This window comes from Rhinatrema bivittatum, chromosome 8 (assembly GCF_901001135.1).
Source record: "Rhinatrema bivittatum chromosome 8, aRhiBiv1.1, whole genome shotgun sequence".
NCBI classification, from domain to species: Eukaryota; Metazoa; Chordata; class Amphibia; order Gymnophiona; family Rhinatrematidae; genus Rhinatrema; species Rhinatrema bivittatum.
The window spans coordinates 153,898,401-153,970,489 of NC_042622.1; the positions used below are offsets into that span (position 1 = coordinate 153,898,401).

A 72,089-nucleotide genomic window follows, 5' to 3' on the forward strand; every position below is an offset into this window, starting at 1 on the left:
GGATGATAGCACTGTCCCCATTGCATTTTTAACTGGCACATTCACACATGTAGAACAGGCTTTCTCCCCCTGCAAACATGGGCTACTTGCAGGAAGTGCAGCCCTACTAAAACTTTTAGCCCATGCTCCTGGAATGATGATCAAATTATACACTTCCCATGATGTTAACAATCCGCAACTCACATTTACAGCTCTGCAGCTGGGGACGTGTGTAGCACCACTGTTAAATTCAGGAGGGACCCTTGTGCCCTTGACTAAATCTGACCCTTTCCAATTCCTTCTTGAATACCTGGAGGGAGGCCCAGAAGTGGAACATTTGTGTGGGATCAATGCTCTGCCACTCCCGGGGAATTTTATCTTAGGAACTGAACCCTTGCAGCAGGGACCTGTATGGTTTACTGACAGGTCCTCCCATGAGACCGTTGTAGGATTTGCAGCAGTACACAATACGCCCAATGGCAATAAAATACAGTGTGAATAGAGATTGTTGCCTCCGAAGAATTCAGTCCGGCAGGCAGAGCTTGCAGCTCTATGTTATGTACTGTTACATGTATCATCCTCTGAACCAGTAACTATTGTGTTCGATTCACAATATGTGATTGCCTCTTTGCATGAACATTTAAGAAAATGGCATAAGAGGTTCTGTTTCAGCTTCGGGTGAACCTATTGCTAAATTTGCCACTCTGGGAAATAATTATTGGGACCCTACAGGACAGAGGTAGAAATTTAAACTGAGACTGCTCTTTGTTGGCAGCGGGCTCATCAGAGCCCTGATCATTGGCTCACCCGAGGGAACAGCCTGAGGGATGCTGCAGCAAAAGAGGCTGTTTCTGGCCACCATGACCTGCAGTTACAAGTAGTACAAACACAAAATAGTTCCTATGCACCCCCTGTGCTGTCAGTAGCTGATTTCTAACAATATGTTTCTAGGGAAGAAATGAATAGGTGGAGTCTGAATGGGGCCACTTATGAAAAAAGAGTGGGATGGTTTGGACCTAATGGGCTTCCTTGCTGTCCACTTGATGCATTACACTTGCTTTTACATGACTACCACTACCCACACCATGTCAGCATTTGCTATGCATACGGCTTTGTCCAAACGTATTTGGGCATGTAATCTAATGCACTGATGTAAAGAAACTTTCCTATTGTCAGGTATATACAACTGCCATGACCAGGCACGGAATATATATCCCAGCGGGGCATATTCTTAAACCCTTAGGTTCTTACTTGGAATGGATTGCGATTTCACAGATGTGATTGACATATGTAAAGGATTTAGATATTTACTTGTCTGTGTGTGCGCATTTTCTCAATGGATCAAAGCTATTTCCTGCTGACAGGAAACAGCCAAGGTTATGGCTGAGACACTGGTGACTCATATCGGTCCCAGATTTGGAGTACCACACAAAATAGTTAGACAATGGGTCTAACTATTTCTGGAATAGTTTTTTCAAGACTTGAAGGGACACCTGGCATTCAACTGGAGATATGCTGGCATATACTCCCCTACCTCCAATATACTGGTGGAACGATGTAATAGTTTGCTGAAAACTAAGATATCAAATCAACCAAACAACCCACACACTAATCAAATCTTATCATTGAATAAAGTGTTAAATATTTTTTTTGAAAATTTTCAATCACACCTCAGTGTCCCCTAAATGTAAAAAATGGAATGTTTTATAAAATATTAAATATTTATCGAGTGTTAGATGATACTTCATATAATTTCCAGAACACCACGCCTTGGTGTCTAGCTCATTCATTGGTATATGGGTTACCCCCACATTTTGTGGATGGTTAGTGGTAGATTGAAAACTAAGATATGCCAGTTAATAACCACTGGCCAATCATGGTTACAGGTTTTGCCTACCGTGTTAACGATTCTCAGAAACCCTCCTCTGCGAGTGTGTAAGATTAATCCTTTTTGAGCTTTGCTCTGGCAGGGCTTTATGCCCACCCATGACTGGGAATGCTCCCAGCATCCCTACACTCCCTGATGACCTTTCTGTTTTTGTTCACAATTTGCAGGTGACCACTCAGCAAATAGCCATAAGAACTGAAGTACCACCCTTGATATTGCCACTTTATCGATATCACGCTGGGGATCTTGTTTACAGAAAGAACTTTACACAAGACTTGGAAAGCCCCTGTGTATGCGGGTCCATTTCTGATCAAGACTGTTACTCCTACAGCGGCCATTCTTGCTGGAGAAACTACCTGGACTCACTTAACTGACCTTCAACTGACACAAATGGAACTTGTTATTAATGATACAGTTTCTGCAGAGGTTCCCATCAGACCGGGGGGGGGGGGGGGGGGGGGGGTGTGAAAGGGTTGCCCTTTGTCTCCCATTTTATATATTTTAGCCTTGGATCCCCTGGTATGGAAATTGGTTGAGTCACCTGCAATTCAATGGCTGCACTAAAACCAGGGACTTTAAAATGGCTGCTTTTGCAGACGATATGCTCTTATTTTTGACTGATCCTGTCTCTTTACCACACGTGCTCCACATTCAAACCACATTTGGTAGGTTTGCGAGGCTTAAGATTAATGTGGATAAGTCGGAGGCACTGGATGTCTTGGGCACCCTCCACACTACCTGGCCGGGCCAGTTCCCGCTGAAATGGGTCGTCAGCCCTTAAATATCTGGGGATTTTTATACCAGCTAAGCCCTGCCAACTCTGTACTTTAAACATATACCCCTTGAAACAGAAGCTGTTAAAAAAAAAACCTCGAGGCCTGGCAGAGATTACCCCTTTCCTTATCTGGTAAAATATTACTAATGAAAATGGAAATATCTAAGTGGTTGTACCCCTTTCACTTGCTGTTTGGTTAAAAAAAAGGAACATCCAAGATATCCATAGAGGACTGATCAAATACCTGTGGAACGGCATAATGGGCACGTATTTCCTTACGGACTTTAATGCTACCCAAATTGGAAGGAGGTCTTAACTGCCCAAACTTGGAAAACTACAATCATGCAAGCCTCCTGCGCCATGTGCGATATTGGATATTTAACACGGGATTTCACACCCCTATGGATCATTTTAAACATTGATTGGCACCTTATGCCCCAGGAGCAGTATTACATCTTGGAGGCTTGCACCTTCCCAAGTATATCACAAGAGTGTGAAGTAATTCGACCCGACTGCTGTGGCGAACTGTATGCAAAACGCTTAAAGGTGCAGGTGGACTCTACAGACCTTTTGCCTATCAGGTGATGCCCGAAAATGCCTACCGGGTATGACGCACATCCTCAAAAAAAAAAAAAAAAATGGGAGCAACTTGGGTTGAAAAATGTGTCTCAACTGATTCAGAAGGATTCCAACCCAGTCTATATTCAGCTTCCAGGAGCTTCGGGAATGCTACCATCTTCCCTCCAGAAACTTTTATGGCCAACTACAATTATGTTATTTTATCCTTGCAGAGATAAGGGTACAACCTGCTTTTTCCAACAGTGCCCCTAGGAAAGGATTGCTTCTGGGACCAGATGGCAAGCACCAAACGTGTTCCCAATACTATGCTGCACTTCAAGCACTCACCGCCCACTTTGCCTTGGCTACCGTGAAATGGAATAAGCAATTTCCCCAGGTGATTTCACAGAATGACATTAGATCCTGTTTCCAGCGCATCCCGGACACAGTGGAAAACATGCCTCTGAGAGGAGCAGTACCGCTTTCTTCACCAGTCTTATTACTCCCAGCACCAAGCATATCACATGGGGGTTGTCACGAATAGCCAGTGTACTCGCTGTGGCCACTATCCCTGGACTTAGACCATGGCTTTTGGACCTGCCCCCCCCCCGCGCAATAATTTTGGGAGTCCATTAGAAATCTGACAACTCAAATGGGGGGGGGGGGGGGGGGGGTCTACCCTTCCTATGGACCCAGCTATTTGGCTTCTAGGCATGATACCAGACATGGCATCCCTTATGGATGAACTTTGGGCCAAGCTATTGGATAAATTTCTTCTTATTGCCCGGGTGACTATTTCGGCACAATGGACCGCTCCTAAACCAACTCTTGTAACGGTCTGGAAACAGAAAATTGAGGCTACAACATATGGAACTATTGACTGCATGGCAAAAATCTCCCACCCATATCAGAGTAAAGAGGCTCCCCTGCCCGTTAGCCTATCTTCCTGCCCAGTTAGCAGGGCAAATGCAAACATTTTGGGGTTTTGGTAACCTAACAAGCCCATAGCGGGGGGGGGGGGGGGGGGGGGGGGGGGGGGAAGACAGAGGAAGGGCAAACATGCATTTCTCCATCTATAGGCTTTTAAGGTGTTATGACCTAGCCCATACCATACTGTCTTATATCCATGTATCGATATGCCAGTGTCTTCCTGGGGGGGAGGTCTTCTGAACCAATGGGGACTGGGTGAGGGGGTTAAATTACAGATTAGTAGCTGTTTTAAGTTAAATGGTCATCTCTGTTACGTTGCTCTGTCTAATCCGGAAAAGTAGCAGTATACTAGAACTGCATCTCGTAACGCTGACCTTAGGGATCTTTGTGAACTGCTTCCTTCCACCGGAAGGCAATATAAAGGATTGGGTGGTGTTTGGGGCTTTACCTTGATGTGTTGTACTTTATTTCCTTGTACCAACCAAAGTCTGACCCCAAAGTTCTTGGTGATGATTATACTGTTAAGAAAAATATTAAAAAAAAAAAAAAAAAAACTAGAAAAGGAACTGAATCTAGCCCATCTTTTCCACCACCCCAATGCATGTGATCAGTGTTTTGATTCACCTCCTTTCTTACCTGCTCCCAAAGTTGCTGCGCTGCTTTCCTGCATCACCTCCAGATGCATCCTGACTTACTGGGAATGTGTGCCTCCTGTCCTTGCAGGAACTCTATCCCTCCTGCCTCTGAGTTCCTGGAAAACGCCACATCTGAAATAGAAGATGCCCCTATCCCCCACACTGCAACCATACTCGCTTTTCTCAAACCTGCTGGATGCTGAAACAAAGCAACCTGAGCCCTGCTCCCACCCATGTTGCACTCATCCCGTGGGAAAATTCTGGCCCCCTCAACTGACCCAGAATCCAGCAGCCAAACCCCCTGGTACACATACCACCCTGAACTGCCCCTGCCACCTCTGTCACCAGTTGGGTACTCACATACTGCTCCAGGATATCTTGCTATAAGCTCCACCTGGGAAAATCCACTCAGTTCCTCTGTCCTATAACTTGGCAGTTCCCTGGCATACCCTGCCCTGCTAGCTCTGCCCCTTAGGCACCTCAAAGCCTGCCTTCTAACTGGATGCTTACCCCTCCCTCATGCACCACCCTCCCCCCTTTGCAGTAAACCTGTTATGGGGAAGGAGGCAGGGTGGCTGCATGCTCCTTAGATACCTGAGCTGCTGCAGTAATCAGTGCACCTCCCTCCTCCTTCAAGGAACCTTGCCCTTTTCACCACTGCTGGGCTGCAACACTACCTGCCCCTCACTGAATCCTTCTCTCTATGGGTGCAGGGTAGGCCAAGCCAGCCTTGCCTGTGCTAAACAGCCCCAAAGGAAAATGGGTCACAAAATATGGGCTGGAATCAGCACAGGATAGCCTGTGAAAATCAAAACTCCTGCTGAAGCATACAAGTTTCATCATGTAGCAAAAGGAAGCCTTGCAAGTGGGGGGAGGGTGTGTGTGAAGGAATGGGTGGGCAAAGCAAAGGCCAGCTTAGGGCAGGTACAGGGCCACTCTTGCCAGAATCGGATGCCCCTCACCTTCAGGGGGAGACTAGGTAACAAAACAGAGGGGAGGGCTGTTGGCAGCAGGGTCACCACACCATCAGTACTCACCAGGGGCGGGAGCCCAGCTGGGCGCACCTGACTGGACATCGGCCCTGCATTTGCGGCCACTAAAACACAAAACCTAAGCACTAAAACCGCTAGCAAAAAACCTCCTGGATCAGCACAAGCTGTGAAGCAAAACAAGCTTCTGCCATTTGCCTTGCTGCATCTTGCTGACTGAGGCAAGCAAATAAAATCTGCACAATTGCTGTTTGAGGTAACCAATGAGGCAGCAATTCAGACTGGTTGCTATGGGTTACACCTCCACACCACCTCCTCTCCCTGCGCCTGCCCCATGTTATCTATGGCAGCGCAGGACAAGCCCATGCTGCCTCTCCATAGCTTACAGGTTCTGGAGGAAGGGAAGGGGGAAGATGAGAGGTGCTCTGCCTGGGAGGTGACGCCATCTGCATCTGCTCAGTAGAGCCTGCTGAAAGTTCTAGAATTTACATCAAGGTTCCAGGGGGAAGAGAGAGGGGGAGAGGGTCAGGGTCAAGAATAGAGTGATTTGAGGGGGGGGGGGAACACTGCTTTAGACATCCTCTGGGATGCTGTGAATTTAAATGTTAAAATGAAGTCATTAGCTAAAAATTTGGGAAGCACAATTTTATCAACTACAAAGAAAGGTTCATGTTTAGGTATCTCACAACATCCTCTGCAGTAAAGCCCAAAGGAAAAAAAATAAGTGTTTAGTTTTTCTGCTCTGACCTTATCCTTCATAAATGCCCCTTTTACAAAGTAAGACCCTCCCCCCTCAGCCCCAAGTCATCTCTGCTCTCCTGCTAACAGAGTCAGGGAGGGATCAAAAAAGACAGGGCCTGACACCTGCTCCAGTTCTCCCTCCCTTAGGGATGGGCCTGCTAGGAACAAACCCCTTAAAGCTGCACATCTTTCAGTTTGGTGCAATTGCTTCAGACACTACAACATATACTTTTATGGTGAGCTGTTTAAGGGAGGAAACATCCTTGCTTCCCCAGATTTGGGCAGTTAGCCTCAGTGTCGAGTGTATCACCTCTGATGCCCTGTTCCTCAAGTCCAGCTAAAGCCACTAAAACATGACCCACATCAATTTTCATAAAGGATGGGTCAAGGTATCAGGAAAGGATCTGCCTACCGGTTCTGACCCCTTGCAATCTTAAGCTGTTAGCACACAGGTTTAATACGACTGCATAACAACCTTTCCTCAGCCCCATGAGAAAGACTATGTCCCTTCATGCCATATGTATGAAAACCTGTACTAGTTGCACACTTGTTCAGCTTACTGAAAAAAGATCTACCTAAAAGCAGCAAGGAATGTCCAGCCCATGTGTGATGCAAAAACAAAGGGAAAAAAAAGTCACAAGACAAAGGATTTAGCATTAATGGATTTTATTGAAAGGTTTTGTTACTGGTGCTCCATCCATATTAGTAACTCCACTGAAAGGAGGGGTAAACTTTCCATCCCATCTTTTACAGACTCAATATTCCATTTATATACAATACTACATACAAACACAAGTCACTAGTCCGAGCAATTAGATCTGTCATCCTCAAATTTTATCAAGACAGGGCTGAAGAGAAATTTGGTCGCATTTAAAAGATGTGCAGGAGATTAAAACATAAGCAACTCTGTGTCCCAAATTATTCAAACATTAACTGGTTGACACAAACAAGTAAACCCATAATGATCATCCTGAGATCGTGCATTACACTTCTACTTCAGTAGAAAATGGAGAAAAAAAAAATGTTCTAAATCTGATTTGAAAGCAAGCTGGGGTTTTGTTTTTTTTAAACACTTGTTGGTCTTGCTTTAACACTTCTTGGTCTTTAACTGTAGGTAAAACAATTTGGTCTGTTTAAAAAGTGGAATTAAGAGCAAGCTAAAGAAATTTTCCATATCTTTGGCTACTGGATGGTAAGTGGTCTGAATAGGAGGAAACTTGACTTGCACAACCAATTTTTGCTCTTTTAATCAAACTGACAAGAATTTATGCCGTCAGCTACTTTTAAACTGAGGCAATAGCACTCCAATAGCAGATCCTTCCACATCAAGTTTTGCTTCTGAGAACAATCTGAAATATCCTGGGCCAAATACACAGAACAAGGGAGGACAAGCTTACAGATGGCATATACACTGTTCCACTCAACCCAAGGCCTGGCAGATAACTTGCAAGAAGTTTAACAAAAATCCACATGTACGAGTCAGATTTGGCAAACAATTTAAACGCTCACTGTTGGAGGTTTAAATTGTACTGTGGATTTAAACAAAAAAAAAAAAATGGTAGATATTACACAGTTGGTTCAAAAGAGAAAAGTTGGGGAATGTGGAAAGTGCAGAACATAAAGTCATTTTGAAATCTGAACACGATTAGGAATCCCACCCATCCTTCCCCACCACAAAGGGAAAATAAAGGTAGCCTGGGGACTTTCTAATGGAGCCTCCACATTTCAAGTGGCAGTGTCTTCAACATGGTTTGCCTTCCAGCATGATCACGTTGCCACCCAGCTTATCAGCCAGTGACCCACGATCTTGGATGTCCTCCATGTTGTTCACCTGCCACTCATGCTTGATACCTGCAGGCAGAGGAGGGTAAGATTAGGACAGTTTTTAGATCAAACCTGTTCTGGGTACTCTCCAGCCAGTTGAGTTTTCAGGAGATCCACAAATAAGATGCACGAAATAAAAATGTATATGTATCATGTTTCTAATAAATGTATTCTGGATATCCTGAAAACCTGACTGGTTGTGGGTCCCTCAGACTTGGGGAAGTCCTGACTTTATATTTAAATTTGTAACAGTAGATATTCTGGCCAACACTTTAATATACATAATGAAAGCTAAACAATTCCAAATATATACACTTAGTGAGTAGTGCAAATTGCAATAAGGGAAGCAGCTTGGTACAGGAACTAGGTCAGCACCAAAACCTATTTTTAAAGTGTTTTCTTTGGTGGAAATGTGATATCTGATGAGCAAGTGCTGATTTTTTTTCATGGCAAGTACTTAATCCCATCTCCACTCCCTGTCTAACAGGGCCAGCTCCAAAAACATATGGAAAAGAAAGTCTAATAGATGGAAGGTTTACCTGGACATTTCTTTTTAAGGGCATCTTTTGAGCTGGCATAAATCATTTTGCTCTTTAGCGGTGCACAATCTGGAGCCCTGCAAAGGGAAAAAAAAAATAATGAAAGGCCTAGTATGTTAAAGAGTTATGAAAAAAAAACCAACCCCACCCCCCCCCCCCCCAACAATGGCAGCACCAGATTTTTCTAACACATCCACACCCCCATTTCTTAGCCCTTCCTAGTTTGTCCCAATATAGGACAGACTTCCTCAAACATCAACACTCTTCAGGGCTTGGCTTTCAGTGTTTCCAGGTCAACTGGACTCAAGCATCATTAGCCTTTGGTTCAACTATCTGCAGAATTTTCTTTTTTTCCCCTGCAATTTAATATCAAACAGGAAAACACAGATCATTCCATAGCATATTCATCAAAACCCAACCCACACCCCCCATCTCTGGGGAATTTTTTCTGCCTGTTTGGACCCTTTACCACCACCAGCTGTTTGCTATTAAAAAATAAATAAATAGTTCCCAGCCTTGGATCCAAATGAGCAGGAGGAAGAACCCTTCTCTTATAAAGCTAGAAGTACTTGAACTCAGTCTATTTAATGTACCTATCCTTTGGTACATCTTATCTGCTATGCTCAATGTGTTTATCCTTTGGGATATCTTGCCCTGTTCTTATGTTTGACATGACAGTTCTCAGATTGTTAATTGTTGTTTTCTCTTCAATGTCTTCAATTAGTTTTATGTAACATGTTATAATCTGTAAACCGGAGTGAAGGCTACTCTGCTCTACCTCGGTATATAAAAAAATGCTAAATAAATAAATACTACAGTAAGCTTGTTCAAGCTTCCTTACACAGAAGCACATGCTAGAGCTGCCAAGAAATGTAAGACACTCCAGTGTGTTCTCCTAGTACTACTGCAAAGGAGAAGTTACTACTTACCTGAAATTCTTTCCTCTATGGATGGCAGGCCAAACCCACCAGTGGGTTATGCAATCCTACCAGGAGATGGAGACCGTAAAAAGATGACTTACTGATGTCACTGACATATAGCCTTGCCCCGACAGCCTGCTAGTATCTCGAGAAAAGCCAAAACTAGACAAACTGATTAGACTTGAATATGACTTAAGTTAAACCACTCATACTTCCAACCAAATGGAAAAACCCTGAGCTCAGCAAAAAAGATTATCGATCTTAGAGGCTGGTTAACTCACTTACCAGTCCTTCAAAATGACCAGAAACTCTTCATCTACATTATAAAGGAAAAAGCAGGCAGCCTAGGACAAGTTATTGGATTGGCCTGCTTTCCTTAGAAGAAAGGAAATTCAAGCAAGTAGAAATTTCTCCTCTCTGCACTCAGAGGAAGGGGGAAGTTGCTCCACCAGTGGGATATAAAAGCTTCCACTGAAGAGTAGGAGGGCACCCGCTGTCCCGTCAATGCTATATGTGCAGAAGCTGTGTCCTCCTAAGCTTTAACTTCCCAAGAATTGCTTGGGAAAAGCTTGTAAGGATGTCACATCGCTGCTCAGCAAATCTCAGATGGGAGACAACCAAAGTCCCAAGAAACCTCCGGAGCTCTAGTGGAAAGCGCCCTGACCTATTTAGGCAAAAGGACATCTGTATGCACATAGGCAGCCATGACCACCTCTTTCACCCGATGGGCAACAGCTGCCTGCATCATAGTTCTCGTTTACCTCCAATCATGGAGCACAAATGCCTAAGACTTCCTAAAAGTGAGTAATCTTCAGATATCACACCAGATGCCATTTGACATATGCCTACAACCACCATGCACATTTCTATCCCCGTCTAGCATGGGCAGGGAAAGATTCAAATGAAATTCTGAAAATCTTTTTTTTTTTGCCGAAAGTGGTGGTACAGTCCTAAGTCGCACCACCCCTGGAGTAATTCGTAGAAGATGGTTCATGCCAAGAGGGCTTGCAGCTTGGAGACAATATGGCAACCACCCTGGAGGGTCTCCATGTGGGAGGACCCTTTCATCTGACTGGGGTCTAGCCCTGCTAGGGCAGATCAACCCGATGGCACTGGTCCCAGCTGGCAACCTGTGTGACTCCTTGAGCTTCGGAGACCAGAGACTTTTAAATAGATTTCTACCTTACCTAGGCACTTCCCAGTCTCATTCTGGCGGTCTCTGGCTGCGGGGGTGGGGGGGGTGGGGTGTGAAGATACCTTCACCACCACCGCCTCACCCGATATCAGGGGCTAGGTCCCTGCCAAGGGTCGGCTGCTGGACTGAGGCTTACCTCTGAGGGATTGTGGAAATCACCTCAGGAATTCTCAACTGGGGGAGGGACCTGATGGGTGTCACCGCAGGATAGCACGGCTTGTCTGTAGAGATAAGATTTGTTTTGTTTTCTTTGCTAAAATACTCTTAACTCTGTGCTATTGTGCATAGAGTCCCAAACTGCTATGGAGATGGAACATACTGAAGAGCTGCACTTCCTGCAGGGGTATATGTACTAGGGCTGACGTCAGATTGAAATCTGATCAGTCTCCAACTGCTATAAGGAGTACACTATACCCATTGGTCCTGAGTCCATCTGCTACATGCTAGGAAATGGTTATTTACTCTTGGATAATAGGACTAGGGGCACACCATGAAGTTAAGTGTGCTACATGCTAAAACTGTAGAAAGTTTTTTCACAGTGCACAATTAGACTCTGGAATTTGTTGCCAGGGGATGTGGTTAATGCAGTTAGGGTAGCTGGGTTTAAAAAAGGTTTGGATAAGTTCTTGTAGGAGAAGAAGTCCATTACCTGCTATTAATCAAGCCGACTTAGAAAATAGCCACTGCTATTACTAGTATCAGAAGCATGGGATAGACCTAGTTTTTGGGAACTTGAAGCCTGGATTGGCCACTGTTGGAAACAGGATGCTGGGTTTGATAGACCCTTGGTCTGACCCAGTATGGTATGTTCTTATGCCCTGCTCCATATAGAATCACACTTGATACTCTAGTGTCTGAGACTGCTGTAAACTGCTCTTGGCCAAGATCACCCAGCCTAGCTCCTAAAGCAACACCACCTTGTGAGATGCCAAGTGATTCTCTTCTGCACTTTAGGCCTGAATCAGTCATCCAGAAAAACGGATGGACCAGGATGCCATCCTTGCACAGATATGGTACTACCACTACCATGACCTTTGAGAAGGACTGGGGCACAGTAGCCAGTCTGAAGGCCAGGGCCTAAAATGGATAAGAATGTCCCAGAATGGCAGCGCATAGGAACCACAGATTCCTGGTAAATGAGAATATGTAAATAGGCCAAGAGACGTGAGAAGTTTCCCGGTTTGTAATGCCTCATTTTCTTGCAATCTGGTATCAGGAATTACAACCATCAAATCTAAAAAACTCCTAAATGTAATTTCCAGTGTCACATCTATAAAGAGTTGCATGGAGAGACTCAGAACTTTTACAGCATAGCCATCTTTTACAATCTTCAGGAACCAGTATCAATCTGGGCCCACCTTTGATAAAAGAGAGACAGATAACTGCCTATCTCCTAATCCAGGTGATGAGCCCACACACCTTCATAGCAAAAGACAGATGATCTGGCCTTGAAGCCCACATCCTTACAAGGTTTTAGGCTGAAAGGACAGATCTTACAAAGGGACAAGTCTTAAGTAGTTGCCCTTTATAAAAGAGAAACAGATGGGAAACCCTGGAGCGGCCTTTTGCACCGAAAGGATGCACCACCTTCTTGTCCTCTGGACATAGAGGAATCTTGGATTCGTCCCAGCTATTTGGGTGTAAGTTGAAGATAGCAAATAGAGAATCCTTAAAGGGTAATTATTGTGAGAAAGGACTTTGAAATAGTGTCTGCCAACCAATTTTGTAGCCAGAACTGGCACCTAGCTGCTATCATGGAAGCCACCCCTCTAGCAGCCTACTACACCAAGTCACAGCCCACACGTGGCTCCCAATCCATTACCAATCTGCCACTGGACCCTGCGCCTTGTGTCTGAGGGGAATGCAAACCAGCCCAAGCAAATAGGCAGTAAAAAGAAGCAAATTTGCAACACCTCTATGGCCCCTAAGGCCTGTTTAATGATAGTTTCCTCTAAGCATATTTTAGCACTGCTTCTTCCACTGGAATAGTGGTTTGCTTGGTAACAGTGCATATCAAGGTATCCACCTTTGAGAAACATAACTGTTCCTTTGCCTCTAGGTCCAAACCCAAAGTGTGCCCCCCCCTTTCAAAAATTTGCCTCCAGGGAATTCCACTAAAGGTCAATTAAACCTTGAATTGAACCCAGGAGGGGAAAGTAAGAAATAGAAGAGAAATAAGACACTTCACATAAAGTGACAGCTATGGGATCTTTCTTTTGTAAGCCTGCAGCATCACTCCCATCCACACAGAGCATCTTTAGGGTCTGAATCAACCAACTTGGCAACTTATCTTTGTGAAAAACAACTGGAGAAGAATCCAATGTGGCTCCAGATCAGGTGGAATGTCTCCTTCCAGAGAAAAGAAAACTAAGACCCCATCGGAATAATCTGATTCATCATGATCCACAACCCCCTGATCTCCAGGGATAGCCTCCCTGTGATGTTTACATGTGGCAGCATTTGCCAGCAGGGGATAACGAGAGGCCCGAGCAACCGACTGCTTCTCCTCCACCAGATGCCCCTGCCGAAGTTCTGCAGGCCCTGTAAAAATTTTATCTAGGGAAACAAAAAAAAAAAAGTTGGATCCATAGGTCCAAACCTGGTACACTATCCTTTTCTCAGGGATGCCTCTGCCACCAGGGAGAAGGGGGGAGACTAACTTCTGTGTCATCTCCCATGCCACCCCCCTCCAGAGTCACCACAGGCTAAAGGGAAGTCCCAACATTGGCAAGATCTGTGGTAACCAAATAGCCTGAGCATCTAAACAGTGCTGACAAGAGGCATAGAAATATGGCTAGACTGCCTTATATGGAAAGTCTCAAACAGCAAGGCACTCAGACCTTTCATCCCCAGTGCCATTGTTTTCCTTAACTCTGCTCCAGGTCACCCAAGTGCACTCCAAGGGTGCCTGGGTGTACCTGCACAAATACGTGCTCAAAACCAGACCACAGTTTTATGTGCACAAGCACCCATATGTGCTTTTAAGCATGCAGAAGTAGGCCGCAGCAGTTTATCATTTAGCTTACTAAACCTCAGAAAACTGAGTTGCTTACCCGTAACAGGTGTTCTGAGGATAGCAGAATGTTAGTTCTCACATGGGTTACAACAGATTAAGCCTTGATGTGGAAAACTTGTCAAAGTTCCTACAACTTTGACTAGGCACACTGAGCATGCACAGCAATCTTATTCTATGCATTCACATGGGGTCCCTCTCCAGTCGTTACATAATTACAATTTAAACAAAAAAAAAAAAAGAACCCAACTCCATAGAGTGGTGAGCAGGTTTTGTAAGGACTAACATCCTGCTGTCCTCAGAAAACATCTGTAACAGTAAGCAACTCTTTTCTCAGAGGACAAGAGAATGGTAGACCTCATACATGGGGGAGCAGCCTGTACCTAAAGATTCACCCAACACAAAAGGGGACCAAGAGACACCTAACCAGGTGTCAGGCACAACAGTGCTGTTGGTAACGGAGGGGAAGAGACAGCCTGAACCCAAACAATGGGCCCTAGGCAGAGAGAGTTGGGTTCTACACTTCAAGCAAGTTCCAAAGGGCAGACTGGCCAAACCTACCATTTTACCAGTCAACCCTATCCTGACAATAAAGGGATGTGACTATGGAGAAAACTCCATGCCACAGCCTTGTAGATCTCCAGGGGAACTGCTTGCAAATGGGTCACCAATGCTGCCATAATGAGCCTTAACATGAAACCCCCCCCCCCCAAGATGCAATCCTGCCTGGGAATAACGGGAGATGCAATCTGCTAGCATGTTTGGCTACGACAACACCCAACCTACTCCTATCAAAAGAAATAAGATAGGTGTACGGTCTATGGGCTACCAACTGCTCCAGTTAGAAGGCTAAGGCTTGCTTGCAGTCCAAACTGGTTAGTGCTCATTTGCCTTTGTGCAAATGGGGCCTGGGAAAGAATTTTGTCAAGACAACTTGACTGGTTAAGATGGAAGTCCATCACCACCTTAGTGACTTATCCACCTTACACTAAGCTTTATCATGATAGGAACTTAGACCACCCTAAGGCATGGAGCTCACTGAACCAGCACACTGAGGTGACCACCACCAAGAATATGACCTTCTAGGTCAGGTACTGCAGGTCATAGGTGCACAGCATCTCAAAAGGAACTTTCATCAGCTGAGCTAACACCACATGAGGCCTTAGGGGAGGCTTCAATTGAAGCAGGCCCCATTATGAATCATACAGCTATATGCTGTACAGAGATGGGCATACCATCTAGGGACTTCTGCTCACACCATAAAGAAAACCATGCCAGTTCATAGGACTTTCTAGAAGCAGCCACCAGGCCCAGAGACATCCTCAGAGATCAAGCGGTTACAGGATTAACCTCTCAAAATCCAGGCTGTGAACAGGGCCTAGAGGTTGAGATGCTGCAGCCTGCCTTGATCTTGTGTGATGAGAACATAAGAAATTGTCATCAAGCCCAGCATCCTGTTTCCAACAGAGGCCAAACCAGGCCACAAGAACCTGGCAAGTACCCAAAACACCACAATCTCATGCTACCAATGCCAGTAATAGCAGAGGCCATTCCCTAAGTCAACTTGATTAATAGTTAATGGACTTCTCTGCCAAGAACTTATCCAACCCTTTTTTGAACCCAGCTATGCCAACTACATTCTCTGGCAAATTCCAGAGCTTAACTGTGCACGAAGTGAAAAAAATTCTGATTAGTTTTAAATGTGGAAGTCTCCAGATTGATCTCTGGATGACAATTCCTATAGAAGTGGAAACCAGACCTGTCTCAGCCAATAAGGGGCTATGAGGTTCATAGTCCTATTGTTCTCATGAAGCTTCAAGAGACTGTCACTAAGGGCAAAATTCGGTGCATAGGCATACAGAAGACCCTTGCCCAAGTGACAGGCAAGGGCATCAGAGACTGGTTTGCTATCTAACCTGTACAGGGGGCTGAATCTAAGCACCTTCCTGTTGCAAGGGGATGTTAACAGACAGCCAGGCTCCCCTAGAGGTGGAATATCCAGTTTCCTACCCCCTGGTCTAAGGACCACTTTCTCCATCCTGGCCAGGTACATGGACCATGACCAACCCTGGGACTGCTTCCTGACAGGCGGTATGATCCTGTGCCTTCCTGCTTGACAACCTACCACATGGCTACCCAGTTGTCTGTTTGGATCAGGACAACTTTATTGAACAGCCAATAGTGCATAACCAATCACCTGAAGTTCCAGGAAGTTTGACAAGAGTGTTCCTTAGTGGACTAGAGACCCTGGGTGCCAAGCCCAGGGTCAGCAAGCCTTCATTGGGAGGATCCACTACCTGAGCTTGTGCCTCACTTGGGCAGTCTAGGATGAAAGGACTACAACCTACCAAAAGGCCGAGTCCTCTGAACGTTTGCCCCTCTGTAAGGGCAAAACCACTTGGAACCCCTGCGATAACCCCTCATACCAAAGGAGCACAGCAACTGCTTGTTTTCTTCTGGGAACAAAGGAACCGGAGATTTGCCCCACTTATTGGCCAGCTTCTCCAACTTGCTCCTAAATGAGTGAGCCTTTAAAAACGGCAATTTTGTAAGATTAGCTTTGAAGGTTGTATCTGCCAACCAATTTCTAAGCCATAACTAATGTCTGGCTGCTATTACCAAAGCTACTCTGGCTGAAGTGCAGAAATAAAATCACAGCCTGCATCTGCTAAAAAAGGCAGCAGATTCCATAATTGCCCTGGAATTCACCCCAGAGTCAACCTCCTGAGAGATAAGCAGACAAGAGCGAGCCACCAGGACAGGAAGCTATCTGCAAGGTCATTGCCACAGCTTAAAAAATGTTTGCTTAAGAATGGCCTCAAGCCTAATCATGTACATGCTTCAAGGCCGCTCCTCCCTCCACGGGGATAGTTGTCCGTTCAGGAATTAGACAAGCACATTTTACTTTCAGAAAAAGATGCTCACTGCTGGATCCAAGGGGTTTGGGCCTTCCAAGGTCCAACTCCCTTAGAGGTTTGCCTCCAGGGCATCTCACTCAAGATCAATCAATTCTTGAATGGCCTACATAACAGGGAAAAAAAAAAAGAGCAAGAGGCTTTATGCAAAGAGACCAAAATGGGATTTTTCTTTGGCTCAGACATGGAATCAGCCCCAGGAACTCCCAGCATCTTCAATGTCTGGGAAATTAGGGCTGGCAGTTCATGAGAGAACCACAACATAGTCCTATATGGTTCCAGTCCAGGAGGGATTTCCCCATTCTCCAAGGAATCCGGATCTGCCTCATCAGTACCATCTGGATTTGTGTCTGAAACACCTGCCACATGAGGTGTACTTTGGATTGGATAGAGGAGCCAGGGACTGCCTGAATAAAGGCTTGTAACCCTTAAAAAAAAAAAGTTTCTACCCAAGAAAAAGGCAGAAGATCCCATGCCAAACCCAGGAGGTGCTTGTGTGGTGCCCACTGAACTGCCATCCCCTACTGAGGAACCAGTCAAGGGAGTTCCAAGTTCAGGCATCCCTCCTGAAATATTCTCAACCAGGCCATTATCAGGCTGGGAGGACACAGCCTTAGTGAAAAATCGGATAATAGTTTTCCCTGAGCTTCTAAGCAGCACTGGCACAAATTAGAGGGCACTTCAGGTTTAAGATACCCAAATGTGACAGGCAGCACAGAGGGAAAGATGCTTAGGTCTTAGCCACCGGCCCCATTAAGCTGTCAGTACGCGTAACAGGCGACTGAAAATGTGTGTCAAGTTTACATGTGCATACAATGATAAGCTATAGGTAAGAATTTGCACACTTTCTGCATGTTTAGCTGCCCTCTACAGGATAGTCAGTGCATCCGAATTGTGCACCCAGTGTTTGTGCACAAAGATGCTGCTGAGCCCTACCACATGGCACACCAAGAGAAGCCTAAAATGGGGCCTAGCCCACCTGGTCTGCTCAGTTTCCCTAACTGAATGGGAATGAATGTCAGGACAGCACACTGAGCTAAGGAGGAGACCAGGTGAAGTCTTATACTAACCCCTTCACTCTGACTTTTTTCCGTAAAGAACACAAACTTACCTGAGCTCAGCCTTCCTGGCCAAGTACAGAGACTATCTCTGTCTGCAGGGGGAGAGGGCATATACTGTCACTGGAGTGCTTGGCTTCCTGCACCTGCTGCTTAAACAGTTAAGTCCATGCCAGCCTTAACCAGCTACCGGATCAAGGTACTTGTCTGAGGGACCACGGAAATCTTGGGAATTCTCAACTGGGGGAGGGACCATTTGGTATCATTGCAGGAGCATGGGGCTTTCTTTCAATTTCTCTTTTTAAAATCTGAAGCAATCCCCAGTAGGGAGATGCATGTCCATATCTGCTGGAGACAGAATACTATTACCCAAATAAGGAGAACCTTATATCATATAACATGTATCATTTAAAATACACATTTATTTAAGAAAGACACAACTTAATATAAACCCACATATACAGTCATACATTTAAAATATCACAAACGTGAAGTCATATAGGCAGGAATTATTCATAAACAAGATGTAAACATAAACAATATAACATTCAAATGAATCATATATTGTATTAAAGTGCTTCTAAGTGCAAGTTCTCGTAGCTTTCAGTTTCACAGCTCTCCTCCGTTAAATTCTCATGGCTTTGAGCTTCACAATTCTCCTTCATTAATCACAGCTCTCCTCCGTTAAATTCTCATGGCTTTGAACTTCACAGTTCTCCTTCATTAATCACTGCCATAATGAAATTCACTCGAATACCACCCATCACTACTCCCAACGAAGATCTCCGTTTCACCTGACAAGCAGGCTTCCTCAGGGGAAACGTCTAATATCGCATGCGAGTCCAACCAAGGGACACACAAAATTGTATATCCAAGTCACGAATTTTTTCAAAAATCTTTAATTCACTTGAACTTCATCAAAGCTTCATATCCATTCTTCAATATGGTCACAACACTTCAAAAAGTGGAAGTGACATCATCACTTCCTTTCTGCAAGGATCTCCATTCTGCAAGGATCTCCATCCTTGCAGAAAGGAAGTGATGATGTCACTTCCACTTTTTGAAGTGTTGTGACCATATTGAAGAATGGATATGAAGCTTTGATGAAGTTCAAGTGAATTAAAGATTTTTGAAAAAATTCGTGACTTGGATATACAATTTTGTGTGTCCCTTGGTTGGACTCGCATGCGATATTAGACGTTTCCCCTGAGGAAGCCTGCTTGTCAGGTGAAACGGAGATCTTCGTCGGGAGTAGTGATGGGTGGTATTCGAGTGAATTTCATTATGGCAGTGATTAATGAAGGAGAACTGTGAAGTTCAAAGCCATGAGAATTTAACGGAGGAGAGCTGTGATTAATGAAGGAGAATTGTGAAGCTCAAAGCCATGAGAATTTAACGGAGGAGAGCTGTGAAACTGAAAGCTACGAGAACTTGCACTTAGAAGCACTTTAATACAATATATGATTCATTTGAATGTTATATTGTTTATGTTTACATCTTGTTTATGAATAATTCCTGCCTATATGACTTCACGTTTGTGATATTTTAAATGTATGACTGTATATGTGGGTTTATATTAAGTTGTGTCTTTCTTAAATAAATGTGTATTTTAAATGATACATGTTATATGATATAAGGTTCTCCTTATTTGGGTAATTGTGTACATTGGGGAACCAATATTTGATTATTTTCCCTCAGTTATTGTATACCTTGGTGGAGACAGAATACTGGCAGGCTGTCAGTTTGCTCCATTTCCTGGCAGAGGTGCATAACCCATTGTTATAAGTGTCTACATGCTAGAAAAACGAACAGTTAACATCCATCTCTCCACAGCAGGTCAGGGTTCAACCTCTGCAAAGTAGTGTTAACTTTAGGTATTCCCTTATGCTACTTGGGCACACATTTCATGCCTAGACTAACAAACTGAAGATACTGCTCATAGTAGATTTTCAAGCTTGAAATGCTAAACTATTCCTTTTTGGTCAAGCCATTATCCCATTCTATCCATGTGCAACCTGCATGGGAGTAACCTGCACAGAGTAAGAGTTACAAATCTAAAAAGCCTCTGAGCATACTGGATGAGTCATGTGGGTCTTTCTGCCATCATTTGTGTTTACAGTAGGTCTATTTGTAAAGGAATTTCTGAACCCAAAAGTATATTTAAACAGCAACTTCCTCAGGTATGAAACCACAATGTGTCCTATACTGGTACATTTTGGTAAAGTCAAAACAGCCCACCTTTCCCAGAAAAAGCCCCCCCACAAGGAGATTCAGCACAACTATCTGCCACCATTAACTTATGTTTGATCCCATGCAGCAAAATCAAATACAGGTCAGACAGCTTTTACTGAAGTGGGGCTGTGTTTATTCACAGAATATCTGCAGATTATATAAAGCAAAATAGCAAGGCAGGATAGGCCTTTTTTAATACTATTTAAAATGCAAAGATTTTTGGCTATGGCTGGAAGACCACTATCTCTGACCTCACCAACAAGTAAAGTTTAGTCACTCTGAACATCCTACTTTGAAGGTCACACCTTTACTTCCCCACCAGTTCCACCATGGAGTCTTTGAACCAATGATAAATAACCCAAGTTTAAGTCAAAAAGTGCCCATTTCGTGTGCTATCCCAATAAAGGGGTCACATATGATGCCAGGGTTCTCGTTCAATATATGGGTTCCAGCTCATACTTGCTCAATTTATGGAACATCAGCCTTCCCAAATTACTATAAAGAAACACTCCTCCTCCCCCCCCCCCCCAAAAAAAAGCCACACATACCAGAAGAGAAAAACTAGGTCTTCCTTTCTCGTTTCTGTGGTGGCATAGTTAGCATCATAAAGGGCATAGCGACAATCATTTTTGGGCAGCAGCTTAATGAAGTCTTGGTAGGGATCATCCACTGTCTTGCCAATGTCTCCCACTAGGATCTCCTTGCCCTCCTCCACGATAATCTTCTTATTATCACTACTCAGGCAAAATAGCACAGCTTTCTTCCGCTTGCAGATCTCTTCTTGGCTGGATGCCTTTCGCACTTTCATTTGATTGAAGAGAGCAATGACTTCATCTGCAACAGTTACACCCGAGGCCTACAGAGAGAAAGTATAAAGTCCTTTGTTAGATGTGTGCGCAAAATGCAGTTGGGTATAAAGGGCAGTTGTCACAATTCCAGCCATGTGATTTTTTTTTTAAACACTAGAGTTTGAAGAAGTGGGCTGCAACATTAGAACTTGCTCAAGTTTGACAGACTCAGAAGGAGGGGGGGGGTGCTAAGCCCCATTTCTGCTAGCCTCCTGCTCTGTATAAGGTGCAGTTTCTATACAGTAGCTTCCCTACTGTTACATTTAGCAAGTTCTTGATAACCCATTTTCAAGGTAATAAGGCCTGTGGACAGCTACCATTGACCCCCTAGGGCAGCCCCCAGTTTGTTTTTACACTTAGAGAAATTATTTGACAGGCCCAGCTTGCCTAAGATTTTTGTCCTGTGGTGGCAGCTCTGCAGCAACAGCAAGTAAACAAAGTGTAGGTTCCCCCCGAATTCTGGATGCAGAGGCTGCTTCTGTAAGGAATTAGGAGGTATTTGGGGAAAAAAAATGGAGACCAGATGGAGAATAGAATGGTGGCATATGAGAGCCATATTTGGCACACACCAGTTAGTATTGTTGGCCTGAGGCCCTGGTGGAAAAAAAGTGTCAGCACTCCTCCAGCCCCGGCTTTAAAATGAATGAAAACCACTGCTATAGCCTGCAGCACAATCAGCTTCTGTTGCTGAAGCTTGAAATATTTATGAAATCCAGGACTTTAACAGTTACCAGGGCCTCTTCCTGCATGTTCCTAGTGTCACTTAGTTGCCACTGAATACCCTGTATTGGGATGGCATTGCTATGAACAGAATACTTGAAAGTTTGGAGATTTTACAGCCTGGGGCTAATTAAAACTGTTGGTGAGTAATACTGGTTTAAGTACTAGATAACTGGAATACTATAGTACAGCACTAATAAATGTCAGACTTGACAGCAAGATCAAAAGGAAGAGGTAGCCTGGGATACAGCATATTGCTATGCTACTGCCGTAAACCTGTGTATTCAGAAGCATACGCAGAAAAGTTAGTAAGTTTGTGGCTTCTATTCATTCCTTCTTTAGTGAGCTGATAAATGAATTCAGTCAGCAGTCTGGGATTCAGCCCACCCACCCTTGGCGATTTATGAATAAGATTTGCTTACCTGTAACAGTAGCATGTCAGTCTTCCCACATGGAGGGCATCTGATGGAGCCTGGCACAAAAACTGGCAAAGTTTTTAGAACTTTGTCTGAGCATGCTCAGCATACATTAAGCCAAACATCCACATGGGGTCCCCTCAGTGTTATAAAATAGAATTAATGAAAAATGTAAATAAAACCCATCTCCATGGGGTGACGGGTGGGCTACAGGTTACCCACCCACCCCCCCAAAAAAAAGTGAGCCAACAAAAAAAAAAAAAAAAAGAAGGACACCAACACAAGTACCAATGGCCACAACAAATTTTGTTGTAACGAGGGAGCAGCCTGAACAGAAAGAACGGGGTACTAGGTAGTAACAGAGTTGGGTTCTATGCTTCAAAGTTCGGAAGGAAAGACTGGCCAAATCACGTCAGTCAGTCCGTCCTATCCAAAATGCAGAAAAACCTGGCTAAGATGAAAATAAGATGTGTCACACTGGGTCAGACCAGGTGGTCCATCAAGCCCAGTATCCTGTCTCCAACAGCAACCAATCCAAGTCACAAGTGCCTGCCAAGTACCCAAACATTTAAATAGATCCCATGCTACTAATGCCAGCAACAGTGACTATTCCCTATTTAGTTTGTCTTCTCCAGGAACTTATCCAAACCTTTTTTAAACCCACCTACACTAGCTATCTTAACCACATCCTCTGGCAACAAATTCCACAGATTAATTGTGCATTCAGTGAAAAAGAATTCAGATTTGTTATAAACATGCTACTTGCCAACTTCAAGGAGTGCCTCCTAATACTATTATCTGTAAGAGTAAACAGATTTACATTTACCGGTTCAACTCCTTTCATGATTTTCTGGACCTTTTATATATCTCTTCTCAGCTGTGTTCTCCAAGCTGAACAGTCCTAACCTCTAGCATTTTTTCATAGTGCAGCTATTCCATGCCAATTATCTTGGTTATCCTTCTGTACTTTTTCCAGTGCAATTTTTTTTTTTTTTAGATGCAGTGACCAGAATTGCACACAGTATTCAAGGTGCAGTCTAGCCATACAGAGGCATGACGGTCCTGTTTTGCTATTCCTTTCCTAATAATTCCAAACATGGTTTGCTTTTTTGACCATCACAGCACACTGAGCTGACAATTCAATGTAATCAACTATGATGCCCAGATTTTTTCCTGTGTTAATTCCTAAAATGGAACCTAATCATGTAGCTACAACATTCGTTATGTTTCCCTACATGCATCACCTCGGAGTGTCCACATTATACTCCATGTGCCATATGGAAACCCAGTCTCGCAAGGTCCTCCTGCAATGTATCACAACACACTTACAATTTAACTACTTTGAATAATTATGTCCTCTGCAAATTTGACCACTACACTAGTTGTGTTTATAAATTATCCCAAAGAGCTATATTAGAGAGCACCGGTCTGAGTACAGATCTGGGCTATGCCACTATTTTTACCTTTTTCCACTCTGAAAACAGACCATTTAATCCTACATCTATCCCATGATTTTAATTTTCTTAAAAGCCTCTCATAAAGGGACTGTCAGACACCTTCTGAAAATCCAAATACACAGTATCTACCAGTTCACCTTTATCCACATGCCTCTCAAATCTGCTACATTTTGAAGGGGTGATTAAGCAAGACTTCCCTTGGGTACATCTATGCTGGCTGTGTCCCATTAGATATTTATAGGTTGTGATTTTTTTTTTTTTTTTTTATAATAGAGTTTGCAATTTTTCCCAGCACTGAAGTCAGGCTCAGCCGCCTATAGTTTCTGATCACCTCTGGAGCATTTTTTTTTTATATATCTGGGTTACATTGGCAACCTTCCAGTCTTCAGCTACAGAGATTTTAATGACCAGTTACAAACTGCTTTTAATAGGTCTGAAGTTTTATTTTTAGTTTTCAGATGTATACTATCCAGTGCAGGTGATTTGCTACTCTTCAGTTTGTCAATCTGGTGTACTACAGCTTCCAGGTTTACACTGACTTGGGTCAGTTCATCTGAATCACCCTTGAAAACTGGTCTCCAACATCCTCCTCAGTAAATCACAGAAGCAAAGAATTTAAAATGTAGTCTTTCCACAATGGCCTTATCTTCCTTAAGCAACCCTTTAATCCCTCAATCATCTAATGGTGCAACTAATTCTAACAGGATATATGTAGTTTTATTATGAGTTTTGCCTCTATGGCCAACTTCTCTTCAAAAACTAATTTAGCCTGTTTTATCAATGTTTTGCATTCGACTCACAACTGCTTATCCTTTTCCTATTTTCTTCAGGACAGATCCATCTTCAAAGTTTAAGGAAGACCTTCTGGCTAAGACAGCCTTTCACCTCACCTTTTAATCGTGCTGGCAGTAGTTTAGTCTTCCTTCCACCTTGCTTAATGTGTGGAATGGACTGCACTTCTAAAAAAAAAAAATCCTAAATGTCTGTGTGTGTTGCACACCTTTGAGGCTGTATCTTTCAGTATTTTTTCTAGCTATTTTTCTCATTTTATCAAAGTTTCCCTTTTGAAAGTTTAGTGCTAGGGGTGTGGATTTACTTACTGTCCCCTTCCAGGCATTAATTCAAAATTTGATCATGTTATGATTACTATTGCTAAGCGGCCCCACCACCATTACACCTCTGACAAAATCCTGCATTAAGCTAAGAATTAGATCTAAAATACTTCCCTCTCTCGTATGTTCCTGAATCAGTTGCTCCACAAAATTATTTATTCCATCCAGGAACTCTAGCACATCCTGATATTACCCCAATATTGACTAGGTAAGTGTAATTGAGGTCTCCCATTAGTAGTGCAGTAGTAATTTGGTTAGCTCCTCTAATTTTTGTATATTGTCATCAGCCTCATTTTGGCCAGGTGGTCGGAGTATACTTTATTGCTATACTCTTCCAACACACAAGGGATGTCTACCCATAGAGATTCAAATTTTGCCTTCAGTCTTGTAGGATCCTTATCTGTCTGGGATGGCATAAAGTCCAACAAAAGTGCTCCTCCCTATCATTGCAATATAATTTGTATGGTATGATGCTATCCTATTGGTTATCCTCCTTCCAACATGTCGCTGAGATGCCAATTAAGTCTATGTTATCATACACGGCTGTACACTAACTCACCCATCTTAGACTTCTGGCATACAGACATTTCAAAGTGTGTTTTTGATTTGTATTAACCTGTTTTTGACAAGGATAATCTGAAATTTTAGTTTAGGTGTTCTTACAGGCACATGGACTACTTTTGCTTTTATTGGAACTTCTCTGTTGGGATGCCCTAACTCCTGCTTCATTGGTATCTTTTGAAGATACCCAAGACTGCTTTCCCCTTTGTTCTAGTTTAAAGCTGTTTTCCTTTTTAAAGGTTAGTGCCAGAAGCCTGGTTCCACCCTGGTTAAGGTGGTGCCCCATCCCTTTGGAAGGGGGAGGGGGAAGAAAACCCCTCCCCCTTTCCCCAAAAGATTCCCTAGTCCCTTACAAAACAATCCTTCTTTCATTGTCTCATCTATGCACTGGGTTTCCAAAGCTCTGCCTACTTCAGAAAATGCTACTCTGGAGGTCCTGGATTTCAGCTTTGTACCCAAGATTAAGTTTGGCTATTGCTCAGAAGGGAAGGGTTAGGTTGGCCATCAGTTCGTGATTTCAATTATGAATGTAATGCTGAGTGGCTTCCAGACACCCCCCCTTCCATATACTACAACAGCCAATTCCTCCCCAGCACTGTCTAAAATCCTATCTGTGATACACAAGGTCTGCCACCTTCACACCAGACAGCCCTAAGTTCATAATTGAAATCAACTATGACAGCAGACCTAACCCTTCCCTCCTGAGCAATAGCCCTGGGCGATGCATTGTCCTCACAGACAGTCACCTGGAGCAAAGGACCTTGCTATAGTATTATTTCCTGCTGCACCTGGTTGATGCTCTCACCAGGAGACCTTCCTCCTCCAAAAACACCAGGGCTGCCAAGAGTAGCCAAGTACCAACTCCACTATGTCCCTGAAGGTCTCATCTATATATGTCTGCCTAAGCTACTCCAGATCTGTACTCTAGCCTCCAGAGATTTGACTCGTTCTGTCAAAGCCAGGAGCTCTTTGCACTGGGAGGACAAACCACCTCTCACTGGCAGGTTAAAACAAAAAAAAAACAAAAAAAAAAAAAAACCAGGACTGAGCACCATTGCACCTTGCCATGACATGAGGCTCCATGGGGGAAAAAAAAAAAAAAAAAAAAAAAAGACTAAGGGGATCCTGTGTGGATGCATGGTATAATGCATACCAACCATGCTCAGACAGTTCTGGAAACTGACAGAAGTTTTCCATCTCAATGTCTCCCATCCTGCCTGCCCTCTGAGAAGTTACTTACCTTATAATTTCCTTGAGTCCAGACAACCAGCATAGACATAGATCAACAGGCTCTAAGCATCCATACTGACAGAAGCCTACCAGTATTTCTGTAACTTTGTTGAGGAAAACTAATTTTAAAAAGTGCTAAAAACGTTGTAATAAGTGGACGTCTGGAAGAACAAGAAAGCAGAAAGATCTACCTATGCACTACGGGGGGGGGGGGGGGGAACGGACAAACAAGTTTGCTTACTGTAAATGTTGTTTCCGTAGATAGCAGGATGAATTAGCCATGCTGTCCTAGGATCTGTCAATCAGGTCCAGGAGGCGGAGCTTGATAAAGCAGAGGTTAGTTTTTTGTCCCTCTGCGGCTGTGCGTGGGTTCCCGCGCAGGAAGTACAGATTCTCCTCAATCTGTGATTAAGCAGTAAGGTTGAGTGACATTGGTGATTGCCAGGGAGGTGGGTGGGTCAGCATGGCTAATTCATCCTGCTATCTATGGAAACAATGTTTACGGTAAGCAAACTTGTTTTTCCCCGTGAATAGCAGGAATGAATTAGCCATGCTGTCCTGGGAGTCACAAGCTCCCTGTCACGTGCTAACTATTCTGTTCTTGACACGTGAACGAGATTGTGGCAATCACTTGGTGTGAGCTGTTGCGGATTGTAGGATTGTTTGACCTAACTGTGTATCCGCCGAAGCTTGCTGATCTAAGCAGTAATGTGCAGGGAAGTCCATGTTGCCGCCTTGCATATATCTATAGGCTGAATATTTCTAAGGTGTGCCCAGGAGGTGGACAGGGCACGAGCCTGATGTGCTTTAGGCTTTTGAAGTAGCGGTATGTTCTGTTTGGTATAGCAAAATTGGATGCATTGTACTATCCAGCTTGATATGGTCCGTTTTGTGACCGGTAGACCCGGTCTGTTAGGGTCAAAGGATAGAAATAGTTGTGATGGGCGTGATGAGGCCGACGTTCTATTTCTGTAATACGCTAGCGCCCTCTTACAATCCAGGGTATGTAACAATGCCTCGCGTTCATTGGCATGTGGCTTTGGAAAAAAGGTTGGTAGGTCAATTGTTTGATTAATATGAAACTGCGAAATGACCTTTGGTAGAAAGGAGGGATGCGTTCTCAGTACTACCTTTTGATGGAAGAACTGTAGGTACGGTTCATAGTGTACCAATGCTTGTAGTTCGCTGACACGCCTCGAAGTGACTGCGACGAGAAATACTACCTTCCAGGTTAGGTATTTTATATGTGCTGCTTCCATGGGTTCGAATGGGGAATGCATCAATTGTTCCAAGACTATACTGATGTTCCACGGAACTGCTGGTTTCTTGGAAGGTGGTCTAATGTGTAGTATGCCCTTGAGGAATCGAGCGAGAAGGGGATGAGCTGATATTGTTTCATTATTAAATGGCCTATGGTAGGCCGCAATAGCGCTCAAATGGACACGAATAGATGCTGTGGCTAAGCCCTGTTCGTAAAGGGTATGCAGGTAGTCCAGCAATTGTTGTGGCGTGCAATCCACAGGAGATGTGGTGTAACGTACACCAGGTGGTATATCTTTTCCATTTGTAACTGTAATTGAGTCTAGTGGAGGGTTTTCTGGACTCTAGAAGTATGAGTTGTGCTCTATGGGATACCTTTTGTTGCGTTAACCACCTGTCAGTCTCCAGGCTGTCAAGTGGAGGGAGGAGTGTAGCGGATGGAGCAGGGTCCCCATGATTCGTGAGCCGGATCGGTTCGTCTCTGGAAAGGCGAAGGAGGTAACTGTACCATGGTTGATGCGGCCAAGCAGGAGCGATGAGTATCATTTGCGCTCTGTCTGCTATGCATTTTTGAATAGTCCTGGTGATGAGGGGAATGGGTGGGAAGGCATAGAGGAAGCCTATGGACCACGGAATCAGAAAAGCATCTTGAGCTACTCAGTGTGCTTGGATGGATGGAACAAAACCTGGGAAGTTGAGTGTTGTGTTCCGTAGCAAAGAGGTCGATTGTCGGAGTTCCCCATTTGTTGAATATTTGTAGCGCTACCTCCGCGTTGAGGGTCCACTTGTGGGGATGAAAGATGTGACTTAATCTGTCCTCTCTTGTATTTGCTACGCCTCGCAGATAAGTCTCTTGCAGATGTATGCTCTGCTGATGTGCTAGATGGAAAATTTGTAATGTTTCCTTGCACAGGGTCCAGGAACCTGATCCCCCCCCTGCTTGTTGATGTAGAACATTGCTACTTGATTGTCTGTATATACCATAATTCTGCGACCACGCAAGAATGTCTGGAATGCTTGCAGAGCAAGGCGAATGACTCGAAGTTCCAGCAGGTTGATCTGTAAAGTTTGTTCTGCTAAAGACCACAGGCCCTGCGTTTCGTATACCTCTAGATGCGCTCCCCAGCCCTTTCGGGAAGCGTCTGTCGTTAGGACTGCGTTGTGAATGGGTAGACGAAATAGAGCCCCCTTCACTAGTGTTGACGGAAGGAGCCACCAAGAGATGTCTCTCTTCATTTCCTTGGTAAGGGTGATTGATTGCAAGAGAGGTTGCGAGTGCTGTTTCCACTGTCGTTTGAGTCCCCACTGTAACCTTCTCATGTGTAACTTGGTATTTGGGACTAGAAAATTGGCAGCTACCATGTGGCCAAGGACTACTAGCACCTGACGTGCCGATGTTACTTGCTTTGTCCGTAAACTCTGTAAGAGTTGACGTAACTGAAGTTGTCTGTCCTGCAGCAGAAAAGCCCTGGCTTGTATGGTATCTAGATATGCTCCTATAAATTGGAGTTGCTGCGTCGGTTGGAGTTGAGATTTCTGAAAATTGACTACCAGTCCTAATTGCTGTAAGCATTGTAGGATCCGCTGTAGATGGGATTTGAGCAGGTCCTTGGTTGGAGCCACTACCAATCGTCCAAGTAGGGGAAGATTGTCATTCCTTGTTTCCTGAGATGTGCCACCACCACTACCATGCACTTGGTGAACACTCTGTGTGCAGCTGACAACCCAAAGGGGAGTACTCTGTACTGGTAATGTCTGTGTTTGTAACGAAAACATAGGTAACACCAAGAAGAGGGGTGAATCGGAATGTGAGTATATGAATCCTTCAGGTCGATGGAACACATCCAATCGTTGGGTTGTAAGAGTGGTAGGATTGACTTCTGGGATACCATCTAGAATTTTTCCTTTACCAGAAATTTGTTGAGTTCCCTTAGGTCCAGGATGGGTCGCAGGCCCCCCGACCTTTTGGGAATCAGGAAATAGGGGGAATAAAATCCCTGATTGTGGTGGATCTTGGAGAGGAGCGCAATGGCCCCTGTTTGACAAAGATTGGTTATCTCCTGTTGGAGCTGTGGGTGAGTCCTCGTATTCTCTGAAGAGGCGAATTGGGTGCAGGCTTGGTTTTGTTTGGAAGTGTAAACAATACCCCTGGTTTACAATGTCTAGAACCCATTGATCTGATGTTATGTGTTCCCATATGTGTAGACAAGACCGGATCCTCCCTGGCAGTGGTAATGGTTGTGGCATTAGTTTCAAAAAGACTGAGCCGGCTTGGCGGTCACAGGTTGTTGGCTCTGCTGGCGCTGTGCCCGTGGTTTACCCCTACATGGAAGTTGAGATGGTTGATGAGGTGTTTGTCTTTGGTAGTTAGGATAGGTCTGAGGGAGATATCCTTGGTATGATCTGTAGGACCAACGTCCGTATCAGTTAAGAGAATATTTATCAGATTATGACATCTTACACCCAAATCAACACGGGTTTAGAAAGGGTTACTCAACTGAGACCCTTCTTCTTTCTACATTTGATACCTATATAAGAGGATTCGATTCCAATATAGACTGTTAGTGTTATTGGACATATCTGCAGCGTTCGATACGCTTGATCATAGAATTCTCTTATCCAGACTTCAAAGTATAGGGTTACAAGGTACAGTATTAAACTGGTTTGAGAGCTATTTTTCAGATTGTTGTTGGCAAGTTAATTTTAAAGGTAAATCACAATTGTACACCCAAAAAACAGGGGTGCCACAGGGGTCCTCTCTATCACCAGTGTTTAATATATCTTATTCCACTGTGCCAGATACTGTCAGCCTTGGACGTTCAATTTAGAATTTATGCCGATGACATACAACATCTTGGACCGAGACCATCTCATTATGTAATTTGTATGTAAAGACAATTGAACAATGGCTAAGCCACAGTAGGCTTAAACTTAATTAAAAAAACACAGTTACTTCTGTTAAGTGTGATTGAAAATCCCATCAACTGTCCACCTTAATCGGTCACACTAGGTACAGAGGTGATTGAGATAAAGAGTAGTTCGCAATTTGGGAATACAATTAGACTCCAACTTGTCCTTAACTCATCACATTTCTCATCTGATTAAGACTTCTTTTTTTAAGTTACAGACAAAAAGGCTAAAGCCTCTTCTATTTAAATCAGATTTTCAAATGGTCATTCAATCTATTATTTTCTCAGGTCTAGATTACTGTAATAGTCTTTTCTGGGTCTGATTCCACCTTAAGACCTTTGCAACAGATTCAGAATACTGCTGCTCGTTTATTAACAGGAGTACCTATGAGATTTCTCATCACCCCCATATTGTATGGGTTATATTGGCTACCCATCAAGTTTAGGGTGAAATACAAAATTGTCATTAATACATACTCTAATTCATGATCCGGATTCTACCTGGCTCTGCACTTCATTGCGGTTATATAAGCCTATTAGAAATCTTAGGTCTACCTCTAAATATCTTCTTGATGTACCTACTGTCAGACTGGCTAGACTAAATATAACTAGGGCGAGGGCATTTTCTGTGGCGGGTCCCATTCTTTGGAACTCAATTCCAAATACCTTGAGAGCTATTACGGATCACAAGGAATTTAAAAACCTACTTATTCACGATAGCTTATGCCGGAATTGAGGAAACAAATATCCTTCCTCAAAGTTCCTCATAATGTCAGTATCAGGTTATGATATGCACTTGGAGCCTAACAGCTTGCTTATCTCTAACCACATAATAAATTATGGCTTCTGGTTTCTTAACTTTTTTATATTTCCTGCTTTTTGTAATAATTTTTAGTTAGGTTTTGTAAATGAGTTAGGGATTATATTTACACGATGAATTTTCAAATCTTTTACTATAATAAAAATTAATAAAATAAACAGAAATTAAATAAAATATTTTTGCCTTGTTATAAATTGAACTTGTAAACAGTTTTGGTCGGATACTCTCCGTGAAAAATCGGTATATAAAAGTTTTTAAATAAATATGAAGACCTACGAGGGTACTGGTAAAAGCGCCTGGAGGATTGGTACGTCGGATGGGACTGCAACAACTGCACTGCTAATGCCTCGTCCTTCAGCTTACCCACCGTTTCCTGTAGCTTTGTACCAAATAGGTGGTCTCCCGTGCAAGGAAGATTGGCTAGCTTTTCATGGACGCCTTCTCTAATAGAGCTGGAGTGGAGCCATGCCGTCCTGCGTGCCGCTATCGCGGTCACTGAAGCCCTTGATGAAGTTTCCATGCCTTCGTATACTGAGCGGAGGAGATGCCTAGAGCATTCCTCCATATCGTGTAGTGTCTGAGGCATTTGTTCTCCCGTTGTGGATAGTAAGCCCTTTGTGGCTTGAATACACTCTTACATGTACTGCACCATGTAGAATTGGTGGTGCATAATACGTGTAGTCAGCATTGCGTTCTGATAGATTTTCCTACCATCTCATCGAGGTATTTATGATCCTTATTGGGAGGATAGGTGGCATGAAGTTTAGACTTTTTGAATCTTTGCATTGCGGATTCCACGATTACGGATTCATGTTGTAGTTGTGGAAGCGCATGTGGTGTTTCCCTTCTGATATGGAACTTGATATCAGATTTTCTCGAAACTGCTTGTACCGACTGGGGAGTCTCCCAAGCTTAAGGAGAAGTCGATGTAGGAGATCATGGGGCGGAAGCGTGGTAGGTTCTCCTGGCACGTCAAATATTTTCAACAAGCCCAGGGTCTCCGCTCTAGGGTCAGGTTCCTTTTGAATTTGCAATTGGAGTATGTTACCCATTTTCTCCAAAAAGTGAGGGTAAGACAGGTCCTCCGGTGGAGAATAAGGTTCCTGTTGGCCTTCTGGTACATCGGAGGGAAATCCTGTTGACGAGTTGGGTGAGTCAGAAAGGGAGTCATAGGGTTCCGGCAAGTTAGAGGATGTCGGGGAGGGTTGCGGGTTTAATCCCTTAGGAGAGGCTGGTGTGTCTCAGCCTTCGAAGGAGAAGATGTCGGCTCTATTCCAGCAGAGGGCGCTTTACCCAACGCAAAGGATGCTTCTAACGTGCTATAAAAACCAGCCAAGGATTGAGATAATTGCCAAAAGGCATCTTTCGAAGCTTGTGGCAAAGCTGGCTTATGCTGCTTCTCAGCAGGTCTAGCAGGATGTTTCGGTACGTCCGAAGTCCTGGACGGGGAAGATGCTTGAGATGATGTCAAGTACTGCCTCATGGTTCTATATGGCTCAATCCCTGAGGGAAGTTCCCCGTCATCCAGGAGTTCGAACTCATCCGGTGAAACCTCCTGGTCAGACTGATCCGGACTGTCTAACGGCAGGAGGTCCTGCCCATAAGGGCGGGAAGGTCCAGGAACAGGATCCGCTGGTGCCGTAATCGCAGCAGCCGTAGGCGCAGCCAGCGCAGGGACAGCGGGGCCTGGACAGGAAGCCGTTTGCATCTGTACAAAGGCATGAATCCCCTTAAAAAGATCCACCCAGGAAATTGACGCAGTCTAAGCGCCGGGGTAGCCCCTGGAGAACTATCAGCAAATCTTGGCTGAGACGAGTCCTGGCCCGAGGGTCCCACGGCCTCCTCACACTGGGCACATAGGGAGTCCGGCTCTTCACTGTGCGTGGCTCGAAGCTGGCATGCAGAGCAGAGGCAGAGGGCTTGAATGCCTGAGGCAGGAGGCACCCCCACTGAAGATGCTGAGGCGTTCTGTTCCATGAAAAAGTATGCGTGTAACGATATGCAGCAGCAGTATATGCTTAATACAATAGGTGCGCAAGAATATGTGGCAGCAATATACGCTCAATACAATAGGTGCACAATAATATGCGGCAGCAATACAAGCTCAATAATATGCGGCAACAATATACGCTTAACAGTAAGCGGGCAGCTCAATAGTATACCATATGCTTTCAGCAGTAAGCGGTTAGAAATACACGCTAAATGGTAGTCAATATGCTCTCAGCAAGAAGCGGTCAGCCATATGTGCACAATGAAGAATATGCGCTTAGTCATAGCCATGCGCCTATCCCGGGCGCTCAATACCTGAACAAGGCTCAACAAATGGAGCCCTCCACCGATCCTCGGAGACCAAAAGTAAGAGATGTACGCCTTACCTGATCCTCGGCGCTTCCCGGCTGGAACCTGGGTGGTCTCCGGCTGCAGGGGGAGAGGGCAAGTACCGTCACCGCCGTGGTTGAGGATATGCATCCACTGCCTTGTCCATGCTGGGATAGAGGCACCTCGTATGCCTCACCCGAACCTCACCTGGGGGCTGCGTCCCTGCTGCGATTCGGCCACTGGACCGAGGACTTAAACCTCCCGGGGATCATCGAAATCACCCCAGGAAACTCAACTGGGGAAGGACCTTAGGGTATCACCGCAGGAGTGCGGGGCTCGATGGTGCTGTAGAAAATTTAGTAGATTTGGAAAACACGCTCCGTGAGCGTGCAGGCTCTCCAAACTGCTTTGGAGACGGAAATTACTAAGTTGCTACGCTTCCGGTGGGGGTATATATACACCCGTGCTGACGTCAGATCCGTCTCCAACTGTTAGCACGAGCATACTATACCCATTTGTCCTGAGTCCATCTGGCTACATGCCAGGAAATGCCACTTTTTCTCCGAAGTACTTGACACCATGGCTCTGATCATGAGCTCAACTCTTATCCCCAGAAAGGTAGATATTGTTCTGTGGTAACAGGGTCTACAGCCACTTCAAAGATTCACATAGGTCCTCTGTTTTGTTTGCTCTGGAGCACTGAACTCTGCATAGTTTGTGGCCCTATAAGAGACCTAATCTTACTGCAGATACAGCTCTTCATAGAATTGTGAGACAGCACAAATACAAATGTGTACTCGACAAAAGATGTCTTAAGGCAGCTCATGATGCAATGCCTGCACATGTTCAGTAGAACTCAAAGCTCTACTAGCTAGGAGAAGCCAGTCCCCCAGATGATATCCACTCCATGTAATGGCTAATTCAGCCTGCTTGACAGAAAGTGCTGTAAAAGTCTGGTGGTGACAATTACCATTAAAGACTTTAGGAGTGTCACGTGATGTGAATGAGGTAGAAGGACGTGCCTCTTAGCTTGGGCGCCACACTACCACTTTTCAACCTTACAGCAGTTTCCTACCTTCCTGTGAGTGGAGTTTGCAGCAGCAGTCGCTGTAGAGAAACTGAAATATAGTGAGTAGGCAGAGTTCATGTACCGAACCTGATGGTAACACTCACACAATGTCTCACAGAAGCCCAGGAGCTGGAATGAAGTAGGCCTTTGAGGAGCAAGTCCTGATTCCAGGGAAAGCTCTGAGAGAGCTATGGTAATTCAGATGTAGTAGGCAGCGATGACTTCCAGGCAGAAGTGAATACGGAGCAAGTCTGAACGTGGGCCCTTGAGGAGCGAGTACTCCTGGTAAGTCAGAGGAGGCAGAGTAGCCCAAACCCTTACTAACTCGATCTGTTAGAATTTGCTAAAACCTTATATATCCGTCACGGGTGATGTCATCTCAGGGGGGACGACCCTAAGGTTCGCGCCATGCGCGTGCCCCATGGCCTCCAGGAAACATGGAAGGGTTGCAGCGTCTAGCCGGTCTGGGGATACCAGGGCAACCAATCTTCCTGCAGGCAAAGAGGGAGGTGCCAAAGAGGTAAGGAGGGCTGAGAGAGGGAGTCTGGAACCGATGGACACAACAGTAGGAGAGATCCTCTGGTGGAGAATAGGGTTCTGGTAAGGTATCTGGTAGGTTGGATGGCATGCCCGTGGAGGAAGAGGGAGACGAGGCTGATGTAATTGGAGATTCTGGGCTATGGGGTGATCTGGGCCTAGAAGCTTGGGAATATCCTCTCCTACAGAAAAGATTCCTGCACCTCCAACAGGAGATGTGATGGAGAATGTAGAACTTCCATGCATTCTATATCTTCAAAGAAGGTACCGCCTGAGATATTGTAGACAGCCTTTGATGCTAGTGTGCCTCATGGCATTATAGTCTGACTTTTTTTTTTTTTTTAGAAGACTGGTAGGGATGCAGAATGTCTTGAGAAAGAAGACCTGCCAGATGTTTTATTGAAGGACCAGGCTTCAATCTTTTAGGAGAAGGTGGATGCAAGGCTGGTGAATGGCTTCTCCATTTGGAGACTGAAGACATGTCAGAATAGAGAGATCACACTGCTGGAGCTCACCCTGGATGAAGGAGAAGGGGGGGGTGTGTCTGAGAAAAAGTTCTACATCCACATCTGTAAGGGTTGCTCGGGAATGAGACAAGCAGCCAGAATGTACAGATGTATCTGGTTTCCCTTTATACCCATGGTGTGTGTATGGAATTTGAGAGTCTTCATTTTATGGCTTTTGGAAGGTGTATGTGCTGCAGGGTCTGCATGCAATGGTGCTGTAGATGGTGCAACATGCTTAGATAGCTTCCTAGACGGCTCTGTATGCTTCGAAAGTGTTGTGAACAGCTCAATATGCTTTGATTGCACCACAGACAGCACATGTGTTGCATTTGATGAGCGGTTGTGTGCTGTCTTAGGCTGCAAAATGCCAGGGACAGGTCCCTGTGCCTTGAACGACGCAGATTGTTTCTTAATGAGAGTAAGGGGGGAGGGGGGAGTGATCCTCGTACCCCTGGGTGAGATTTCTTGGGCTCTGTAGGCAAAGAGTACCTGGCCCAACTTCTGGTAAGTTTTGTGGCTTCTCCCATGGTCGAGGCCCTTTTTTGATGTGCAGTCGATGGTATCTTCATCCAGCTGGGGGAAGATGGCGTCGGGGCATAAGAGCTGGATGATTTCAGCCGTTCAATTCGCTCTGTGTGATGTTTGTGTGCTGGGGAGACTAAAAAGATTGAATTTGAAAAAAAATCAGGGAGAAAAAAGCCTGTGTGCATTTGGCTCGTGGAAAAAAATACTGAGGAGATGGCTGATTGGCATGTTAATATCTACTCTGCACAAAGAGTACTTGCCAGAATATGTAGCAAAACAGTGATTGGTACTGGCTGCAACCAGAATACTGGGATGCAGATGCAAAGATGGGGGGGGGGGGGGGGGGGGGGGGGAGAGAAAACCATTACTGAATTCAAGAAGATATGGGATAGACAAAATTCTTAGAATGATAATTAAGCACTGGAATAACCTGTACAGATCAATAGTTACAACCCTGAAAAATGTCGTGCTATGTAAGCTGATGGGCTGGATGTGTGTTTCTGCTATATCATAAAGCAGCTACCTCCCTTGAAATGGGCCAAAAGAATATTTGCCTTCCCTTCCAGCACATCAGTTTGCCATACTCTTGTGAGCTCTGGATGGGAGACTAATCTGAGTCACTGCACTGCTACAGTTTTAATACTAACCGGGAAAGTTATCTACATTGATAAGACAGGCGAAGAGAGAGAATTAGAAATGAAGTTTGCCATAGAGGCAAAAAACTCATAAAAACTTTAAATATAGCCAAAGCAAGAAACCTGTGAGGGAGTCTGTTGGACCACTAGATGACCAAAGGGTTAAAAGGGCTCTTAGGGAAGATAAGCCATTGCAGAAAGACTAAATGAATTCTTTGCCTCTGTTTACTAATGAGGATGTTGGGGAGATACCAGTTCTGGAGATGGTTTTCAGGGGTGAAAAGTCAGATGAACTGAATGAAATCACTGTGAACCTGAAGATGTAGTAGGCCAGATTGACAAACTGAAGAGTAGCAAATCACCTGGAATGGATGGTATGCATCCTAGGGTTCTGAAGGAACTCAAAAATGAAATTTCTGATCTATTAGTTAAAATTTGTAACCTATCATTATAATCATCCATTGTACCTGAAAACTGGCCAATGTAACCCCAATATTAAAAAAAGGCTCCAGGGGTGATCTGGGTAACTAGAGACCAGGAGCCTGACTTCAGTGCCGGGAAAAATAGTGGAAACTATTCTCAAGATCAAAATTGTAGAGCATATAGAAAGACATGATTTAATGGAACACAGTCAACATGTATTTACCCAAGGGAAGTCTTGCCTAACGATCTGCTTCATTTTTTTGAAGGGGTTAATAAACATGTGGATAAGGTGAACTGGTAGATGTAGTGTATTTGGATTTTCAGAAGGTGTTTGACAAAGTCCCTCATGAGAGGCTTCTAAGAAAACTAAAAAGTCATGGGATACAACGAGTGAGGTTATCAAATTTGCGGATGATACAAGATTATTCAGAGTAGTTAAATCACAAGCAGACATACATTACAGGAGGACCTTGCAAGACTGGAAGATTGGGCATCCAAATGGTAGATGAAATTTAATGTGGACAAGTGCAAGGTGTTGCATATAGGGAAAAATATGCCCTTGCTGTAGTTACATGATGCTAGGTTCCATATTAGGAGCCAACACCCAGGAAAGAGATCTAGGCATACTGGATAATACTTTAAAATATTTAGAAATTTTTTATATACCGTGGCACATTATCACCTTGGTTTACAACAATAATTTCAGCAATGAGCTTTACGGTCAATGATAAGGTGTACATAATGTCAAACACACATAAATAAAATAAGAACAATTACCAAAAACAAATAAATTTATGAAATTCAAATACTATAGTTAAAGGTAGGACTAATGGAGAGTGGGATGTAAGAGCCAGGAAATTCATAGGCGAGTGGTATTGGATCAGAGAAAACCAGGGACAAGAGATTGGCATTACAGAAACAGCAAGATTATTGCTGTTTCTGTAATGCCAGCAAGAAATAGTCTGCTCAGTGTGCTGCAGTCAAAAAAGCAAACTATCGGGCGATTCAGTAAAGTCTGCGGGAGAGCAGACAACTCCCCCTCTCCCGGTGCACGCACAGGCCACTTGCCTGTGTGCACGATTCTGTATTTAAATTAGGTGGTGCGGTAGAAATGGGCAAAAGGAGGCCCTAGCGCCTCCTTTTGACCCGGAGCAGTGGCTTGTCAGCAGGTTTGACAGCAGATGCTCAATTTTGCTGGCGTCTGTTCGAGCCCGCTGACAGCCACAGGCTCGGAAACTGGACACTGACAAAATTGAGCATCTGATTTTTGGCCCGACAGCTGCTGGCCCATTTAAAAAAAAAATTTGTCCCCACTTTTTACTCTTCAGGACCTCAGACTTAATATCGCCATGATATTAAGTCGGAGGGTGCTGGCAGAAACTAGCGCCTACCTTTGGTTAGGCACTAATTTCTTAAAGTAAAATGTGTGGCTTGGCTGCACATTTTACTTTCTGTATCACACGGGCATACCTAATAGGGCCATCAATATGCATTTGCATGTTGAGGGTGCTATTAGGTGCTGCAGGTTGGATGCACGTTTTCCACCCCTTACTGAATAAGGGGTAAGGGAAACGTGTGTCCAAGGGCAGGTTAACAGTGTGCTCTGTTGGAGTGCACTGTACTGCATCAGCCTGAATGTTAGGAATTATTAGGAAGGGAACGGTTAATAGAACGGAAAATGTCATAATGCCTCTATAAATCACTCCATGGTGAGACTGCACCTTTAATACTGTGTACAATTCTGGTCGCCACATCGCAAAAAAGATATAGTTGCGATTGAGAAGGTACAGAGACGGGCAACTAAAATGATAAAGGGGATGGAACAGCTCCCCTATGAGGAAAGGCTGAAGAGGAGGTTAGGGCTGTTCAGCTTGGAGAAGAGTCAGCTGAGGGGGGGGATATGATAGAGGTCTTGAATGAGTAGACGTGAATCTGTTATTTACACTTTCGAATAATAGAAGGACTAGGGGGCATTCCATGAAGTTAGCAAGTAACATTTAAGACTATTGGAGAAAATTCTCTCACTCAACGCACAATAAAGCTCTGGAATTTGTTAGAGGATGTGGTTAGTGCAGTTAGTGTAGCTGGATTCAAAAAAAGGTTGGTTCTTGGAGGAGAAGTCCATTAACAGCTATTAATCAAGTTTACTTAGGGACTAGCCACTGCTATTAATTGATTCAGTAGCATGGGATCTTCTTAGTGTTTGGGTAATTGCCAGGTTCGGCCTCTGTTGGAAACATGATGCTGAGCTTGGACCATTGGTCTGACCCAGCATGGCAATTTATGTTCTTATGAGTCTGTCCTTATACAGACCCTTAGAGCACCAAGATTCTCTGACAAAGAATTAAAAGAACAGATTCCTGTGATAGAAGTATATTAACTCATTTTCCTATCCTGAAATTATGCATCTGTATTACTATTTGATAGGCACAGGATCAAGATTTCACAAGTTTGGAATTCAGGTAATCTTAGATCTGTCACTTTAAATGTGACTTCAAAATCCATAGTACAGATAGTTTGCCAAACTGCAATTTGTACAGCATTTAAAGCCACTAGAACAAGTTTTGATTAGTTGTTCAATCTCTAGTATTTATTGGTCTGGATTAGAACAGAGGGAATTGCAATAGTCTCCTGCCCAATACTTTACAATCCCTTCAAAGTTAAAATGCAGCAGCCCCTTCTCCATGAACTGTGCACTTTTGTGAGGACATGAGAAATGACCTTTTCAAAGGCTGGTCCTGTTCTATGGAACTCTGCTTGCACACATGTGCAATATAAAAAAAAGCCCAAGATATTTTTTAAAAGCTGTAAACTTAAGTATTTGAGCCAACCAATTAAAATGTTTTGCATAAGCACTGGTACAGCCTAATATGATATTTGACAGTTCAGATTAGATGGCAATGCATTTTTGACCATTTGTATTCCCATTTTTCTGTTGTATTAGTTAAATGTGCTTATTTTATGTATTTTTGTACCCACCCCAAACTCTGGAGTGTGGGGGGAAAACATTTTAAATAAAACCAATCCTTCACAGGAGTGCTGCCATCCAAATTTTGATGGAGAGGAGCTCCATCAAAATTACTCCTCTCACTTCAGGAGTCAAGCAAAAAGTCTGGTGTTATTTTTGAATTAGTCACTAGTTTTCTGCTGTGTTGCAATTAGAATCTAGTAGGTGTGCCAGTTTAAAGTTTATGCCTGAACACACCTTTATAATCAAGCTAATAGCTTCTTGACTGTACACTGCTGTTCATTTTATTAAACTGTTAATGTCCTATGAGCATATGCTAACATCTCACTTTGGGTGATACCTGCTTTTTTTTTATATTTGTAATAAACCCAAAATATTGCTCTAAAAAGTTGCAGACTGGATGTACAAGTACAATGAAGTAGGAGGCTCTAGTTGCATTCTGTTAGAGGGGTCCCAGCTGTGGTTCTCCAGGAAACCAAATAAAATCAGCTTAGTCTTGCTGAGACCTAATGTAAGCAGATACAGATAATTAATATTCATTGTGGATATACTACAAGCCTGTGGCCATGGTGTCCCCAGGACAGTCCAGGGCTTTCCGAATCTAAAACCTGTTGCTTTATTTATGCTGATCTCATTGTAAAGCACGTTGCAGCTGCTTGAATATTTCTTCAGCATCTTTAACAATGTGAAAGAAACCAAAGCAAATTCCAACTAGACAGGTTAAGGCTCAAACCAAAACTTCTAATCATCCAAGGTAGAAGCAACATTTTCTGAAGTGTTCTGCCAACATTCACACTAACATACGCAAAATTTTGGTGATTAGAAGTAGAACCTCAAAGTCTTGATAACCAAACTAGGGGTTCAGCAGAGTGCACAGTTTTACCCTCAGGTATAGGCACACTGTGCAAATGCTACTCTATGCAGCAAAGGGCTTTGGACACAAGTGTGTGTAAAACTGCCTTGCTTAGCACCCAGACATGGAAGTTGTATGCAAATAAAGGTATTAACCATCACCTCCCCAATACAGAGGGGTGGGGGGTAGCCTGGCTCAACTCAGGTCCTCTTAACACTAGAAGTTTTACCTCTGACCAGGAGTAAAATTTCCAGTACTTGTGTCAGTCTGTGCAGAATTTGAAGTTATGCCTGTAACTGAGGTGTGTGAAAACATGCTTTGTATACGCAAGCCATGTTTTCTGGTAATATGCTTTCTGCACAAATCATGACAGATTCCCCCACTCCTGAGTTTAGGATGTGCATTCAGCCTGTGCCGAGCACACATTTTTAACTTGTGTACATTTGCCAGTCAGTGCATTTTTTTGGTTTTAGCTCCAGATACATTAGCTTACTACATCAGGTGTTAAAAAGCTTAACTGTGCTGAAATTCAGCACAAAGGTTAACTCCCATTATTGCATCTGCCCCTAGGCTTGCTTCGAAGACCATGATTTAAGACCCACCTTCCTACCTTCTGCAGTATGCTGGCTGTCACTGAATTTTCTGGATTTTAATCCTGTCCAAAAATCTATTACAGATTATCTGACACAAACACACCCCAAGATACAAGTAGGAACAAACTTGCAGAAAAAAATAAATGTAAAGGAATGTAATTGTCAATGAGACCTGGCAACATGCTTTGCATTATTTTATTCCAACTAGTAGGCCAATGAATTTTGTTACACCAGTTCTCACTAAGGCTCCTCAGCTACTCAAGCAAGATGACTCAGTTACTACTTCAGGCTCAAAAAAGCAAGTTTGCTTACCATAAACGGTGTTTTCTATACTTAGTAAGATCAAATAGCCATGCTGAATGGCTGACATCAGGGCATCACCCAGCAGAGCTCTCTGTCAAAGACAAGGCTTTTTGCCCTACTGGGCATGCACAATTCCCACACAAATAAGCCTTTTAAGTCCCCTTAATTCATATCAAAGCAAAAAAAAGTCATCCAGAACTTTTAGGGATGCTATCCAGAGAGGAAAGGCAGGAACGCATGGTTAATTCAACCTATCTACAGAAGACACTTTATGGTAAGCAAGCTTGCTTCTTCCCCTCCCCCCAATTGATAAGCAGGCTGAGGGTTATAGGTACTTCATGTTTGGTTTCAGTTTTTTCCTCCTGCCCCCTCCCCCAAGTCTCCTCTATGGCAGCTTGTTACTGGATGAGAATGACTGCTCTTTCCACTGATCCATCTGCATTAGCTTGGTCATCTAGGCCAGTGGTTCTCAACCAGTACATTGTGACACCAATGTGTTGCCAAGTACATTCAGGTGTGCCACCACACTTCCCCACCCCCCCACTGCAAAAAACCCAACCCACCACACATCTGCCTGAGCTTAAAATGCTGATAGCGCAGGTAGAAAATGGCAGGAGAGCTGGAAGCAGTACTGTGGTACTAGCAGTAAGGTCTCTTCTTCCTTCCCCCCCCACCCCAGAAGAAGCAGTGTGCAGTGGCCACATATGCAGGAAGAAGAGACCACGCTAGGTACAAATGTGTGCAGCATCAGCCCAGAGCAAAAAGAGGAGCAACATTGGTTCCTGCCACCAATGGGACCGCTTTCTCAAGGCTGCAGCTGCCTCTAGTTCAATTGGGGGTGGGGGGGGTGAGCATGTATGAGTGATTAAGAGCCTGTTTATGTGAAAGAGCATGTGTGACAGAACCTTTATGAGCACACCTTGTGTGATTTGTCACACACAAGCTGAGGAGAAAGCTGCAAGAACCCTCACCCCATTCACAACAATCTCAGGGCACCTGGAAATCAAAATGTTTCCAGGTATGGGGAGCAGAGCATTTTTTTATCCTTATTTTTAATTGGGTCTGTGTTGAAATATTTTATTGGTGTCTGGAAATTTATGAGTTTAATTGGATATTCATTTCATCAGCTGTTTTAAAATCTTATAAAACCAATAGCAGTAAAACCATACTAATATTTATTGATTTGTTTTATGAGGTCTGGTGACATTTCTTTATCCTTAGTTGCACTACATACAGAGTCTGGCTTGTTGCAGTTTCCAGTTCAGTTTTTGTCTGCAAGTTTCTGGTCTCTATTCTGTTAGGTGAGGGTCTGCACATGTGACTGAGGTATTTTTGGCATGTAGTTTGTATAGGACCCTATAGCAGCCTGGCTTATTCCAATTCCCTAATAGGAGGAGTACTGGAGTAATATATTCCAATGTTGCCCACTTAGGTGAAGTGGTTACTGTGAGTGCTGGAAGTTGGTGCAGTTCTGGTATGGGATGTTTACTATTTATGTAATTTCTGTTCAGAAAGAAATTTTCCATACTTATCTTGCCCTTGTCATTCTTAATAAAAATGGCTTTTTTAAAAAACTTACTGTGGATTATGAGCAGTGTCACATGTGAGCATTTCCTATCAGGTGTATCACACTGGGGAAAAAAAAAAAAAAAAAAAAGAGTTGAGAACCACTGATCTAGGCAATATGAATATATAGATGGACTAAGGGGCCATCTTGCAGATGTCTTCAATAGGCACATCTCAGATGCACCAGAGAAGACTGTGCATGCAATCCAATTGGAGAGTTTTTTGCAACTCATGTTCCAATCCATTTGGGTCATAAGACACGAAAAGTGCAATTTCTCTCACTTTGTGTTTATAGAAACAGTATGATGGCAGAAAAGAACACTCCAACCCCCTCCAAAGTGGAGAGTGATGTTGCAGTTGCATTAAAAAAAATTCAAAATTGGTTATGGGTATTAATCCCATGCCTTCTGCTGAGGGTAGTAACTGCTGCTCTGTGCAGGTTACCCCCATGCTTATCAGGTCCCCAGACTGTAAAAGTCAGGGTACTCATTGGTTGACATCTGAAGCCAATTCCCCTTTTACCCTGCCATTTAATAAGTCAAGGCTCTCTTGCAGTTTCCACTTGATAGTCTCTATGGCTTTGGAAAAAATACAGAAGCGTTATAGACTGATGTGAAAAACCAGAGCACTTTTGGAAGGAATTTCAGGTGGGTGTGTACAGCCACCTTGTCATGGAAAAATTGTAAGCAAGGTGGAAAGTGTACTAGGGCTTGAGGTTTGCTCACTTTTCTTGCTGACTTAAAAGCACCAGCAAAAATACAACTTTCCAAGTTAAGAAAGTAAGAGGGGCATTATGTAAAGGAGAGCCATTAGAACTAGAAGTACAATGTTATCCTAAGGCACTGGGGGGACCATAAGTATAGCAGTCCTTTCATGTATCGGGAAAAACAGAGTTGATACTGCAAAATGGAGGTTCCCCTCTGAGACATTAAGCTGCTATAGCACTTAGATGTTGGATTACCTTCACTACCTATCCCTCATGGGTCTTGCAACATCTTCCATTCGAGTGCATCTATCAAGGCTCACATGTGAAAAGGATTTATGAACCACTATTCCACTTAAAAATATGAGTGAATATTTCCTTGCTGAGATTGATGTTTTTGACTTTGGATAGATGGAAGCAGGTTAGGGTTGAGTGCTCAGTTTCCATGCTGTGAGATTGAGAGAAGGTTGTAAATGGTGGAAGAGTAACCTGTTCCCTTTGGTTAATAGGGAAGATTCCAACCTTCAGCTGCACGGTAGCTCTGTTAAGAACTGAATGAGATGTATACCATAGTTGTCTCAGCCATGCTGGAGACATTTGTATCCTGGCTCCACCCTGCATACACTTCTGTACCATCTTTGCTATGAATGGAATTGGAGGTAAGGCATAAAGCAGTCCCAGGGACCAAGAAATTAGGAAGGCATCTAGCACTTCCCTGTATAGGTTTGGGTAAAGAGCAGAACCAAGCTCTTTGTTCTCTTGTGAATAGATCTATCCATGGTTGGCACCAGTCTTGGAATAATTTGCCTGAGAGAAACTTTGTGAGGTCAGAAGTCCCTGCTGAGTTGGTCCGCTTCTGTATTTGCAGCTCCTGGAAGGTAGATGGCCTAGATAGTTGTCCAGTGGGATTTTGCTCAGTTCTATGGGGCCAAAGTCTCTTTGTAGAGGGTCCAAGAGAACATCCCTCTTTGTTTAAGGTAATGCATTGCAAGCTGGTTGTCTGTATGACTCATCTGTTGTCAATGGAGAATGTGCTGGAACACCCTGACAGCATGCCACACCACTCAGATTTAGAATATTTGGCAACATGATTCCTGGAGGACTAACAAGCCCTATGTTTTTAACTGAAAATGGTGCCCCCCCATCACCTCAGGCAGAGGTGTCTGGTTAGGATAATTTGACGTAGTTTAGGTTGAAGAAGAAATCAGTCTCCAGGACACCTGCACAGAGCCACCATTTGAAATCAATCTTCATGAAGCTGGTTAACACTAGTCTACAATAGAGATTTCAAATAATTCCACTGCATTTGTAAGCCCCTTTATAGGTGCCACATGTGTAGGCAGGAAGAGAGGACTATATATAGACTGCTGTCACCAGGTGGCCCAGAAGGGTGAATAGCAGGTGAGTGCATGCCATGGTTTGTGCTTGCAGAGTCCTTAGGTCTCAATGTCTGCTCAGTCCTGAGAAAGAAAAGCCCTTGAGATAAGTCTATCCAGGCCCCAATGAACTGTATTGTTGGAGTCTGATGGAGGGTAGACATTTTGTAGTTGATTACAAATCCTAACTGTTCCAGATTGACTGTTGGAATGCAAAGCCTCTTGTGAGGGAGGAAATAGCCGAATTACGAGTTTGCGCAGGTGTGCCACAGTCAGACATTTTGTGAATACTCTCAGGGCTAGAAGAGGCCAAACAGAAGTACTTTGTATTGGTAGTGTTTGTCCCCCACCTGGAAACAAAAGCTAATGCCAAGATGAGTGCATAGGAAAGTATGCATTCACATCTTTAAGGTCCAGTGAGCACATCCAGTTCTGCAGCTACATAAATGGCAGTATGGTGCCCAGGGATGTCATCTTGAATTTTTCCCGACAAAGATGCTTGTTGAGAGCACCAAGATCTTGGATAGGTCTGATCCCCAAGAATTCAGGAAGGCTGAGAAAGTATTTGGAATGATAGCCTTGGTTGTAATTGCCTTGGCTTAACTCCTGTATGGTGTTTTCAGGAGGGATTGCACCTCCTGCTGTAATACTGTTGGGATTGATCACCCAGAGGAGCAGCAAGGTGAGGAATTTTTGGGGGAATTTTTGGTTGAGTTTTGAATTTGTATCCTAGGCAAAAGCGTGAAACTTTGGATAACCTTTTTACCAGTCATCCAGCAGTTTGTGGTCTTTCTGGAGGAAAGTTGGAATAGAATGATTTTCTTCATGGCAGACTCCACGATAACCGAGTTATGGGGGAGCTGAACTATTCCATATCCTGGTGATTTCTGCATTCAAAACTTGCAATCAAGCCGCCTTGCTGTCACCCCTGTATGAGTTTCCCCAGAGTTTTATTAAAGATGTTTGCAGCACTGGATGAGATTGAAATGCTGCGGGTTCACTAGAAAGCTCCAAAGTTCTCAGCAAGCTCTTACTTCTATGTGGGGGTCAGGCTCCTTATAGGATGACCACCTTCAGAGAAAGACTGTCTAGAAGAGAGTATGGTAGGTCTTCTGGTGAAGTAGCAGCCTGGAATTACCTCCGGTGGACCAGAAGAGATACCAGTTGAGCTAGTACAAGACTTCCCAGGTGATGGCAGTATTAGACAACTTTATCTCAGGGTGAAGATGGTAGAAGAGGATCTTCAAATATCAGGAATGTCTGGAGCAGTTAACTACTGCCTGCTGGAGTGGATAAAATGGACAGTAGAGGTCTCCTGCTCCAAATTTTGCTGGTATCCAATGATGCAGCTGGAGTTAGTGGTAAGAGGAAGCAAAGGGTTTGGGTGTAGGCTGTCTGAAGCCCTGTTGCCATAGGCTTGAAGGGAGCAAGGTGACCTGTGTAGTTGTATCAACCCCTGCCAGTACCATGTGTGGTGGTACTGGCAGGGGTTGATACAAGATTTTTGTTACTCAGCAGTGGAATCATAGCTACTAGGATATCCATGAAATCAGGCTGGGCCATCTCTTGCTATTCTCCGCTAGCTTCTAGAGAAGCAGGGGTGTAAAAAAAAGCCCCCCCCCCAGGGATCCCAACATGGGATGGGTTCCTCAATAGTATCCTATATGTATTCTGTGTCTCTTTAAGGGGGCTCTCAATTGGCTATGGAAGATGTATGCCTGTCTAGTGTTCCAAATGTACTTTTGCTTTGTGGGAAGCATCTTGCACCTTATGCATCGGGTGCGCAAGATGGTGCAATTTTGTCTTTGGCTTCATAGGAGTCTGAGCTTGCACCAGTGTGCTCCACATGTGCCTCTGTGTAGTGGGTGTCAGGGGCCCCTGTCTGTGGTGCTGAGAAGTGCCACACTCGATGCAGGGTGCATTGCCATTGGTGCTGAATAGTCTTCAGCACATGCAGTGTTTTCTGAGATTGTAAAGGTGTTAGATGTGGGCTGTGTCATGTGGTTTTGCCTCCAAGACTTCTGGCAGTGTGCTCGCACAGGCTGAAAAGTGTTCTGGCACATGAGGGCACTGTGACTGGCCTTGGGAAGACTGAGGAGCTCTATCTTCTAGGGATAAGGAGGCTGACAACTGGGCCCAAGTGTTTTACGCCCAGAGCAGAGCCATCTTTTCTGTATGTTGTCAGCCTGAGGCGACATACAACCACAATCCCAGCAGTTTGCCTGGTTGTAGACCAGGCCCAGCCAAATAAAACTAGTTGTGGCCATCCGTAACAGACATTTATGAACTTTTCTTTACCTGCATTTGTAAAATCACACCATGGACATGAGACCACAGCTACAATACTTAAAGCCACCATTTTTTTCAGGGCCATGACAGCACTGACAATTTGAATAAAAAAATCTGAAGATTGAAAGAGAAGAATCCACGTCCATGCGAAGTGTGGATGAAAAAATACTGAGACTTCTAGAAGGCTCATTCATGCAGGAATTACTGTGCATGCCCAGTAGGGGAAAAAAAAAGCCTTCGCTTTGAGACACAGCTCTCCCTAGTGCTGCCCCATCACCCATTCAGCATGGCTAATTCAGCCTGCTTATCAACAGAAAATTTAGTTAACTAATGTTTTATAGCAGAGGGGGAACTACTTAATGCATCAGCAGTAGCTTGTGATAGTACATTGATTTTTTTTTTTTTTAAATAGTCTACCTTTTATGACTGGTCAGCCACTTCAAAAAAAGATTACATTCAGGTACTTGCAGATATTTCCCAGTCCCCAGTTTATGATCTAGGGCTAATGCAAAAAGAGGAAACTGTGTGCTGAATTTAAATGAACTAGCTATTTTAAATCACCAATGCATCAGTAGGGACCTTCATTTTCAATTTTATTTTTTCTGGGAAAAATGTTAAGTCACTGGAGAAAAACTAACATTTTTGTATCTGTAATAAATACTTATAAATTCAAGAAATAAAAGCTAAAGGTCCCTTATGCATCAGAAATTTAAAAAAATATACAAATTCAAGAGCTGTGTGAACAGAAAACTTTGTGTATAGCAAGTGTGCAGAAATTTGTGTACACAAGTTAAATTATATGCAGAAAGTATGTGCAAAAAATGTTCAGTGCAGAAAGCATTTTGCGCGCATGTCATTTTATGCAGAAAGCAGTTTCCTGCCAAAAAAAGTATCAACTCCAGTTTCTGCCTGTAGACTACCATCAGCCCTGGAAACTTTACTCCCTCTCATACTACAAGCTTTACAGTATTAAGAAAATGAAGTATGGCAGCACATCTCTCTGCATTGGATGGTACTAGCTAGTGCCATCATTAACATGGCATGTCCATGCAAGGGCTCTAACAAGTGTACCTTGTTGCAGTAAGTGTTGTGCACAAGAGTAGTGGGCACAACTCAGGGTTAGACTGCATGCTCTGCCAAACACATCTTACTGCATTGGCTTAAGTTTGTACTTGAGGCACTAGCACAAGGTAACAAGGAGAGGTAGAACCTTAACAGTGGCTTCCCAGCCTGCTAGTTTAACCATTAGGTTATGCTGCCACTCTAGGAGAATGCAGCATGCGCTGAATCTCTAGTCACTTTTTAAAGCCAAAAGAATGCTTTGAAGAAATAGAAGGCATACTACTTCTCTCCCCCTTACTCACATTCGCTTGTTTTCAGATTTCATTCTTACAATGAAATCTGTAGGCTGTATAGGCAGAATACTAATATCTCAGGATCACATCAGGCTCCAAACCCTGCAGTTTTCCTGTATTCCAGACCAGTTCCATATTTAGGATTTATGTTTTGGAATAGTGGAAGAAATCCACACATAGGTGGATTAATTGCCAAAGGGCTCTGCGAAAAGCCACTATCTCTAGTTAAGCTCATAAGCCTCACAAAAAGACCTCTAGCAGGTTTTAAATGTATGTTCCCACCGGAAAATAAGCAAGACCTCCTACAATAGTTTAAAACCAATCCAGGTTTTACAAGGACCTCAACCTATATTGAAGTATTAAAAAAAAAAAAAAATACTCAAGGCAAAACCCCAAATAGCTGCCTTGCTATATAATAGAAATTTTAACGGGAAGCTTAGCGGTAAGTTGCGACTGGCTGCAAAACAGAATTCAAAGTGGATTTCTGCCGCTGTGGGCCCGCCTGCGACCTTGGGTAAGTAACCATCTACTGTTGTCTCAGGTGCCTTATTTAGACAGCAAGCTCTCATGGGCTGAAATTTGCTAGATCTGTAAAGCAGTCTTTTGCAAAGCGTCCAAGCACCCCCCCCCCCCATCATTGTAGCGGAACAAGTCCTATAATGGCGGTCGCTCCACCGCCCAAGAGTAGCTCCGCTCCCGCTGCTATCAGGGGAAGCAGCCAATAGAAACCGCGCCATGGTCCCTTAGCACCCAAGCCCCGGGGCCGCCCTGCCACGACGGGCAGTGCCCAGAGCCCGATAACAGGCACCACTGCAGCACCTCGATTTTACACCATCCCCACCCCCCCCCAACCACTTTCAAGCCTCTCCCGCGCCAGGCCAACAGTTACTGGGAGCTTGGAAAACGAATCGCCCCCCCCCCCCCCTCCTTTACAGAGATTGAGCCACGCACCGCACCCACAACTACACCCGTGCATAGGCCGAGCAAAACCCCTCCCATGGATGTGCGCGCGATACCGCCTGAAGCGACAAAAAAAAGAGAGAGACAGGACAAAAACAGATTCGTATAAACAGGAATGTAGATCCAGATATGGTTTTCCCAATATATACTAACAAATCGTTCACGCTACCTCCCCAACAGGAAGCCACGGAATAACTCTCCCCACCCTTAACACTTCTAACCCATAAAGTACAGGCGCAGGCAGAGGAAATAAGGGGAGGGGGGGGTCGCTCCAATCCTGCCCTTCCCTCGGGTCTTCATATCAGGCGAGGAAAAAAAGAAAAAACGGCAAGAAATGAAACCAATCTCCCGCCGCCCGCGCGAAGAAGGAGTGCGATGCTACCTCTTCCTCTATCGCCTAGGGGGGAAAACGAAGAAGCAGGGCCCTCACGCTGCTGAACTCAAAAGCAAAATGTATTTTCATTTAGATTTTTTTCCCTTAACACCCCCTCCTCCTCCCCTCGCCCCTTACACCACAGATCAAAGATGGCGTGTATACATTTTTAAATAAAGGCAGACAAAAAAAAGCCAGAGGACAAAGGGACCCAGCATGCAGAAGGAATGAGCTAAAGTGGGGGGAAAAAAAATTACAGCTAGGAATGATTTACAAAATTACATAATATCGTTAAAATAAATAAAAAGACAAAAAAAAAAGGCGCGTTTAGGAAGGAGGAAAGCTCACCATGCCTGCTGGACTGAGGAGGAGAAGCTAATACCGTTCTCTTTCGCTCGCTGGCTGCGGCTCCCTACTCCTTCCGTTTTAACCCCGGCAGGCGCGCCCCTGCCTGCTTCGGGGCGGGGCCAGTTGCCGAGCTCACTACGCGATGTGGCCTGGGTATTGAAGCATTTTCTTTTTTCTTTGTGGCGCTGTGAGTCATCGTGAACTGGTCCATGCCACCCCCTCGCATTCCGTTAGCTAAAGGCTGCTTCGTGCGACCTTTTTATTTATTTATTTTTTTGTATTCTTTTCGACCGCTGCGCTCCATTCCATTAACGCTGTTTGGCCAGAAGCGGTGGTTTGTGCAGCACGTCCGCTCTTGCTAGGGCGGCCGGCATCTGGGCACAGGTCACAGCGGCATTTTTTTCCTTGTGATATCTGCGCCAGTATGTCACCCAGAGTGGTTGGGGCCTAGCGGAAATGGCATCCCTCCAAATGCCGAGTACGACTAAGTCTTAACTTGAAGCCCGAGGATGCAAGTCGTCCAGGCCTCCACCTCGTGCTCCTTAGCCAGTTCGATACCTCAGATCGATGACAGGTTTAGGAGTCAGGACACAGCCCCTCTCCCTTCGCTTGAGTCATCACAACAAGAGCTTGAAAGGCCCCCAACTGGTGGATTGAAGTTAGCAAGCTTCAAGCAGAGGCTTTGGCGCATTGGTCAGCTTCAACAACGTACAACTCTGAAGGCTCAGAGGCAGTTGAAATCGCCCATTTATAATTCTCATCACTTCCTTAGAGATCCCCTGTATTTATGCCATGCTTTGTTAAGTTCAAATACAGTTTTTTTTCCACAGGGAGGAATGTTCCACACATCCACCATCCTCTCTGTAGAAAATATTTCCTAACTCCTGAGGCTATAGCCGTTCAACCTCATCTCATGCCCCTTGTTCTAGAGCCGCCTTGCAATTGAAAAAGACTCGCCTCCTGTGCATGGAAACCTTTGAAATATTAAAATGTCTCTATCATATTTCCCCTATTGTGGAAAGCTATATAGGGACTTACTAAAAGAACTTTATGCACGCAGTTGGGATTAGTGAAACAAAACAATCATCAATAAATAAATGGATCAATATATATTGCATTGCTTGGTATAGAATTATTATCTTTAAAATTATAGCATATCTCTTTTTTCCCTTAGGCTGTCTGGTAGTAATAAATTGAGACACGATCATCTGTTTTTCTGTCTGATAAGGTTCAGTGTTTGAACTGTCTGGTGTTATGCTGTAACAGGATGCCTCCTACTTAGGCATAAATCTTGTTGAAATTGTAAGTTTGAAATTGGAACAACTGGCATTGCAAAACCTGAACTAGAGCCAGAAAAGGAGAATATATAGTTAATTGTAATTAACAGTATTTTTCAGAATGCCAGAGGGAGAGTGTGTTAGCCATCCACGGTCTTTCTCTGAAGGCATGTCCCTCCATTTTTTTCACAGATAAGGTTGACTCACAATAGGAACTGTGACAGAGATATATCTTTATAAATCTTTTATCTTTCATTATTGTAAAGCTGTTTGCTTTTACTGATATTTACTGTGATACTATCTTCCTTTGTTGATTTTTTACCATATTTTACAATATTTAATAAACTGACTATTGGTCTTAAATTCTGTGTAGTGCATTCTATGATGTAATATACCACCAGTCGTCCCACCGTTTACACCTATCTTGCGTTTCCTCTAGGGTATACATATTTAGATATTTAAGTTTATCCCATACGCTTTAGAATGAAGACCATTAACCATTTTAGTAGCTACCCCCTGGAACAACTCCATCCTGTTTATATCCTTTTGAAGGTGTAGTCTCTAGAATTGTACACAGTATTCCAAGTGAGGTCTCACCAGAGACTTATACAGAAACAATATCACCCCCTTTTTCTGCTGACCATTCCTCTCCCCATGCAGTCAAGCATCTTTCTGGCTTTTATGTCACTTTATCCACCTGTTTAGCCACCTCAAGATCTTCAGATACAATTAACCCCAAATCCCACTCTTCTTTTGTGCTTAGAAGAATTTCACTTCCAAAATTGTACCTTTCGCTTGGGTTTTTGCATCCTAAATGCATTATTTTGTATTTTTTAGCATTAAATCTTAGCTGCCAGACCATAGACCATTCCTCGAGCTTCGCTAGATCCCTCCTCATGTTTTCCACTCCTTCCTGGTTGTCCACCCTGTTACAGATTTTGGTATCATTGGCAAAAAAACAAACCTTTCCTGACAATCCTTCCGTTATGTCGCTCACAAAAATGTTGAAAAGAATCGGTTCAAGTTCTGATCCCTGAAGCACACTGCTAGTAACAAGCCATTCCTCAGAGAAAACTCCATTTACCACTACCCTTTGTCGCCTCCCACTCAGCTACTTTCTAACCCAGTCAGTCATTCTAGGTGTCGTGTGCCCCGTTCGCGGTAGGCCCGCGACCGGGCCCACTCACCCTTTCAGCACTGCTCCCGGACCTGGACCATCCTCGCTCGCGGCTGTCAGCAGCTGCTTACACCCCCGAGCACCTACTGCCTCATCGGCTGTTCCGGACTCCTCTGCGGACCTCCTCGGTTCCCGGTGGATCTCCCCACGTGGGCTGCGGGGAGACACCGTCGTCCGGCCTCCTGTGGGCCCTGGCTTACGCACGTGCGCGCGCCTCCTGTTCCTTTAAAAGGACCATGGCGAGAAACTAGGCCGCGGCCTCGGATGATGACATCATCGAGCCCTGGTATATAAGACAGGGCTCTGCCACTATTCCTTGCCTTGGAAACAGGTCTCCGCGTTTCATCGTGTGCTTGAAGTCCATCGTTCCTGGTTTCTGATCCTGACTCCGTTCCTGGTTCCTGCTCTTGATTTGTACCTTGGTCCCTTCCTTGTTTCGCTGGACTGATTCTTTTGCTTTTGACCCTTGCTACGTTGGACCATGCTTCTCCGGCTTTGACCCTCACTATTTTGGACCACGCTCAGGATTGCTTCTCTGGCTTTGACCCTTGCTATGTTGGACTACGCTCTGGACTGATTCTTTGGCTTTTGACCCTTGCTACGTTGGACTACGCTCTGGACTGATACTCTGGCTTTGACCCTTGCTCTGCTCCGTCTCAGTACCTTGTGTTACACAGACCTGCGGCTTGGCCCTCACCTTCTTACGCGGACTCCAGCTCCTGGTTCCTCCTCGCTAGCGGCGGTGGGCCGCCGGCTCCGACCTCAGGCTGCCTCCGGTTCTGCCATGGTCCCCAATGTTGCCAGTCAAGATGCCATTACTCGTCGGGCCTCTCCGCTTAGTCCGAGGAGAGACATCGCCACCCACGCCGTGCCCCTCACTAGGCACGTGCATCGCTAATCCTTTTGGGGGGCCCGAAGCGGGAAATAGAGAGAGCATGTGTGTGATTGAAAGCTTGTGTGTAAGTAAGAGAGAGCGATTGAGAGAGACTGGCCTGAGAGGTGACGTGTGTGTGTGAGAGAGACTGATCAGGGGGATGACTGGTGTGTGCGTGTGAGAGAGAGAGAGAGAGAGACTGGTTGGGGAGATGATTGGTGTGCGAGAGACAGAAACTGGTCCTGAGGGTGTGACTGGTGTGTGTGTGTGAGAGACAGAAGAGACTGGTTGTGGTCCCTAAGGAAGAGGACCATGAGGACAGCTTCAGCAGCTACTTCTGCTTCTGGTGTGGCCTGCAAGGGAAAGGAGTAGGAGAACTGCTGGAGAGGGTAAGTAAAGGTGGCTTTTTAAGTTCATTTTTCTTGATTGACTACCATTTTAATTATTGGGTAGTATGTGAAGTGTCTGCTGTTTGAAATATTTTATTGGTGTTTGGTAAAGCTTTCAAAATTTGCATGAGTCTTTAGTTATTAGATATTCTATTCATCAGCTGTTTTGAAATTATTTTATTAGTATGATTTTACTATTATGATTAATGGTTTATATATCTTGATTTTATTGATTGTTTCATGAGGAATGGTGAAATTTTTGTTTTTCCATTGTTGCACTGTATAGAGTCAGGTGTGATGCGTTTTACAGTTCAGTTATTGTCTGCAGATTTCTATTTATACTTTATGTGTCTTTATTCTGTATTTGGTGAGGGTTTGTGTTCTGCATGCAAAGACTGAGATGAAGCATTCTTTTAATATGTGGTTTCTCTGTAGGGATCTGTAGTAGCTTTAGCTTGGCCTGTTCTGTTTTCCTGATAGGAGGTGTATTGATATTTTAGCTTCTGGTGTAATATTTGTGGTATTCTTTTTCATAGGTAGTGTTGTTATTCTTTGAGTGTTGGCAGATAAGTACTGTGTTGATACGGGAGGACCATGCCGAAATATATCACAATAGGTATGATGCCATATGAATTCCAAGATGCAAAGTTTTCTTGTTGGCATCACAACAGTGCATGAAATTATCACAATAATGTATATATTAATTTTACCTCAAAATGTCGCTTTTCATGTAAAATATGTGTTAAATTCATAATTTAAAATTGTGTATGGGGAGGTGGGGGAAGGGCACCAGGCTGTAAGGTTTGCCTAGGGTGCCTAATACCCTTGCACCGACCCTGTGCACAACAGCAACGCTCCACCCCACCCAGGCATAGTTCATCATGTTTCAGGTCCTAGCACGCATGTTAGACTCCTTGGTCCATGTTTCAAGACGGGTCGGGTGGACAGTACACCCCGGTTGACAGTTGCGCCGCATGCAATTGTCAATTGTATCTGAAGATCTTGAGGTGGCTAAACAGGTGGATAAAGTGACGTAAAAGCCAGAAAGATGCTTGACTGCATGGGGAGAGGAATGGTCAGCAGAAAAAGGGGGTGATATTGTTTCTGTATAAGTTCTGTTCAGTTAATCCCTATGTTTGATGTAAACCGGCCTGATATGAAGCTTGTCATGAAGTTCGGTATAGAAAAAAAAAGTTAAATAAATAAATAAATAAATAAATAAATGCTGAGCCTCGTCTTGTCTTGCCTCCTTGTCTTTCCCCTATCAACACCACACCTATCAACACCACACCTCCTTGTCTTTCCCCTGTCAACACCACAGCGACCTGCCAGCCTATGTTGCCCCTATCAAAACCACAGCGACCTGACTACCTTAGCTCTGCCAGCGTGTCTAGCCCCTATCAAAACCACAGGGACCAGACTACCTTCACTCTGCCATCCTGTCTTGCACCTATCAACTTTCTGCCACTCTGCCTTGCTGCCATACACCAGATGATTCTATTCCTTGTGGTGTTCTTGCCACTATCATGGTTCCTCAGTGTGTTGGTGCTAGTCTTTCTGCTGCTTTGTCCCTTTATCAGCACCTTGTGGTTTTTTCTTACACCCATTCTGCTTGCTATGTTCCCCCTTCATTGTGCTGTAGGATGTTGATGCCACTTGCTTGCCACTTTGCCTGTCGTGCTGCCTTCGAGGGTTCATGCATCTGTTATCGGTGCTCTCTTTTGAAGCTGTGGTGTGTTTTTGACACTCTCGCTGCTGCTTTGCACCTCTGTTAAAGCACTCTTGCCACTCCTGGTACCCCTTTGCCCCTTTACAGTGCCTTAGGCTATTCATGCCACTTTGGTGCCCTTTGCCACAGTCTAAGTACCTTGGAGCTCTTTTCTTGTTCTGATGATTGCTCCCCAGAAGTTTCATCATAATTGATAAGAAAACCCCAATTCTGCAGCCAAAAATAGGCTGCAAATACTTCCCCCATTGACTTTAATGGGAAAACGGAAAACGAAAAAAACAAATTGGTTTTTCCCCCTATGAAACGAATGCAACGAATTTGGGTCCTGGCGAAACGAATATGAATCAAAACAAATTTTTTTCCTTCTGCACATTTCTACAAGAAAAGCACCTTAGCGATGCAGAACATCGCAAATTAAAGAAAGAATGGGTGGAACAGGTCTATTATTCTTCTGCCGTCCACAGGAAAGGGGGGGGGGAGCCATTTTGGTGGCCAGAGGCATCTACACACTTTTACAGACACAGAGGGACGTTGGGTTATCATAACTGGGAGACTATATGGCAAAGACATTACTATCTGCAACATGTACGCCCCTAATACATACTCTCACAGTTTCTTTCAAGAAGTAGTGCGAACATTAAATCTGAATGCTATAGGCATGTTATTAATGAAGGGAGACTTCAATTGTGTAGTAGATCCCCAAGTGGATAGGAAATCGGCAGTAATAATTTCTAAATTGGGGAAAAAGAAAGGTATTGGATATCTGTGTCGTCAGCTTGGGTTGATAGATATCTGGAGAGTGTTGCACCCAGAGGAGAAAGATTATACACACGTCGGGTTCATGACACCATGTCCCATATAGATTATATACTTTGCCTCCCAATGTTGTTTTCTCAAGTTCACAGGGCGGAAATAGGACCATCTGAATTTTCGGACCATTCTATGCTCTGGGTGGTTATAACCTGGGGACCTATTCAGAAAGGCCAACGCAGGTGGAAATTTCCTTCTTATTTAGCTGGGGATATTGATTTTCAAAAGTATATAAGAACCAAGTGGAAAGAATATGAAGAGAATAATTTGGCTCATAAAACTAAGCCCGTATTATTTTGGGAAGCAGGGAAGGCAGTAATTAGAGGAGAGGTTATAGCGTATACTATTAGAAGAAATAAGCTAATGTCACGTCGCATTTTAGAGCTGGAACAGAATCATCAGACTATAAAAGCCCAATATGTAGCCAACCCTACCCCTGCTAATAAATGTATCATTTAAACTGCCTCCTACATCAATGACCCATGAGATACTTTATTCAGCTCACAAATTATATAGATTCGGCAATAAATCGGGTAAACTTTTAGCTAATCTGGTAAAAGTAAGACAAAGCAACCATTTCATCAAGGCATTAACTGATAAAGACAGGATTAAGAAATCTTCTACAGGGGAAATTTGCCAAATATTAAGAGCTTTTTATACAAATTTATATAAGGAAGAGAATGCCCCTGAAGGCTTGGGGTAAGAAGAAAATTTTTTTCAAGGGTTGCAGCTCTGAAAGTAACAGCAGATCAACTGGCTTTATTGAATAGACTTATTACCAAAATGGAAATAATAGCTACTATCAAGTCATGCCCTTTACAAAAATCCCCAGGACCCGATGGGCTTAATGCAGAGTTTTATAGATTACTTTGCACAGAAGTGAGTCCAGTTCTGTTATGCTTGGGCAGTGATCCGGTGTAGTGAACACCACCTTCAAGAGTGACTCCAGGTGGAGAGAGACAGGACTAACTGGAAGGTCTCTGATGATGGCTGGGAGAGAAATGTTGCGGCAGGAGTGTATGGAGCTGGGTGATGGCTGGTAAATGGAGCAGAGGACTTGCTGGGAACAAAGTCCAAGTCCAGGCTGGGTCTAGGCAGGCGGCAGGCAAACAGCGTCAAGGTCCAGGCTGGGTCGGGGCTGGCGGCAGGCAAACAGCATCAAGGTCCAGGCTGGGTCAGGGCAGGCGGCAGGAAAACAGCGTCAAAGTCCGGGCTGGGTCAGGGCAGGCGGCAGGCAAGCAGTGTCAGAGTTCAGGCAGGTCAAGGCACCTAGTAGCAAGGCAGAGACTCCAAAGGCCACACACACACACACACGGCAGGGCAGAGGGCCCGAAGACCACACACACACACATGGCAAGACAGAGGGCCCGAAGACCACACACACACACGGCAAGACAGAGAGCACGAAGGCCACACACACACACGGCAGGGCAGAGGGCCCGAAGGCCACACACACACACACGGCAGGGCAGAGGGCCCAAAGGCCACACACTCACGGCAAGGCAGAGACAAGGCCGAAAGGCCCGAAGGCCACATGCACAGCAAGGCAGGGCAGAAGACCCGAAGGCCACACACACAGCAAGGCAAGGCAGAAGGCCACACACAGCAAGGCTAGGGCAGGAAGCCCAAGAGAGCTCGATGCCAAAGCACTCGAGTTTAGGGTAGGCAGAGCTATAAGAGAACCTCCAGGACATAGAGCAGGTGGATTGGGCCAGCCAGGAGAGCCTGCTCTATAAGGACCCCTGGTGGTGAGGCGGATGCATAGCAGCCATAGACGTAACAAGTTCTGCAAGAGTACTATTTGGGAGCATTGGTACAGGGAGCCTTTCTGCAGGAGGCCAAACGGGCCTATATTACTGTATTACCTAAAGTAGGGAAGGATCTGACATTAGCATCTTCCTACAGACCAATCTCGTTATTAAATGTAATTTAAAACTGTTTGCTAAGATTTTGGCTGCATGAATAAAACAGATCTCCCAATGCTTATCTCGCACCACCAGGCTGGGTTTGTTAAGGGGAGATTTGCTGGCAAACATATTGCTCGCCTTTGGACAGCAATGACTTATTGCAAATCTCAGGGAATACCAGTTCTGGTGGTGGGTTTCGATTCAGAGAAAGCTTTTCATTGGGTGGCGTGGAAATATTTATTCTCGGTCCTAAAAAAATATGCCTTTGAGGGGGACATAATAAGACTGCTTTCCTTATTATACAGTGAACCGTGCTCCATCATTCTGGCTAATGGAAATATGTCCAAGGAATTTCAATTCCATAGAGGTACCCGACAGGGATGCCCACTGTCTCCCTTACTTTATATTTTAGCCTTAGATCCTTTACTGCGAAAAATCGAGGAGTCCCCAAATATTAAAGGACTGCAATTGAGAGGTGCTACCTTTAAGGTCGTGGCTTTTGCCGACGATGTGCTAGTATTTTTGACAGACCCGGTACTTTCACTAGCCCGTGTTATGGAACTACAACAACAATTTGGAAAATTTTCAGGGTTAAAAATTAATTTAGATAAGTCTGAAGCTCTGAATGTCCTGGGAAATCTGAGGATGCATTGGCCAACGGAGTTTCCCCTGCGTTGGGTCGCTATGGCAATGACCTACCTTGGGGTAAAAATACCAGTAGACATTTCCAGGATATATGCGGCAAATATCCTTCCTTTGTTAACAAAAACTAAAAATAGATTGGCTGAATGGGTTAAATTACCCCTTTCTTTAAGTGGGCAAATTCAACTTTTTAAGATGATGGAGTTACCCCGTTGGTTATATGTGCTCCACATGATACCAGTCTGGGTTAAAAGGCATCACTGGGCGGAGTTGGATAAGGCACTAAGAAGGTTTTTGTGGAATAATAAGAGGGCCCGTTTGCCCCTTAGGCAACTCCAATTAAGCTGGGAGGCAGGGGGCATGGCCTGTCCAAATTTGTCCCAATACAATGTAGCTAGTTTGTTGAGACATGTCTCTGATTGGATTTATGCTACTGAGCTGTACTCCCCCATATCTTATTTAAAATGCTGGTGCCATCCATTTACTTTGGGAAATTTGATTCATATGCCGAATAAACAACTACCTGGCTATATGCAGGCCAACCCTATGGTGATGTGTTACGCTCACCGCCTGCGGCAACCCCGTGGTGCAGCCCTTGTACCTTGCTGCACAGCCCGCGGGACCCAGTTTTGCCTCCTTGGTGGCGGTAGGCTGCTGGCTTCGACCGTGGACCTCCATCAGCGCCTCTGACTCTGCACCTCGTCCCGGACCCTCCAGCCGGGACGCCCTCGTCACACCTCGGGCCTTGCATTGCGTCCCGGGCCCTCCAGCCAGGACGCTTCCAGCAGCACGTCACCTCCCTCTAGGCATGCACGCGCCACTTTAAAGGGCCCGCGGCAGGAACCAGGCTGCGGACCCCGGATGTTGACGTTATAACCTGCTCAGTATAAATTCCCTGCTTTTCCCTGAAGACTTTGCCTTTGTGCAGCTCTCCTTGGTTTACCTGTCCTTGGTTCCAAGTGCTCGTTGCCTCTTTGTGTCTTCATTCCTGTTGCAGTATCTCCGGTTCCCAGTTCCTGTGCCCGTGTGTCTCCTCGTATTGACTGGCTTCTGGTGCCAACTTCTGCTTCGCTTTGACTTCGCCTGCTCTCTCCAAGCCTGACCTCTACCTGCCTGACTACGCTGCCTTCTCCAAGCCTGACCTCTGCCTGCCTGACCACGTTGCCTCTCTCCAAGTCTGATCTCTGCTTGCCTGACTATGCTGCCTTCTCCAAGCCTGACCTCTGCCTGCCTAACCACGCCTGCCTTCTCCGTGCCTTGACCATTTGCTACGCCTGACTACGCTTGCCTTCTCCATTCCTTGACCATTGCGACGCCTGACTACGCTTGCCTTCACCGTGCCTTGACCATTGCTATGCCTGACCACAACTGTCTTCTCTGTGCCCAGACCAACGCTACGTATGACCTTGCTATAGACTCTGATACGTTCTGAGTTCCACGTTGCCTGCTACAGCTTCCTTTGATTGCCAGCCTCAGCTTAAGTTCCTCAGTGACTTTCTGGACTCTAACCTTAGGACATAGACTCTTAGGGATTTGGCCCCTCTGTGCTCAAGCACCCTCAGTCTGTTCCAGTTCATCAGTGCTTGGGTTTCCATTCCGCTACCCATCCTGGATAGAACTACACCATCTGCTGGCTGCTGTCTCTGGGCTGAACTACCAGCTATATTGTTCTATCTCGAGGCCCGCCTAAGTCCTGCTGGCCCCGGCACCCAAAGGCTCAACCCGAGGGGAACGTGGGCTGGTGTAGGTGAAGCTCCAGTGGCCTCTAGCTTCAGTCCACTCCACCTGCTGACGGTGGGGACCCATGGGCCCTTGCCTACAGGTTGTACCAACTCCGCCTCAGCCCAAGAATCCACCTCCAACACAACAGATGTCCTTGAGGTTCGCCTGGAAGGCACTGTGTCAAAACCTGGGAATGTCATGGAAGGTTACTCCAACTCTTATCATGAAAGGCCACCCTAGATTTCAACCAGGCATTGAAAATAGAACCCTTGAAGTCTGGTCACAGAAGGGCTTAACAACACTCAAAAATTATTTAAATAATTAAATAATACGGGCTCAGAATTTAGAACTTTTGATGAACTACGTTCTGGGTATGACTTTTCACATAAAGAATTTTATGTGTATCTCCAAATTTGACACTTTATTATGAATGACCTTTTTAAAAGTGCGAGGCCTACTCTGCAGACAAATTTTTTGAATTACCTCCAGGGCTACATTGTCCATGGCTTTTATCTCTAATGCTCTCAAACAGATGGATAGCACAAATCCCTGGCAGAAATTGGCTGATTCATGGAACAAAGAGGTGGAGCACCCATATCCTCAGGTTTGATAAAAAGAGGTTTTCGTAGTATAAAAGATATCTCAGAAAATATGGTGTTACGAGAGACACAGTTCAAGTTTCTATGTAGAATGTATGTGCCAATAACGTGAGTCTAGAGAGCTAAATTGGTAAATTAAAATCTATGTTTAAAATGTAAACAAATACCAGGAACGCTTTTTCAAAACTTTTGGGAATGTACAAACATTAAAAGATGCTGGAAGAGAATACTGGAGGTGTTAGGACGGATATTGCACTGTAGAATACCTCAGTCTCCCAAGGTTTGCCTCTTTGGAGGAATAGAGGACCAGAAGGGAACCTTATAGAACACACAGAAGCAATTTCTACAAAAAGGCTTTTTATACATTGGCGCAAGGACCTACCACCTACAGCACAATTGGTCATCAAAAGACTATGGACAGTGCCGTATTGGTACTATTTGAGGAATGTACAGACTGATAAAGTTTCCCATTATATGAAGATTTGGGAACCATTTTTATGATGGTATAATGCCTTCTGAGAATTATTCGTAATTGACTTACGGACTAGCGCCCAAAGATAGGGTGTCTGAGTATCCACTGACAGGGGACGCTGTGGGATCTTTCAGAGAAGGAACGTCCCAGGATACACACCTTGATCATTGGACTTAGTGTACTAGATTAGACTACATACCGATGCACCAGAGGGAGGGGGGGAGGGAGGATAGGGGGATCAAAAGGGGGGGGGGAATACACACAAGTAATTTATGTATATTTTGATAGCTTTATTGATGGCTGACATTGTAAGACACTGTTCTGGTTTACTATGTTTTGGCTTCTAATGTTATTGCCAATAAAAATTTAAATAAAAAAAAAAGGCTTTTTATAGATGAAGCAATTCATACTGGCTTATTGGATGAAGGATGATACACCGTCTGTTACTTAATGGGAAAACAAGTTACGGAGGTTAGCCGTCTATGAACACTTGACAGTTTGCAGATCCCAGGGTCATATCTCTGCCAAAAAATATGCTAAATATATGGCTCTCTGGAGAGACTACCTTATGTTTTTGCCAATTAAAGCCCGTAATGCCATACTAGAGCTACGAAAAACAACCTGGACCCTGGAACAACCTGTCATTGGATTCGGTTGAATGGTTTTTCACTACCTAGAATCATGAACAGTAAGGTTCGGGAATGAGGAAGGGAAGGGAGGGGTGGGGAGGGTGGGGCAATGGGGAGTTTTATGGATACTAGTTTTGTAGTATCTGCTATAATGTTCTTTGCATTGTGTTAAAAACTGAAAAAGAAAAAAAAAAAGAAAAGACAAAACAAAGACATTTCTAGGACAATGAAGTTGGCAGGACCACATTGTAATGAATCTGGCTGCTAGGTGGCCTCCTGCCAGCAGGGGTCCTTGGCAAGCTGCTCAGACCCACTCTAACTTCCACCTTGATAGCTGCATGATGCAGAAGGCCAGCCTAATAAAACCCTCTCACAGCTTGCTCAGGGCTTCATTATTGAGTTGCCTTTGGCTCCTTGCACTGGTCAACCTTGCGCTTGTTCTTGCTTCCTGTGTGACGTATTAGAGGCCTTCTTGCCTTGCCTTGTCCATGTTCCCAGTGTGGCCTGTTTAGGTCGTCTTATCTTGTTCGGTTTGTTCCTATGTTCCTTGCCTGTCTGTTTGTTTGCCTTTTCCCTGTGGACCTCCCAATGGCCCTCCTATGGCCTGTCTGGGTTTCCCAGTGGCCCTCTTTGTCTGAGTATTCCTTGCCCTTGTCCTGTCTAGGTCTCTCAGTGGCCTAGCTTGTACCATTCCTTGTTCTTTCTTATATTCAGCGATCCACAGGCTAACCTTACAAACTGCCACTCTTTCTTCCTGTCCAGGATCCTGTGGCCTCCAGTCGTCACCAATGTTGCCCTTCAACGTGGCAGGAGGCTGTTGGCCCAATCTGCCATGCCTTCAACCGCCACTGTAATACATGTGGCTGGACACCTCCAGCCTAGAGTACTACGCTTCTCCTTTACTGCATGCACATGCCTCTCGTCATGATTTAAAGGGACCGCGGCAGTTGATGATGTCACCCTAGGCCGTATTTAAAGGTAATGCTGCAGTCCCAACTTGCCTTGGCAACAGGTCTCTCTACAGTCATTGTAGTGTGAGTTTCCTCAGTGGTTCCTATGGTCTTCATTCTTCAGTCCCTGTGGTCTTCATCTTCAGTTTAGTTTCTGGTCCTCGTCTTCAGTTCCTGGTCTTTGTCTTCTTGTCTTCCTACCTGTTCTGCTCCTTGACTTTCTGCCTGCCTATCCGTCCCTCCAGCTCTACAGATGGATTCCTAGTAATTGACCACTGCCTGACTCCTGGACATTCCCGCTTGCTGCCTGCTTTCAACCATAGCCTGCCTTCAGATATGCTTCTTCTTCTCCTTCTCCAGCTTAACTTCATTGAAGGATCTCTCCAGCAGAGGCCCCCACCTAAGACCTGCCAGCCCCGGCACCAAAGGCGCAACAAGAGGGGAGCGAGGTGTTATGATTCTGTCGTGACAGTTGGTAAGTGGGCCCTCAGCCGAAGTGAGAGGTGGTTCAACCCACAGGGAGGAGCCCTGTGAGTCTCACTGTCAGGAGGCAAGGTCCCAGCTGACGTCAGACAAAGAGGCAGGTTAGAGTCTTTATTAAAGAGATAGAAGCACTACCCGCGGAGTAGGGGGTACCAGAGAGGAGGTCTCATGGACCCAGAGGGAATACCTCCGTAGAGTTGATAAAGGTCCGCAGAGCGGGGTACACCAGCGAGGTCTTCTGTAGTGATGGTAGTGGCCTGCGGAGTGGGGTACACCGAAGAGGACTCTAGTAGCGAAGCAGGGTACACCAGAGAATGCCCTTAATAGAGCCGGTAGTGGTCCACAGAGTGGGGTATGCTGGGAAGGCCCTCTGTGAGATGATAGCGGCCCACAGAGCGGGGAACGCAGATGAGGTCCTAGAAAAGATGGTGATGACCTGCAGAGCGGGATTCGCTGGTGGCGGTGTTCTGAAGAGATGGTAGTGGTCCGCAAAGCAGGGTGCGCCAGTGAAGTCCTCAGTAGAGTTGTGTGATGCAGTACAACCTGGCCCGGGGCAGAAAAAGCTAGGACATAGGAAAACAGTCACAGCTAATGCCAAACCTAGACACCAGAGATCGAGCAGGAGGGCGGCGCGAACTACAGTTCCCAGGTTCCCTGAACCGGCACCAGATCCCTGGCTGGAGAGTGAGCAGGAACAGGTGGAGGAAATAGGGACTGATGCCTATGACTCAGCAGAGTCCATGGAAGCAGAGGAAGAGGGCGTGCCAGCGTGGTGGAACTGGCCACAAAAGCCCAGCTACTCAGAGTCAGGAGAGGAGGAGATGGAGGTAAGCTGGGGAGAGGAAAGCTCCAGCTGTTCCTCTATGGAGGTGGAATAACCAGGAGGTTGGGGGATGGGCAAACACTGTGTTTGTACAAGGAGGGTTGAGAAAGGTTGGAAAGGAATTGTTGTTTTAAATGCTGTTTAATTCTGGCTGGTTTAGGCGAACCTAAGCGTTTAGGCTTGGGCAGGCTAAGACAACCAGGCATTACTGTATGGGCTGCAGCCGGTGAGGCTACAGGACCACATTAAACCTTTTTGTGATAAAGACCTTTTTCTGTGTACTGTTTGGGAGTGCCAGGACTAGGCCTGGCACTCTGACTAGAGGCTTGGAGGAGTCCATAGCAGCGGTGTGCAGGAGCTGTGCGATTGGACAGGAAGTGGTATAGGAGCGGAGAGGGATCCCTGAAGCCCAGCAGAGCCCACACAGAGTGCTGAGCGGAGGGGCGTGATCGTGACAGTTGGTAGAGGCCCGCAGGACTGGTACGTTCGAAGGAGTCCTCTGTAGGGATGGTAATGGTCCGCAGAGCAGGGTACACCAGGGAGGATCCTCGGTAGAGCAGAAGGTGATCCACAGAGCGGAGTACTCACGAAAGAGCTGTGTTTGTTCCAGAGAAGCCCCGGGGAACGGGGCAGGCAAGGTCCCAGGCATTGGCCCTCCGAGGAGTGGATAGCCAGGACGCGAAGGGGGCGGGTACCCGAGATGTCCACCCCGGGAAGCAGGAACTGGAACTGGAACTCACGATCCTCAGGAAGCGAGGCGGATTTAGCAAGGTCGGTACTCTTTGCCAAGTCGTCCATAGGCAGGGCTGGCTGTTTAAATATCCGAGAGGGATGACGTCATCCGGAAGGGACGCCCCCGAGGTTCCCGACATGACGTGATTAAGAGTGGCCCAAGCGCGCGCATGCCTAGAGAGTCCTGATGGCAAGATGGCGATCGGCGGTGTCCATGCCGACCCGGGAGGCCTGAGAGCGGTAGGAAGGTTGTCGGCAGCTGGCGGAGGCTGCTAATCTACCCTATGGAGTCAGGGAGGCAAAGAAGGAGGTGAGCAATAGGGATTGCAGCCGTCTGCAACCGACAGGAGTAACACGAGGGCTGCTAAAGGCGAAGCTCGTTTGGCCTATGCCTGCTGATGGTGGAGACCTGCAGGGCTCCTCCCTGCAGGTAGCACCAACTCCACTTCAGCCTAAGGGTCCACCCCCACAACATTCTTGTCCTGTTCTGTGTTCCTTGTCTTAACTTTATCTTATCCAGGCTTCCTAGTGGCCTATCTAGTCTGTCTGTACCCTGCTTTGCATCCCTGTCCCAATTTTGCCCTTGTCTTACTTTGTTCTTTGTTTTACCCTGTTCCTGCCTGTGTATCTTTACCTTGTTCTTTGGTTTCTTTTATTCTTGCCAATGTGTTCCCAGCCTTTCTCATACCTCTCCTGTCTGCCCTGTTTTGCCTAGCCTTTAATCAGCCTTTCCTTGTACTGATCTGTTGCTGACATGGACTGACTTTTTCTCTTGCTGTGCTATTTCTCTGCCTATCTTGACCTCTGCTTGGACTCCGATTCCATTTGATCTCTGCCTGCCTCGACTCCTGCCTAATTCTGCTTGTATGCTGCCTGCCCTATCCATGGCCTGCCTTGTGCCTGCCAGAGAATTCCTGCCAACCACGAGAATCTGCGGGCTGAAACCAAGGGGGAGGAGGCTGGTCAGGCAGAAGACTCTGCCCTGTTCTGTTGTAGACTCCTGTACTGCTCCTTCTGGGGGAATACCTTGCACCGCTCTTGCACCTAGCTGTGACACACATTTAAGCAGCAGACTCCTTTTAAAGTTTGTCCAGAAATTGCTTGATCTCATCCTTGTTCGTAAACAATCATACTTTGCCATTGAAGAATACTTTCAGCCTTGCAAGTTACTGAAGGAAACATTTTTCTTTTGTTATTAAAACTTTATTGCAACTGAACAAAGAGAAAAAGTGTGCATGCAGATGCAAATGGGTCCTCTAATCAGAGGGCACAATCATTGTAACAATAACAATATCCAATTTCCATTTATACAACTCATTCATAAAGTATACAATACAATACTTCCTTTTTTAACTTTTATCCCCACACTACCCCACCCCCCCCCCCCCCCCCCCTCTTCTCGGACTCTAAGAAAATGCATCTCTTAAAGGAAAATAAAGAAAAAGGAGAAAGAAAAGGAATTTCCAATCTTGTGCTGCTCAGATTGCAAATTATCATAGTTGTCACCAAAGTTGGCATCTCAAGGGAAGAGCCAAGTAAAGTATACCTGCATTTCAATTTATTGAGGAAAAATGATTACCCATTAGTTTAGTTTACCCCTCAGGAGAGATATTTAACATAGGCGGACCAAGTTGCATCAAAAGAGGAAACATGATTATTTTTAACAGCGGTTAAAGAAGACAAGCAGTAGAGGCAATGTATGTTGTCTAGGACCTGGGAGAATGGTGGTGTCCGTTCATTTTTCCAATGAGCAGCTACAACCAGTCTAGCTGCTATGAAAACCTGTATACTAAGCTTGCGCTGGTGCTTGGTTAAGCCTGGAAGCGGGTGGTTAATCAATGCCGGAGCTACAGCTAGTTGGCAAGTAGTGTCAAAGAGTTTCCCTAACCAATCAAACACTAATTTCCAAAAGTGAGTTATTTTATCACATTGCCACCATATTATGTAAAAAAGAACCTAGTTCCCCATATTGCCTCCAACATGTTTGTGGCCCGAGGAACGGGGTACACTGGAGAGGTTCTTGCAGAGTTTGTAGAGTAGATCTGTGGAGTTAGGTACTCACTGAAAGGTAGTTCCAGGCAGAGTCCCGAGGAACAGTACAGGCAGTAGTCCAAGGTAGAAGGCCCTCCGAGAGCAGATAGCCATAGATGAGGAAGGGCCCCCGAGGAGTGTACCCAAGGTGTCTCACGCCAAATGCAGGAACAGGAAGTCCGTGAGCGAGAGCGGATTCAGCAATGAGGGAAATCCTTGCTAACTCGTCGATAGGCAGGGCCAGTCAGGTTAAGTACAACAGAGTGAAGGTTCCCGCCATGTCATGTCCAAGAGTGGCCCTTGCACGCCTATGTGATTCCTGGGGCAAGATGGCGGTCGGCAGCACCCAAGCTGTCCCGGGAACGCCAGGCAGGTTGGCAATTACTGGCAGAAGTCGCCGTTCTCCCCAATGCTGACAAGGCAGCAAAGAAAGAGGTGAGCATTAGTGGTCGCAGCCGTCTTCGACCAACGAGCGTAACACATGGAATCACTATTCAGAAAATAATGTTCATATAAAGGCCATCCTTCACGTAAATTGTGGGCTCTTTGCATGGAAGTAATAAAACTCTGGACTTGCACATTGGCCAAAAAATTGATGAGTCCCATAATGTAAGATTATTCCAACTCCTCCTTCGATACTACCCTTCCTAACCTAAGTATATGTTCTACCTTAAGAACCCCAGCCTCTTTCCAAGGATTAAACAAGAGGGAGCTGTATTCGGGAAATTTTGTATTAGAGAATAGTGCTGATTGATAAATGTATGGAGAATGTCCCACCAATTGGTTTTTCCACCTATTCCAGATCAATAGAGTAGTACGGAGAGTCCAAGGTATATTATGTGTGGGTAGCCATGTTGGTCTAAGCTGCCAGGGCATATCTTTTAAGGGCATTTCTCCAGCCATTACCTATTCCAATAGTGTCCATTGTTTTACAGTAAATTTTCGCCCCAGGTCAAGCACCACCCTGAGCTGGGAGGCTACATGGTACCAAACTAAGTTGGGCACCCCGAGTTCTCCTGCTTTTTTTGGCTGTATGAGCACTCTCCTCACCACCCTTGGGGGTCATTTCCTCCAGATAAGTCAAAAATCTTCCGCCAGCTTCTAAGTATAGCAAAGGTGATAAATATTGGGAGGGTAGTAAATAGATAAAGGAATTTTAAGAACATAAGAAAATGCCATACTGGGTCAGACCAAGGGTCCATCAAGCCCAGCATCCTGTTTCCAACAGTGGCCAATCCAGGCCACAAGAACCTGGCAAGTAGCCAAAAACTAAGTCTATTCCATGTAACCATTGCTAATGGCAGTGGCTATTCTCTAAGTGAACTTAATAGCAGGTAATGGACTTCTCCTCCAAGAACTTATCCAATCCTTTTTTAAACACAGCTATACTAACTGCACGAACCACATTCTCTGGCAACAAATTCCAGAGTTTAATTGTGCGTTGAGTAAAAAAGAACTTTCTCCGATTAGTTTTAAATGTGCCCCATGCTAACTTCATGGAGTGCCCCCTAGTCTTTCTACTATCCGAAAGAGTAAATAACCGATTCACATCTACCCGTTCTAGACCTCTCATGATTTTAAACACCTCTATCATATCCCCCCTCAGCCGTCTCTTCTCCAAGCTGAAAAGTCCTAACCTCTTTAGTCTTTCCTCATAGGGGAGTTGTTCCATTCCCTTTATCATTTTGGTAGCCCTTCTCTGTACCTTCTTTTGGTAGGATTGACATCTTAATTATTGCTATTCTCCCAAGCCACGAGTATGGTCCTCGCTGCCAACACAACAGGTCTTTATTGATAGTTTTCAATAGCAGTTTATAATGTAAGTTAAACAGATCTCCCAGTTTCGCCCCCATGTGTATGCCTAGATATTTTATAGATAGTTTTGCCCATCAAAATGGGAAGCGGTTGTGGATTGAGTTCACTTCATCGCTCAGTAGATTAACATTAAGAATCTCTGATTTTTGAAAGTTTATCTTAAAGCCAGAGACTTTACTGAAGGCAGTGAGTTCTGTCTCTACGGCTGCCAAGGAAAGGCTTGGAGTTGTCAAAGTGAACAGTATATCATCTGCAAACAACGATAACTTGAAATGGTGGGGACCCAGTTTCACTCCTATTAAAGGGGTGTTATGGACTCGGTGGGCAAAAGGCTCCAAAAAAGGTGAATAATAGGGGGGACAAGGGGCAGCCTTGTCTTGTCCCTCTGCCAATGTCAAACTCTTTCCCTTATTCTCCATTAATCTTTACCTTCACCTGGGGGGGGGGGAGTCATATAGCTTCTGCAGCCATAGCAAAAAAGAACGACCAAATTCCACCCATTCCAAGGTCTTAAACAAGAAGGACCAGTGTACAAGGATGAAAGCCTTTTCGGCTTCTATAGAAAGCAGCACAGAGGGGATTTGTTCCTTCTGTACCCACCAAATTACATCAAGAATTTTCCGCACGTTATCAGCAACCATACGTTGAGGTATAAATCCAACTTGATCCAAATGGACCAGCTGCGGGAGGTACCTATTTAATCGCAATGCTAGAATTCTCACCAGAATTTTAAGATCTAAGTTTATAAGTGATATGGGTCTATAATCAATCACCTTCTCTCCCGCCTATCTGACATAGGCACCTTCTCTCCCGCCTATCTGACATAGTATCTCAGGTTCAGCTCTTCTATGGTTTAAATCCTACCTGTCTAATAGACAGTTTTCAGTCAAAATAGGGGTACCCGCTCCCCGGGAGCCTCGCTCTCTCTCTTGCTTTTCAGGTCGCAGTCCGGAACCGGTACTCGCTCCTCGAAGGCCCAGGTTCCCGGACCTGCTACCGAATACACTTCTGCCAGGAAGTCACCGCTGCCTACAACACCAGTGAGTTACCATCTCTCTCAGAGCTGAATCCACGCATTATGCCCTCTCCCATGGTGTTCCTCAAGGTTCCTCCCTCTTCTCTACCCTATTCAATATTTACCTTACTCCCCTTTGCCAGCTTCTATCGGACTTCGGCCTCAAATTCTACCTTTATGCCGATGATGTCCAAATCATCATATGGATTCATGACTCGCTATCTGAATCCCTAAAACTCTGGGAGAAATGCCTAACTGCCATTCATACCCTATTCACAAATCTCCACCTTGCTTTAAACACCTCCAAAACTGAACTGCTTCTCATATCCCAACACCAAACACCTAAACCAGCGGTTCTCAACCTGTGGGTCGCGACCCCGGCGGGGGTCGAACGACCAAAACGCAGGGGTCACCTAAAGCAGGTCCCCAACCACCGGTCCGCGGACCAGTACTGGGCCGTTGGGGTTTTTTGCCGGTCCGTGGCGCCGCGGCTGCTGCGGGGAGGCGGGGCGAAGCTGGCGACCTGCCTCCTCCAACCCCAAAAGGGAAGAGACATGGCCCAAAAAGCTAGCGCGTCGCAGTGACGTATGTTGCTGGAGCCGCGCAGGCAGGAAGGAGGTGTATCAGCCACTGCAGGTGCTCCTCCTACTTCCTTCCTGCCCGCCCTGCCCCGGAAGACAAATGTTGCCGGAGCCGCACGGGGAGGAAGGAGGAGGCGCGTCAGCCGCGTGGGTAGCAGAGGCGCTTCAGCCGCGTGCAGAAGAGGAGCAGCGGGGCCGGGAAGACTA

At 44.9% G+C, this 72,089-nt stretch overlaps 1 protein-coding gene across 1 annotated transcript; it reads right to left on the reverse strand.

Moving 5' to 3' along the window:
- Positions 1-7,522: 7,522 nt before the first annotated feature.
- LOC115096884 (cofilin-2-like) lies at positions 7,523-51,375 on the reverse strand. The gene is made up of 4 exons (XM_029612106.1): positions 51,226-51,375; positions 20,740-21,047; positions 8,859-8,935; positions 7,523-8,346 (listed from the first exon to the last, which is right to left on the reverse strand). Exons 1-4 carry the CDS (start codon positions 51,226-51,228, stop codon positions 8,237-8,239), a joined length of 498 nt encoding a protein of 165 aa, XP_029467966.1. The 5' UTR covers positions 51,229-51,375; the 3' UTR covers positions 7,523-8,236.
- Positions 51,376-72,089: the final 20,714 nt, after the last annotated feature.

Coding starts and splice junctions, on each gene's coding strand:
- LOC115096884 (XM_029612106.1), bottom strand. Junction 8,936..20,739: donor GACCTAGTTTTTCTCTTCTG/GTATGTGTGGCT, acceptor TTCCCTTTGCAG/GGCTCCAGATTGTGCACCGC. Junction 8,347..8,858: donor CCTTAAAAAGAAATGTCCAG/GTAAACCTTCCA, acceptor CTCTGCCTGCAG/GTATCAAGCATGAGTGGCAG.